The sequence below is a fragment of the Mustela lutreola genome, chromosome 9, assembly GCF_030435805.1.
Source record: "Mustela lutreola isolate mMusLut2 chromosome 9, mMusLut2.pri, whole genome shotgun sequence".
NCBI classification, from domain to species: domain Eukaryota; kingdom Metazoa; phylum Chordata; class Mammalia; order Carnivora; family Mustelidae; genus Mustela; species Mustela lutreola.
Window position 1 is genome coordinate 4,881,991 of NC_081298.1, and position 71,232 is coordinate 4,953,222.

Genomic DNA, 71,232 nt, shown 5'->3' on the forward strand with positions numbered 1-71,232 from the left:
TTGCCCTCAACCCCCTGCCCACGTTCCAGAGTTTTCTGTCAACAGCCAGGTTTCAACATTTTTAGAATACTGAAAAGCTCTCAGTGTGTCAAGATGCTTCTGTGGGCCTTGAAAGGGTCATCACATAAGGAGGATCTGGGATGAGGCTTTGCCTCCTGAAAGGAGACTCAGTTTACCTCCTCCTGGGTCCCTCTCCCCATGGGCAAAGTTGCAAGAGGCCTTTTAGCAGAGCTGGTGGATTAGCTCGTGGGCACTTCTGGGGAATGAGCCCAGGGAAGTACGCACCCATGCCACCACTGCCTACCGTGGAAGTCTGAGTCAGGGGTCCTCGGCTCTCACTGCACACCAGGGTCACCTGGGGAGCTCTGAAAGCATGGATGCCTGGAACCCACCGGGCAAGGCAGACTTCCTGGGTAGGACAGTGATCCACGGAGCCCCGGGTCTTTGACACTCCCCAGGTGACTCCCGTGTGCAACCAGGACCGAAAAGCACGGGCTCCAGGGCTGCAGTGGGCAGGATGGTGAGAGAGAGAGTAGAGTGAGAGGCAGAACCTCACGCGAGGAGCCAGGGTTTCTGGGGAGGGGGTTGCTGGGCTCAAGTTACAGGATGGACTTGGATAAAGTCACCTGGATCGGCTCCAGTGTGGAGAGCACAGGAGCGCCGCCCGAGTTCCCAGAGCGTAAGCCCCAGTGTGAGCTGACACCTCAGTCCCACCGCCTCCTCCTACCGCGGACCCGTGCCCCGGGCACCGAGCCTGTGTGGTGACGCCGAGCGCACGGGGGTCCCATTCCGCCTCAGCTGGAGAAGCCCGGGCATGACCTTCTAGCTCTCCGCACCCCGTTCCATTCCTCTGACCTTGCTGAGAACGGCCGTCCTGCCAGGCACTGTGACAGATTCGGAGACACAGCCGGGAAAAAGAGGACCCAACCTGGAGTCGCCCTCCAGGAGCCTACAGTCGAGTCGGAGAAATGAACAACACGGGATCAAATAAAAAAAAGCAAGATCGCTTCCAGCCGTGGTGAGCGCCCCAAGGACAATCACAGCCATCCACCCGGATGACGGAGATTAGGATAAAGCCCAAGGCGGATGGGAAGGTTCGAATGAAATAACTCCTGGAAACGGGCGCGGCGTGGTAACGGGCCTCTAGCGGGTCCCCGGCTGAATTCCTCCCTGCTGTCCCCGTCACGCAGAGAGAACGCATGGCATCGGGAGGACTATTAAGGACAGACAAGGAATCTGGGGAAAAGCGATGGAGGGTAGAGTACGGGACCTTCTCCCGCCCCGTGGGAGGCGCCAGGATCCGTGCTGGGTCCCACGTAGTTAACATTTCCCTCAACCCCAGTCTCCTGTCCGCGCACAGCCCAGGAGGCCTGAAGGGTCCTCATTCGCCGGGTCACCCTGGGCGGGCTCTCTACTGCCATCCCGTCGGAGGGAAAATCGGGAAAATCTGCATTCAGCCGGCGACCGTCCGTGAGTTGAGAGGAGCCCCGGATTCCACCCCGAAGGGGGCCTCAGACTCGCCGTGTCCGTGGGCCGTGCTGGCCGGCCCACGCAGGGCTGTCCGCCCCCAGGAAATGGAGTCTGGAAAGGAGCCAGTTGAAGGTTTACCTACGCGGACGGATCCTGCGGGGTCCCCAGCGCTTGGACCGGTGCCTGGCCTCCCCCCTGCTCAGGTCACGTCTGTCGGGGGCAGGGGAGGGGCTGGGGCGTGTGCCCGGCCAGCTGCGCTCAGTGACGCGGCAGACGGCGGTCATGTCCACGCACTAGCTGGAGGCCCGTCCCCCTGGGAGTGTGCGGGGGCAAGATGAAGGGCAGGAGCCCCGATGTTTTAGAGGAAAGAACCCCTTTCAGGATAAGTTGAAATAAAAAGTGAGCTCATTTTGTAAGCAGTGTGGAAAGGGGAAACTGGCGGGGGAGGGTCTAGCTCGGGCCAGGAGGGGAGCTGCTTCCATGTCCCAGTGGGAAGGCGGGGCCGCAGCGGGGGAGAGGGTGCCCCAACATAGCACAGCGGAGGGGGGGCAGCCCTGCTTTTCTCCCCACGGGCCCTGGCACCGGAGAGTGGCTGGGTCACAGGCCCCCCAGGACTGTTCCTGCTGCTCTCGCCTCCACGGAATGAAGGAAGGAACCAGGGACCGCGCCCACGGCCCGGGGAAGGCTCCCTGTTCACACACGCGGCTGGGGTCCAGCTGTGCCCTGGCTCTGGGGGGCAAGCCTGGGCCCGTCCTCCCTGGGCCTCCCGTTCCTCCTGTGCTGAAGCTGACAGACCTCTCTTGGTTGCCCTTTCCTCGGTCACCGAGCAGCCCCACGCCACATCAGCCTAGGTCATGGGTTGGAGACCGGAGGGGCTTGCCGAATCAGGTCACCAAAACTCAAGACCCCAACTAAGTAGATCCTGCTTTTTCAGGCTCTTTATGTCAGAGCCGTGACCGTCGGAAGCCGAGGGTGCAGGGGACCTGCCCGGGACAGGAAGTGGGTCTGGACTAGGCTCCAGGGCTGTTTGGATCCTGAATCCAACTCCTTCTAGGTACAGCATGTTTGCTTGGCAGCCCAGAGAGAGACATAAAGTTCTCAAGGTTAAGCAATTCATCATCCAATGAAATAATGCGCCTCTCAGGAAGGCATTTCTAACCTCCATCCTGCGAGCCTGGGGCCACATGTTCCCGTCGCTTACACATCGGTGTCCCCGGCCCATCGCCGAGGATCTGCATGGACCTGTTGGGCACATTCCTCTGGGCATGGGGCCTCCAAGCAGAAGGGCGGGGCTGCCCTGATCCCCATCTCACAGATAAGGAAGCTGAGCCTCAGAGAGGCTGTCCTGTGACCAAGGTCACACTCCCGAGAGAGGGGGGCCGCCAGGATTTGAAACCAGATGCGTGGGAACCCAGCTTCCCACTCTGTCCTTTCTGCATCTAAGTGTCCAATGCTGGTACAGTCGGGCCCTTTCCTCCAGTTCTTACCTGGGTCTCCTCCATTTGCATAAATGTGTAAGGACCAGAAACCCCTGACCGAGTGCCGGACGCTAACCCAGGCCACCTGGCCCCGGCCATGGAGCCCTTTACGCACGACAGACCCCCTTTCTCCCACTCAGTCATTCCCAAGACACATAGCCTAAATGGAGTGAGAATTTGGAAATCAATACCTCTGTGAGTATTTAGAAGTTTTAGCAGAACTTTGTTTTTTTTTTAAAGATTTTATTTATTTATTTGTCAGAGAGAGCGAGCGAGCGAGCAGGGGTGCAGCAGGCAGAGGAGAAGCAGGCTTCCCACAGAGCAAGGAGCCTGATGCAGGACGCGATCCCAGGACCCTGGGATCATGATCTGAGCCGAAGGCAGAGGCTTAACAACTGAGCCTCCCAGGCGCCCCTTAGCAGAACTTTAAATAGAAGCCCCGGAAAGAACGCAGGCATTTTCTGCCCCAGAGCGCTGGTTCCACGGCTGGTGACAGAGCCAGGGAGAAAGTTCGCTCAGGAACACAAGAGTTAAGGGGAAATACGTGGTGACTTATCATCGCCCCCGCCCTCCTCCATCCTTGGGCCGATGCGTGATTTATCTGCGCACAGATATCAACGGGGTATCTCCGATGGGACCAGATGATCGCATTCTTTGGGTGTAATGCTTTCCTTATGTGGTTTAAATCCTCCCCGGTCACCAGCCACTCCTCGGGGGCCCATGGTTCGCGAGCCCGGGGTCAGCAGATGTGAGGTCGGCCTGGAGACTCGGCATCGTCTTGAGCTTTCAGGAACTTCCTGTCAGAAGAAAACCCAGCAAGACAGGGAAAACTGCCAGGACAATTAGGAAGAGTTGCCTGGAGGAGGCTTCTCAGATCTCTTTGAGAGGATGGGCTGCTCTTCCTTCCAAGGTTACCTGTCCAGGTAACGGCTGAATCGCCTCGCTACTCCGAGGGCCTCGTGAAAAGGCTCTCGCGTGGGGAGCTGGGGCTGCCAACTCTTTGAAGAAGAGAGACGGCCAAGTTCAAACCTTTGCCCTTGTAGGGCAAGATGCTCAGAGCCTGGTGGCGTAAGGTTTAAGAGCAGACTGTTTCCCGAAAAAAATGAGGCTGCTTTCTCAGCCTGGGGCTAAAGGTAACTTTTCCCCCCTCTCTTGGATTTCTAGGCAGTGAAATAAAATCGGGCCTTTGTTTATAAAGCCTCATTCCTCTAAGGGCTCTGTTTGCCTTGGAAAGAGTCGAGGAAGAAAGCTGTGGGGGGAAGTAACCTGGCTTGCAGGTAGTGGGAGTGAGGCACAGAGAGCAAGTGACTCACCCTGGGTCACAAAGCCAAGCAGTCTCCAGGAGACAGGAGTCCAGTCTGTGCTTCTGGAACATTCTGGAACATTCATCTTCCCCCTAGAGTGGGCTTTCCCAACCACACCCTTGACATTGGGGTCGGCTATTCTTTGTGGCAGGGCCTGCACTGTGTGTTCTGGGAGCCTTAGCTGCATCCCCTGTCCGGGCGGCTTGACTGTAACCCCAGCCCCACACCAACCTCCCCAGAAAGGCTCGGGCCCCACTATGCCTGCTGAGAACCACTCGCCTGGAGAGGAGGGTGACTCTCTCCGTGTTTGAAGAGCACAGGGCCTAGACCTTCGTTCTAATGATTTTCTATTTCTTTTATTTAGTCATTAAACACACACTGCCTGGGGGCCGTGTCACAGAGGAGGGCGGGGTTGTCCCTGTGGGAAGTGCATGCAGAGTGTGGGGACACTGAGGGTAGGCGGCTCTGACACTGCCTCTGTAGGAGGCAGACTCTGGGCCTGCAGCTGTCTGTCCCCTCTCGGGCACATTCTCCTAGAATTGGAACAACCCTCACCTCTTCCCGCAGCCGCCGACTTTCTCACCAGCCCTCTGGCCGCGGCCTCCCCTTGGGCACCCTTTTCTGGAGCAGAACCGCACCATCCTGTCCTCACTGAGAGGAGGAGAACTTTTCACCGGACCAGGCTCCCTGCTAAGCTCCCTCTGCACCACCCACCGACACAAGCCCCACAGCCCTACAGGGAGGTGGGGGGGGGGGGGGAGGCTCGCGTTTCCACTTCCCAGAGGAGACTCCACACTCCCCCACCCACCCTGGACACCATGCCTGCTCTCCGTGCCCTCCCCACACTCGCCGGCCCTCTCTGTTCTGCTCTGCCCCACCCAGGAAGGGCTTCCCACGGCATGTGGTGACCTTTGTGCGGCCCCCAGCAGCAGCCTCGCCTGGGCTGGAGGAGGGATGAGGGCCCGTCCTTCACCATCCGGGCCGTCTCCTCTAGGGGCCCTTGCTCTGCACCATGCCCCGGGGGCCCCAGTGGAGGGGAGCCTGGTGCCCATAGCAGTGCCCTCTATCCACTGTCTGCCCGCCTCTGCTCAGGCCCCCACTCCCCCCGACGCTTCCCGGGAGGGACTCTCAGGGAAACTGCCTCCAGGACTGCCTGGGTAGTGCTTGGCCTCTGGGGGAGCCCAGACAAAGAGCCAAGTGCACCTGTCGTCCCCACCTGCCTATGGAGTCCTCACACATCCTGCCTACGCTGCCTTCCTCTGACCACTTCTGTCACCCTGTGGGCTGCTTGTCCTGTGTTCAACCCTCATCTGTCACACGTCACCCTCCCGATCTCCTCCAGCTGCTCTGGGCGTCCCGAAGCACGGGGACCCTCAGGGTCTTTACACGTGCTGCCCCGTGGCCTAGAATCCCTTCCCCGCTGTGAGCCCTTGGCAGCCCCTCCACCTCTCCACCTCTGACCTCCCTGTCCCACGCAGCCTCCCGGGACCGGCAGCCACGCTCTGTGCCATCAGCCTGTTTTGCAGCGTCTGCACTCAGCTCCCCAAGATGACTTTCTCCGTGCGCGTGTGCACCTGTCAGCTACTCCTCCCACTTCCTCGGTGCCAAAGGTGAGCTCCCCGAGGGCAGGAACCTCACCCACCTTAGTCACTGCCTCATCGCCTGGAGGCCGGGGCCTGGGAAGGGTGGGGTTCGAGGGATGCTTATGGGAAGATGGACCGCGCGGATCCTGGATGGGTGGTGGGGGGAGGGGCTTGAAAGGGGGCGCTGTGAGTTTCTCCGCATTCCCAGGACCCCAGCCAGCAGGCATCAAGTGTCTTCAGGAGCCTGTCCTGGGCTGGGCACTGGGCACCTGGTCCTTGTGCCAGCTGGAAGCGGATAGCTGTGAACCAGGAGACACCAGCAGAGACTCAGCATGGCTCCCTCTGTGTCCCCTCATCGGGCAGGAGGCCCCCCCGGGTTTGAGCAGGACACCAGCACTTGGCCGTGTTCCAGGAGAGGAGAGGAAGAGAAAGCCCGCCCCACTGGACAGCTGAGGATTTAGGGAAATGCATTTAGAATCGCCATCCTAGCAGCTGCCAACCGATGACTTTTCCATGCAGCCTGGACGGCTTTAATAAAAAATGAGAACTTCTCCATCTGCTCTTTAAAGATAAGCCCCCAGTTCCCCAAATCAGTGAGCGACAGAGGCCCAGGGGCCTCGGGGAGGTGGTGGCAGAGCCGATTAGCCAGGATCCGGATCGGGCGGCTCTGGAGGCTGCCGGGGCCTCCCAACCGTGGGACGGGAAGCGGAGGCCAAAGTGTGGGACTTGGGTAATTAAGATGTCATTTAGTCCTGTGATCGCCCCCTCAGGCCCCCAGAGCCACGCGCCAGCCCCTCTCCTTTGCAGCCATCAGATGGGAAATGGCCTGGTCACCACGGGACCGAGAGTGGCCTCAGGGCCCCCCCAGGAAGCAGCTTGGTGGACCCCAGGCTGGAGCAGGTCCCAAAGACGAGCCACCAGGAAAGGGGGCCATGTGCACCCCTAAAGACACAGCTGGTGGAAAGCCCCCAAACACCGTGTATCACGGCAACTCTCCTCCGGTTATTCGAGAAGGAACCGGTGGATTTCAGTGCTGCGGGGCCTGAAGCTTACTTGGTCGGAGGCCTTCGCTGAGAAAATGAAGATAAAAGTGTGAACCCAGAATTGTTAAAGCCCTTCCCAGGACCTTGGAAGTGAGAGGCCCTGAAGGTCAAGCTGCACGGAGCTTCCCAGGCTGGGAGCGTGCGCACGTGTGCATGTGTATGCATGTGTGTGTATGTGCACGGGCAGCGTTCAGCGTTGTCTCCCCACCCAAGCCTTCTTTGGCTTGGGGTTGCAGACACAGTATGTAAGAGGTGGGATGTGTTGCTGGGAGCTGATTCTCGCCTCCTGACCCGGCTCGGGCTCCAGCCCCCCCCCCCCCGGGGAGGACTCCCCCTTGCCAACCACGTCCCAGAATTTGGTAATGCAGAATCAGAAGGGCAGTCACCAGAAATCGGACAGGGAAGGCAGAAAAGGAAGGGGAGGACCTGCCCGGAGAAGCCAGGTTTGTCTATATGAAAAGAATAGGAGTTTGGTAGATGGGAGAGAGCCTGTCACTCAACAGGCAGCGCGTCTGGAAAAGCCTAGAGCTTCTGGACCGCCAGCTCTCTGGAGTGGATGTGGTCTGCATCGTCGTGTCGTTCCAGAGCGGATGGGGCCTGTGGCGTCGTGTCGTTGGTCACCAAGGGGATCCTGTGCTGTTCTTTGAGAGACACGGTAGCTCCCGGACTGCTTTCTGTTGACCTGTGGTGGGAGACACCAAATCTGACTCATGGATCAGCGGGAAGCATGGGGAGTGGGTTTTAACAGGGGTGCACTCCACCCCAGGAGGAATTCTCCAAGCCAGCTGTGTGCACACACGTGTGTGAGTAAGAAAGACCAGGTACCAGACCTTAGGGCTTGACCTTGGCCACAAAGCGTCACCAATCTACTTTCCCCTTTATGGTCTTGAGAAATCCCTCAAAACTGGAGATTATTTTGTGTTCTTCCAGAGCCGTGCTAGAACGATGTCTGACGTGCCCGAACAAAACTGATCTGATTCTCAGATATAACGTTGCACGACATACCATTGACTGTTGCTTCGAGCCCAGGTTCAAAAAAGAGACTTGTGAACTTGGAGAAAATTAGTAAGTTGACAGTGATTGCCCAGAAGCCTTGCAAATGATTAATGATCAATAGAAAAGATAACATCCAGTTTACCCTTTTTCCCCCATAGGTCACAAGACATGAACCAGTTTTGTATCTTTTTTATGGTTTGCTTTTACCACTTTTGAGCCAACTTTGTCATCCTGCTACTTCCCTCATTCATGAAAAAATTACTGTGATGTATTCTAACTGTGTGCTTCTCTGAGAGTTATGTTTTTGACTTTTTGAATATTTTACTTTGACATTAGTGTCCTTTCTGTAGTCTCTTTGGCAGTAAACTGATTTTATACCCCCTAAGTTATTCAAAAGCCTGACTTGGGGCGCCTGGGTGGCTCAGCAGGTTAAAGCCTCTGCCTTCGGCCGAGGTCATGATCCCAGGCTCTTGGGATTGAGCCCCACATCAGGCTCTCTGCTCAGTGCAGAGCCTGCTTCTCTTTCTCTCTCTCTCTGCCCGCCTCTCTGCCTACTTGTGTTCTCTGTCAAATAAATAAATAAAATCTTTAAAAAAAAAAAAAAAAAGCCTGACTTATGGCATAGGCACATCCTCATGTAAACTTCTCTCAGGTCTATCTTCTTTTCAATTCCCCATTTTTTTTTTTTTAAAGAATCCAGGTTGTGCTTTCAAAAGTGATCCATATAACCTCTCGCTCTATGAGAGTCAGTATTGGTTAGTTAAAGCACGCAGCTGAATAATCAAAAGGTACTTGCCCTTTCAAAGGACATTTAAGGGATCCAGATGGGAACTCACAAAACACTGCTGAGAAATGCCCTCTGCCTTCTCTGGAACTCTGTCATGCCCAGCACTGCTTCTGAGCCCCTCATTCTCACTGTTTCAGCTTTCACACACTGCTCTCAGACATGCTCCTCAATGACTTGTGCTAGCAATGCATTTGACTGCAAGCAACAGACAACTATAAGAATATTTACTGTTCACTTAAACAGGTGTATACAATTGTAGGGCATGTTTAGACACTCAACAATAGCCATCAAGGATCCAGGCTTTGCCCCCTCATATACCCAGTGAAACTTTGCCCTCCGACTTATTGCCTCATTGTCACAAAGTGGCTGCCACAACTCCAAACACCATGCCCTCACATGCAGCATTCCCAGCGGGAAGAAGAGGGCAGAGACCAAAGACCTTCTCCCCAAAAGATCTGGTCTTTTTATTCAGGGAGAAAATTGTTCCCAGATGCAACCCCGTAGAATTTTTCCTTTCTCCTCATTATCTAAAATGGCCACTCCTTATATAAGGGAAGCTAGAAAGGCAAGCATTTGACTAAGTAGAAAAGAATCACCATGGCCAGGTGAGGCCAAACACGACACACTCTGTGGGACAAGTAGGGATCTGCTCCCAGCCTTAGGCCGAGCACTCACATACTGATCTATTTCTAGTGAACACATGCCGTTGGTACCGTTGGTTTCTGATTTATGCAGGAGGGATAAGGTCAGAGAAGTTAAGTGGCTCATAAGGAAGTGGCTGAGCTGAGATTTGGCTCAGGTCACTATGACTTCAAAACCTGTTTCTTTTTTTAAACCCTTAATACCCTGCTTTTTGTCCTAGCAAGGGGAGGGCAGGGAGAGCGATGGATAGCTGGGCGGTGGGCTGCGATGCCAAAACCCTCAGGAACCTCGCCCAGGCATCTAGGGCCCACCCCTCACAAGGCTGGGGTCCCCAGCTCCACTGTCATGCCTTCCTGCTTTCCCGATAGGCTCTCTTTCTCTCATGCCCTCTCCTTTTGGAAGGGCGTGGACTCTGTCGCATCACCGTCTAATTCAGAGGACTCCATAGCCTCCCTTGGCATCAGAGGTGGGACGGACTCTCCGAGACGCTCTTGTCCTCAGAGCCAGCAAGGATGGACTGTGTGTGACTGTCAACATCAGGAGGGGAAGAGAAATGTCAGAATCAGTCTGGGCCCCACCGGGGCTGAGTTCTGATGGCCTTGATGGGGCTGTATTTTGGGAAGTTTGGTCACTATCAGGGCAGGGAAAATGCAGTGGGGACATGGCTAACTCTGGTGGCACATCCTTCTGCTCTAACAGCCTAGAAAGAAAACCTGGGTGACCACGAAAAGCGCCAGGTTTGGAGATCCAGGCTCGAGGTCTTGTGCCCCTCCTCACCAATCAGGTGACCTTGGACAAATCATTTCCCATCATGAGCCTGTTTCTCCACCTGTAAAACAGAGGGCAACCGTGGTGCCCCTTCACAGGGAAACCCCAAATTTGAAAGAACAGATGTTCAGAAAGCCTTCTGCAGGGCAGGGTGTGCCATTCAGAAACTCACCACCGTTCCTACCACAGCTAAACGCTTCCTACAGCTGGTCGTAGGTTAGACAAACCATACGATCAATCACCCAAAGCTTTTCCCACCCTGCCCCTCCTTTCTCTCCTTTCTGTGTCCTGAATCTGCTCTTTAGGCCACTCCTGTGGGCTCTCCTGTCTCTCCTGGGAGGATGTGTTGGGCATGGCAAGCAGAAAAACCCAGACTCTAGAATCCTCCAGAATCTTCCAGAATCCCAGTCCCCCAGCTCATTCGTGCTCAGACCTTGGGCAAAGTGCTTTATTTCTCTACACTTCCGTGTTCTTTTCTTCTGTGGGAGAGGTGATGCGGAGAATGAAGTGTGATCCAAACTAAGAACCCGCCGCCCCACCCCCACCAAGGTCCTGGCCCCTCCCTGGATCTCCATGAAGGTCAGTGCTCTCCCCTCTCGGGACGGGACTCCTCCCCCGGTCACACCATGGGTGAGATTGGGTCCCACAGTCTCTAGAAGACACGACTGAGCAGTAGACTGGGAGAGGACAGTGGGGTGGTTAGTTTTTGAGAAATGGGGGGGAGGGACTCTGCACCTGGGAGGGGGGGCGGGAAGGCCGGGCGCCTAGGGAGTTGCTTCCCAAAGTTGCTGACTCACCAGGAAGCTTTCCCCAAGGTTCCCCACGTTCTGCAGGCCTCGCAGGGGGGAGCGAGACTGGGGGAGGACCGGCAGGAGAGCGGGGGCTTGTCTTCTGCACCCCACCCGCCGGAGGGGCATGTCCCGGAGTCTGCTGAGCCGGCAGATTGGTTTGCATGGGAATGAAAAAGTCCATGTTGACCCGTCTAGGTTTTCTTCACTTGTGCCACTCAGGGTTCTGTGAAAACCCTTGAATTAAACGTGCCGTGTTTCATGCTCGAGAGGAGGCAGGGAGGGAGTGAGGGTGGATGTCCTCTGGGTCATCTGCCCTGCAGTCACCACCGGAACCCCCCGCGTCCGCCAGCCTGGGGACCCTCGCCTCGTCCCCCGAGCCTGCCTGGCACGGATCTTCACCCTCCAGCCCAGCCCCCCTGCTCCCTCCCGGGAAGCTGGGCACGGTGATCGCTCATTGAATGATTTGATGGTGTTTCGTACAGGACATTTTTAACGCAGGTGTTCACATGTTGGGGAGAAATTCTCCAAAGGAGGAATCCTCTCTGTTCGAACTGCCCCGTCCCCAGGGTCCCAGGGATCCGACAAGCATCCAGAGCGGTGCTGTCCCACGGGGTAACCAAATCCACATCCTGTTTTGATCGTAATGGAAATGAAATGAGATTTTTAAAATTCTCTTCCCAGTCGCATTCGCCAGATGTGGCAAGTGGGTTCCAGACTGCGCCATAAGGACGCGAAGGCAGTTCCGTGATCATGGGAAGTTTGATGGGACAGCACCGCACTTGAGGAAAGCCCTGGGTTGTGGTTGTTTTTTGAATTCTCCATTTTATTAGTGCTTTTTTAGTAGCAACAGTAGCAGCTCTTTGTCCTAAAGCACTTAGAAAATACAGAACCCCACGAAAGAGCAAAGAGGGACAGAGATGCACTGAGTCCCTGAGAGCCCAGAGCAGGGACCCAGCGTTGTCACCACTGGACACTCTGTTGCTCAGCCACTGAATGTCCCCAAGGAGGGGCAAGGACGTGAGGAAGGAACGAAGAGGACCCGTGAAACCTCCCGCAGCATTTGAGGGATTTTGTTCAGGGCAGCCAATGGGCAGGGCAGCCTGGGAACGTAGCTCCCAGAGGTGGGGGTGGGTGGACGTGGGGGCGGTCACTGGTGGCCCGTGGACTGAAGTGGGGTCCCCCAAAGTCATATGTCAAAGCCCTAACCCCAATGGGACCGTCTTTGGAGGTAACGAAGGTTAAATGAGATGGTCAGAATGGGGTCCTAATTCAGTAGGACCAGTGGCCTTGATAAGAGGAGGGGGGGCGAGGTCTGTCTGCTCCCGCTTCTGGGACTATCTACCAGCCAGGACGAGCTGCCACCAGACCCCAGCGTGTGGGCACCCAGATGGATCTCTGACCCTTCCAGAAGGTTCCAGCTCCTTGATTTCTGGTCAGCAGGACCCACGTCAGGCTTCTGACCTCCAGAACCCTCAGAAGATAAAAGTGTGGCGGTTTCCAGCTGTGAGGCCTGTGGCCATTCGTCACCGCAGCTGTAAGAGACGACTTGGCCGGGAAGCCTGACTTCACCGAGTGCGGCTCCTCCGGCGAGGCCGTCCGTTTCCGTGTTTGGAGCGTGTTTGCTCATCAAATAGACGGCTCACCCTTTGGTCCTCCCAGCAGACCCGGTGGTGGGGACGGCGAAGTGGCTGGTGGCAGATTTGAAAGCCGTGCAGTTCTGGCTCTCCCCCACCTGCTCGCTGTGTGACCTAGAAAAAAACCACTTGCCGTCTCTGAGGCCTCGCCCTTCCTGCCCCGCACGCAGCCTCGAGGTTAGGGCTTCTGTCCTCGGCGGGCGTTCCTTGACCCTCTGCCAGGGACCGAGGAGACTGTGACATTCCAGGAACCAAGCTCCTGACCTTTGTGGAGACTATGCTCTGGTGGGTTCGGCGGGGACGGGGTGGGTAGAATGTCATTCAGGCACCGGACCAGGCCCGTGGCAGGCATTCAAGCGACTTCCTCACTGAAGGGATCAGAGTGGTTTCAGTGTCTGACCGAAGCTGACGTGAGCAGATGCAGGTGGGAACTGGCGTCTGAGTTTCGTGCCCCGGGTACAGCGGGCGCGGGGGGGTCGGGGGGTGTCCTGCAGGAAGGGCTCCACTGTCTGACGCAATCCAGCTTCTAGTGTTTCTTTTTATGGTGCAAAGAATCACCAAAGTGTGTTCGATTCGGGCAGCCCTGCTTCGGGCTGTGTGGCCGTCAAGACCTTGGAGGCACAGCCCCGTGGGCCTTGTTCCCTGACTCAGCCTGAGGTTCCCAGGAAATGGCCTTCCGAGGTCTCTCTCCCTCCCCACAGCGAGGTTGCCAGACCTCGGCACTTTTGGGAAATCACTGGAATGACTCCCAGAACAAGATCAAGGCCTGCCTCTTCTGGGTCCCCCACAGCCCTGGCTCCCATCAGCAGAGGCACAAAGCCGAAAGTCTGGGGTCAGTCTCAGCGCCAGGGGATTTGTGGGGGGACAGGGTCATTCGCTGGGGGCCAAAGGCCAAACAAATCCTCACGTATGTTTGCTTTGGCCAACTTGGTTTTTGAAACCAGAAAAAAATTGACGCTGATCCCCAGTTTCTAGCATCCTTGGAAACCGGAATGGAGGTGGAGTGGGACCTTGCCCCCTGGTTCTGGCCCCCGGGACCCCGCAGCCACCAGGTCCCCTGGGCTTCTTCTCTCCTTTATGTTACCTCGTTGGCAGTTGAATTTCTGGCTGTTTCCAAACGCAGCCGTTCTCAGTGACAGCGGATTGGCTGCCGGCGGTCTTGGGCGATGTCTGCTGACCTTCTCAGTCTTCACAGATGGGAGCCTGGGGCTGCCACAGCATCTAGGGGGTGGAGGTCTGGGGTAGCATCGCAGCAGGGAGTGAGCCCGCCCCATGCAAACTCTGCTGGAAGGAGACAGCTCTGACTTTGCAGAGCCTGAGGCAAGGCTTAGGTCCCGACAATTTTGTAACCGTGATCCCACCAGCAGAGGGGAGTGAATGGGGACACTGAGGCAGACGGAAAGAGAGGAAAGAAAGCCATGGGTAGTCCCCCAGCTGGGTCTGCTGAGGGCATCCTGGGGCCCTCCGGCACATGTGGGCGCACTCAGAGCCCACTGTGTAGGAACGAAGTGGGCGGCACTGACCACCAGCTCCTCTCCGCTGGGTGAGGGTGATCTCCCTGGACCCTGGCGTCAGGGCTGCATCTGCTCACCTTGAATTGGGAGCCTGGCTGTGGGCGGCCTTGATAGCGGAGCTCTGCCTCCAATCACAAAGCCCCCGCTGGTCCATGGCGCTCCAGCCCGGGGCCTCAGACCCCAGTCCGGGAGAGCTGCGGGGAGAAGTCACACCCGAGCTTAGAATCTGCTGTCCATGAACTCAGCCTCTACCCTGTGTCTGCCTGACCACACCCTAACTCAGAAACTTCTAACCAGGTTTCTTGAATCTTCCAACCAAGAAAATGTGATGCAAAAGAGAAAGCATCGCAGTCTGGCCTCCAGGACTGAGGGACCCTGGAGCTCATGGCCCTGGGAACTTGCTGAATTTCTTTAACTACGAAGCTCAGTCTGGGCTGACCTTGAGTTCGAGCAGGTGAAGAGCCCGCAGCTTCAGAAACGGACCCATTATGGGCAAACAAAGGAAACTGTGCTCAGATGGCCCTGGTCAAGCTCACAACTTTCTGTTCAGAAATTCCAGAGGTTCTCACAGTCTGCCTGTGCTCCCCTCTCAGGAGGAATAGGATGGAGCCGCACTTCCTGGGTCGGGGGACCCTGGTCCCCAGGAATGCTGGTGGCGTGCCATCTTGCTGGTGGACCAGGAAGCCAGTTCCCCACACCCCCTTGGGTCAGGGCCTCCAGCATCCTCGAGCCCGCAGGGAGGTAGGAGGATGCGGCCTCTCGGGCTGCGAAGGCTGACTGTTTTTCCTCTTGGAAATACCATCAAAGCCGGGCCCCACCGCCCCCTCCTTCCGCCGCCCCCAAGGTTATTCATGAAAGAATTAAAAATGAGCCCAATGCAAAAGCAATCTGAGTAATAAATGTGTTGAGACAACTAGACAGCCTGTTGGAAAGAAGATAGAATTAATCCATTCTTCATCCCGAACAGAAGAGTAACCCTGTGTGGATCAGAGACCACACGGGAAACAGTGACTCCGTCCAAGCATTTGAAGGGGTTCCCTCTAACGTGGGTGATTTCTTTAAGCTGGGTGAAGGGGGAGACATTCTGATAAAAAATCAGGACTGATAGTTTGATACAAATTTAATGACATTTTTATTAATTTAATAAAAAATTCTCACATGGCAGAAAGCACTAGATGCGAATTTAAAGGACAAAGGGTAGAACTGTGAGAAATTCTCTGCAATACATATCAGAGACAAAGCATTAACACTGTTTAAAATGCAAAGAACAGGGGTGCCCGGCTGGCTCAGTCGGTTGGGCGTCAGCCTTCGGCTCAGGTCATGATCCCAGGGTCCTGGGCTCGAGGCCTGTGTCGGGCTCCCTGCTCAGCGGAGAGCCTGCTTCTCCATCTCCCTCTGCCTGCCGCTCCCCCTGCTTGTGCTCTCTCTTTCTGTCAAATAAATACATAAAATCTTTAAAACATAAATAAATAAAAAAATACATAAAACATTAAAAAAAAAAAAAGGCAAGAAAAACAGACCAAAAATACTAAAGGAAAATGACCAAAAGACCTAAACACATGATTCACAAAAAGAGATATAAAATGGCCCTTTTGTATATGAAACAGGCCAAGTAAGGAAACAGCAGTGTCAGCCCCACGGAGACGGAGGCACCATTTCTCACCCCGGGAGTGGCCAAGGTCCGGCGCTCGGCCGCACCTCCATTGCCGTCCGCAGCCTGGGACAGGCTCGCTGGCCCCGCAGGTGGCAGTGCAGAGAGGATCAGTGCTTACGGAGGAACACGAGGGGAAATCACACAAGATTGAAAACACGCACCTGCCTCCAAACCAGCCACCTGGCTTCCGAGAGTTTATGCTGAAGAGCCGCCTCCCGTCGTCCGCGACCCACACGAGGGCGTTCACACTCGGTTGCCTGCCATCGCGGGATATCCCGAGCCCCAGGGCACCCACATGCGGGAGCGGAGCCAAAGGAACCAAGGCCCCTTCACCCCGGGGCGCAGGACGCAGCTGTGGAGAAGGGCGGGCGGGACTTCGGGGTGATTTGCGGGAGGCGTTTCCCTCTCTAAGCCTCAGAGGGCCGGGGAGGGCAGGCACTGCGCATCCTGCCTCCTGTGGAAGGAAGGTGAACTAAGAAAACAGGCAGAGGACAGGTAACCAGAACACGACGCACTTGATGGCGGGAGCCTGGAGTGGGGGAGGGGGACCCAGGATGCACGGTCTTCGCTGGGTGTGCCTCTCAGTCCAGTTGTGACTTTTGAGAATGCGGTGATGTCCAAAACCTAAAACCATGTCCCCAAACACAAAATAAACCCGTTAAGAATGGGGGAGGGGGGGGATGGAAGAGCGAAAAGGAACGAACAGGTGAGCTCGAGCGCGTTGCAAACGAGCACCCTAGCCACCCCGAAGGAGGAAAGGAGAAAGGACAAGGAAGCAAGAGCTCATCCTACGGACCCGCACCCGCCGTCCCGGGCGGCACCGGGCCCCAGGGCGCGAGGCTGAATCATACGCACGCAGCTCCCGGGCGGGTGTAGCACCCGTGTTCAACTTCTTGACATAGTCCCCCCGCGCTGGGACTGGACGGGACAGTACTCCTTGTCTTGGGGAACGCACACCCCAGGCTGGCTCAGAAACATGCACTCACGTGATTGTGGGGCGGGATTCGGGGGAGAGACCGAGAGTAACGAGAAAGCGCGGGGATCAAATGCTCACGTCGGTCAGTCCGAGTAAATGGTAAATGGACGCCCTTGGTATGATTTTGATTTATTTCCAACTTTGTTGTGAACTTTGAAGTTATTTCCAAATAGAGTTCTTTAACCAGGAGCCCTGTGTCTGTTCCAAACAATATTGCCCTTGAGATGCCCTGAGTTTTACCGGCGTTCCACCCCTGGGGCCCGGCCTGTGGACCCCGACTCTCCCTCAGTGGAGAAAGATGCCCCCGGGGCCCCTTGTTGGCCCATGTCAGGGCTGAGGAACACGGAAGGGTCCTCCAAAATCGGAGGGAAGCAGGGGTTCCAGAACCCCGTGAGCCCCTGGGGACGGATCTGTCACCGGCACCTGAGCTGTGCTCAGCACTTTCTCTTCTCTGGTCCCTGGACCTGAAGGACAAGCCAAATGGGGACCACTCGCGGGCCATCCACATCCCTGTTCCCAAAGCTGACCTTTCTCCCTGACTTCTCTTTCTGGAATCCGGTCGTACCCCAGCCCCCAAACACCCTGCAACAGCCGACCACACACAGGCCTTCTGCTGGCCCCCCCTTCTCTCAGTGTGGTCCTGGGGCTGGTAGCATCACTGCCCCGCTTCACTGCTTGGACGTGCAGAATCCTGGTCCCGGGTCTGTCCCACACCTGCTGAACCCAAGTCTGCATTTTAACAAAACCTCCTGGGGGTTGTGTGGGTACAGGCACACCTGAGAAACCCTGTCTTAACCCAATTAACTTAAAAAAAAAATCACATCCAGAAAATGAGGGCTAGGGTAGCAGTTCCTTTAAGCGTGTAAATCCCAGGGGCTGTAATTTCCCGGGGCTGTAGGCTCTGTGGCCAGGCGGAGGACCAGGGCCCTGGGTCTCCCTGGCAGGTGGCCGGGCTGGAGGCCCCAGCACCCACCATCTCACACCTGTAGGACAGTATGGATTGCTGTGGGACATCTGGAAGGACCCCCCACCCCAGTGCCTGTGTGACCTGGAGTCGGGGAGGATTTACCCCACTCAGGCTGGAAAGAAATCCTGCTCTCCCTAACTGAAGCCAAGGACATGAAGATCCTAGTTTACCACCAACAAAACAACCATCTGGAATTCACTAAAAGCATCTGGAACCAAAGGGGGCCTCAGGTGATTTGAGTTGTTAGTCTCAGTTCAATGTCCTTTGTGACCAAGAGAGATTTGTGTGGTATAGATGGGAGCTGGGTCTAGCCGGGCTGAGCAGCTAGCCCACAGCTCATCCCCGTTCTGCTGCTTGCTAATCATACCACCGTGGGCAAGTTACGTGAGTGACCGGGGCCTCAGTTTCCCCTTTGTACAACAGGGATGATCATGCCAGCTCCCCCATTTGTGGGGACTGAGGAAGTCAGAATGTGCAGAGCACTTAGCCCAGAACAGTGCCCAGTGCTTGCTGCTGGGTGGATGGTTCTGTGCCCCGCTGTGGGGGCACCGGGGAGGGGGGCGGCACTGTGCTGGTGTTGGCGCAGCAGGCCAAGGTCTCCATCAGGCCTCCTGATGACCTTCAGCTGTGCTGCCCACTCGTAAAGCAGGAGTCACGGTGGCGGTGCCGGTATGTCCCCTGGGATTCTCGCCCCATGCCCAGCACTCTCTCTGTTCCCACTTTGTAGCTGAGAAAACACCTGAACAAAGGAGCTTAGAGATCTCCAGAGATCAGACACTCCCCAGCCCCCACTCCCGCCCGATTGTCAGGAAGCAGGTGACTTCCACTGGGTTTGGGGAGATGAAGGTTGAGAGGAGCATCAGGGAAGGCTCGAGAAAGCCCAGGGAGCTGCCTGGTCTGCAGATCCGTCTCACAGAAGCCCTCAGTGAGCACAAGCATGGGCTCCAGATGCCTTTTCCAATGAAGTTCTTAAAAGTGGGAGGATGTGGGGCACCTGGGTGGCTCAGTGGGTTAGAGCCTCTGCCTCTGGCTTAGGTCGTGATCCTGGGACCAAGCCCCACATCGGGCTCTCTGCTCCGAGGGGAGCCTGCTTTCTCCTCTCTCTTTGCCTGCCTCTCTGCCAACTTGTGAACTCTGTCTGTCAAATAAATAAATAAAATATTTTTTAAAAATTTAAAAAGAAGTGGGGGGATGCCAGGGAGCTCCACCTTCAGGAAGAAAGATGGCTCAGGTGACCTTTCAAAGGGGGCGTCCAGAGCCACGCACTGCACAGGGCAGAGGAACCCCAGGACCGCAGTCCCTTCCCCAAGGCACTGATTTTGTGACCGCCATTCTGTTTCCTGGTGAAAATGAGAGTCAGACCCTTGACATGGAAGCTACCCCTGGGCCTGTCTCTGAGGTCAGCTGGAAGGACAGGGCATAGGGTTGTCCCCAAGGACCAAGGAGGATTGAAGACACAGGGTTACTAGAATCCTCTCCATGTCTCCAATCCCCAGGAAAATCTTCTGAGAATGTGTGCATCTTGTGGGAAGGCAGCTCTCAGTGGAAGCCCAAGAAATCCTGAAGCTCTTGTAGGACCCAGCACCACAGAGTAGAGGCCACTGAGGCTGGGAGGGCCCATAACCCAAGCTCATTATGGGGACAAACCAGAGGTGACCGCGACGAGTTGCCAGCCCTCCCCACATTTGCAGACGCCGAGCAGAGAGTTTTGGACTCCTACTGAGTGAGCGAGGGGGCTTGGGGGCAATCTTTTTTGAGGGTGTGAGGGAATGGCTGGTGATATTTGGACTCTAGTTCTACACCCACCCAGAAGCTGACAGCAATGTCTGTAGACAAAGCAAATGAGTAGACAAATGGCCTGGGGCAGGTGTCGGGGGGGGGGGGGGACTTCTCTTGCGGGGTGGGGGGGTTTGTTTCCTGCTCACTAAGAATAAAGGGAAAGAAACAATGCAAGACGCTGAGACCCCATTCATGCCTCCTCCAAAGGCAGGTTTAACGCTCCTAGACAGTTTGGTTAGCTTCAGGTAAAACTGAACGTTTTTGGAGACAAAAGGATACCCCCCAAAATCGGCAGCAGGATCTGATGGGCCGAGCAAGCGTTGGGGAGGTGCTTGCCAAAGGTCTACGTCAAACTTATTTGCTTGACCTTGGGGACAAGCCTCTTAATGAAGTAGCTTTCCTGGGTCCCCAGAGCAAGACAGTCACCTTGCACTCTCCCAGACCAAGGAGGCGACCTGGAGGTGAGTGGGGACCTGGGGACCTGCGGCCGCCTTTCCACCAGATTCCATTTTCTGACCATGCTCAGCGTGGCCTTGGAAAAAAATAAAAGGAAAGGAAACGGGAACGAAGGACATGGAATGAATTACCCACAGCATAGCAGACACTTCAGATGAAGCCCACGACCTCGCAGAGTCTTGCATGAAATCTTACAAGTAATATAAACACAACGGCAGCCCAGCTCACCCCCAGAAATATTCGATAATAAAACACAGCTGGCGGCGCTGGCCTTTCCCAAGCGAAGTTTGTCATTCTCACCGCTAGAAATGCTGACCGAGACAAAACCTGTAAAATGAAAGCCAGTTTTCTCCCCCTCGCCCCCAAAGAGGGAGATTTTTTCTGAACTGCACAGTAAATATTCATAGAAAATTGGAATGATCCATAAAAATAATCGAGAACAGAACCTCTTCTTGAAGCCCCCGTGTTGACCAAGTATTCGTGAGAGACCTTGGTTCAGCCTGGCTAGGATCATCGCTTTGATCTCAAGTCTGTGTCTTGACTATTAAGATAATGCTCCCTCCAGTCCCCCTCCGTGGCTCGCCCGAGGGTAATGAAGCCAGAGCCTTCCTAGCTGACCTGGCAACGGTGGTTGGCCGGTCGTCCCGGGATTTTATAAGAGTAACATCTTGCGACTGTTAATGTGCAGAGAAAGAAGCAGATGTGGAAGATGAGAAACACCTGGAAGCAAGGCTCTATCTTCTTGCCTCAAAGCTGCCCACTCCCCAGGGTCCCAAAATGGCAGCAGGAATTTTGGCAACAAAATGAAGTTGGGGGAGAGGGCTGCAGGGAGGGAAGGAAGTGGAAAGGACCCCCAGGGCCACAGCATTCTGTGTTCTCAGGGGTTTTTTCTCATGGGGGAGACACATACAATTCAAGGACACACAGTCAGCGCAAGGCGTGGGCCGTTGCGGGAGGCAGAGCAGTGGGAACAGCAGCGGTGAGCGAGGCAGACAGGGAGCAGGGAAGAGAGTAAATGAAGCAAGGCGGGGCTTTCCGGGGAGCAGGGAAAACTGAGAGTTTTGAGCCCAGAAGACAGATTTTATTCAAATCTCTGCCCCTGAGATCCCAAAAGTAAATTTAAAGAAATTGCCTTCATTTAAGAAAAAAAAAAAAAAAAAGCACATGAAGCAAAGGAATTCAGAGAAGCACAGGGCAGGGAAGTCAGAAACATTGACTGAGAGCATGGAAAGGAGGAGTCTCAGAGGAGGTGACATTCAGGCTGGGTTCTTGAGGGATGTGTAGGAGTTTTTCATGGAGACTGACCTCCAGGCACAGAGCCTCAAAGGCAAGGGAGAGCCCAGCCAGTGGCCTGAGAGCATCAAGGACATTCAAATGTAAGGTGTCACACCTCCCTGACTTCTTTGAGTCTTGTCTTCCTGACACAGCATCCCTGACACAGGGAACCCTGCTCTAAGCCCCTCATGGTATCTTCTTCCTCCTCTCTCTTGTGCTCATCCTATTCCCCCATCTCAGTGGCTGGCCTGGAAGGGGGTTTTGATGAGGGAGCAGATACGGGGCCCTGGGAGTGAGCACAGGAAGGAAATCATCTTTCTGCTACTTGCTGGTGTCCTAGTCCCATCCTGTGCCCTTTATCCAAGGCTGTTTTGGGGTTAGCCACCTGTCCTTGCTGGCCAGAGGAATCCAAGGGTTAACAGCCATGGAAGACCAGAGAGGCGGCCTCAGACGGTTGATGGGGACTCGTGGAAGGTACCAGAGTGGATTGCAGATGTTCTGCCCTCAGGATGCTGCAGCTACATCTGCCTCCCAGGGCTTGTGGTCCACCAGGGCCAGAAGATCCTTCTTAGAGAAGGAGTCACCGTGACATTCTCCAAGAAAAGAATTCAATAGATCAGTGTCCTGACCATCTTCCCACTTAGCTACGCCACGAAAATGCCCTCTCCTTCCCTGAGAAAGGAACATTTCCACCCAGACAGTAACTGGGGCGATGGCAGACCACCACCTTTTGTAGAAAACAGTCTTGTGTCAAACTGCGATAAACTGGAAGCTTGTAGCTCAATAACTACCTGCAATTCACAAGGAAACAAGCGTTCTGTGTTTGCAATTTATAAACTCCCCTTGCTAAAATGATGCTCAGAGCTTCCCGCAGGGCTGGAGGTGTTCTAGATCTTGATCAGGTCGTGGCCATGCAGGTGAACACGTTTGTCGAAAGTTGGGGAACTACAGAGTTAAAACGGGCCCATTAAGTTTCATGTAAATTCACCTGGACTAGGACAAGAGTGTCGGAGGAGAAGTGATGTTCAGTACCGCGCCCTCTTGGTCAAATACAGCATTTGTATTTGCGGTGTCACCGCATTCGCTTGGAGCACCTGTAGCCTTTGGTGACTTTGGTGCCTCTTCCTGCCTGTGGTTTGCTGGCCATGGACTGATTCAATTATGCCAGGTGCTCAGAGAAAAGGGAAACAGAGGTGGCCCTGCCTTTGGATGCTGTCACAGGCATGAAACAGAATGACAGGACTGTGAAGGGGGACACATTGTGACTTCAAAACAGTAATTTTACTTGCAGCAAGGAGGGACTGTGATCACTTTTTTTTTTTTTTTTTTTTAAATTCCATAGTTATTCCTGCTTCGCTTTCACTCAGGGGCGAGCGATGCGATAATCCTGGGAAGTGTTCAGACAGCAATCGCCCTGTGCTGCCGGCTCGGTCACAACACACACAGTGAGGCCGTCATCGAGGGCACAGGGTCTCCTCTGCGGCAGACGGGCGGGCAGTGGCTGAGCAGCGCCCTGTGGGGACACGCCGCCCGCATCTCAGCGCGGCCGCCCCCTGCCTGACTTCTCTACCTCTCCCCTGTCTGTAGCATCTCCTTTGTGAGAAAAGCCCCATGGCCGAAGAGCTCTCGGGGTAGGAGATATGACCACTTTTTCCTTTGGTTGGTGTCGCGAGCACCAGCAAGACCCACGAGAGGACAAGCGCCCAGCTCTGGCACTGCAGATCCTGTTCTGCCCTCCAAGGGCACCCAGAGTGGTTACCTTCCGGCCACATTTCGAAAGGGTTAATCAAGCCTGACAGGCCTCCCTCCCCGCCTCCCTGCCCCCGCTCCGTTTCTGCATAGGCTCGGGGAGGGCGGGAGGGGGTCCACGGATGAGACTGTTTCAGTTCAATCAATAAAATATCGTTTAAGGAAATGGAGTTAAGTGCGTTATCTTTCCTTTACATGGTTAGGGCTCACCCAGAGCCTGCCAGAGACACAGGTTCCCGAAGGTGACAGGTGTCTGTCATCAAGCTGCTGCCTTGGAGAATAAATTCATTTCCCTGAAACACAGAGTCCCAGGCAGGGGGTGGGGGTGGGACAGCTTTCCAAGTGCATTTTTGAAGAAGGGACTCCCGAGTCCAGGATGAAAGCTCCTCTTTCCCTCGCACATCTGGAGCTGGTGGGCCACCAACGCCGTCTCTGCCTCACGGTCCTTCCTGAGTCACCTGCAGCAGCCACCAGGGTCCACGTAGACCTATCCCATTTGGGACACCCCCCCACCGCCATGCCTTGAGACATATGTGGAGTTGTGACATAGGAAGTCCCACGACCTCTGACTCGGTTTGCATTCTCAGGCAATTATTGTGTACCTGCTGTGTGCCAAGCAATCAAAGTGCCCCACTCACCCTGTGCCCGGCTCACTTGGTCTTTACAACCCCCCAAGGAGCTGTGCCTATGATTCTCGCGTGACAGAAGAGGAAACTGAGGCACAGGACTTAAGTCACCTGAAGTCACGACGGCCATCAGTGGAGGAGGCAAGGTTCTGACTCCAGCCCTCTGTCCTCAGCATGGAGACCTGTGGGTCCTGGGTGCCACCGACAGGGACCAGAGGCTGAGCCCAGATCTCAGGAAGGCCTGGATTCCAGCAGAGAAAGGCCTGTCCGCACGTCAGCCTCCGAAGCCTGGCGGCAGGTGCCCTATCTCCAGCCGGGGCCTGGACTGGAGAAGATGGCCCACGGTGGACGCGCCCCTCGAGGCCCGGGGCTGCCACGCCGAGGAAGGCCCGCCTCGAGGCCCAGCCCTCGCGCAGGGAGTCTGTTCTTCCATAAAAGGAAGCTGGATCTGCAGAAGGAGCCACATTTGGCTGGGGAAGTTCATCCAATCAAAAGTTGTGCCCGAGTTGTTATAATTCAAACTCAGATGTCGATTTCAACCCCTATCTCACGACTATTTTGAGCCCAGGAAAGCCCACAAGCGTGTCTATTCTGAGACAGCGACACAAAAAGATCCAGTTAGAAAAATGTTCAGAGAAACTTGGGAATTATAATTACTCCTACACCCGAGAGCATTCAACTGCTCTCATTTTATAAAGTGGCTTTGCAGAAACTGCATCTCAATGTTCTGCCCCAAAGGCAGTTGGGAACTGGGGGGAGGGGAGATGAGAGTTGTAATTGACAGAAGGCTTCCCCCACCCAGAGGCTGAGAGTGCAGACGGCCCGGGCACCCGGAGGCGAGCAGGTGTCCTGGGAAGATGCGCAGGGAGGACCGTGCAGCTCCGAAGAGAGGAGCCCATGGCCGCAGAGGACGAGGAGGGGACTAGGGCAGGGCCTGTGGCTCAGTGGGAGGAAATAGCTGCCTTGTTTATAAAGGATGACGTTGGCCTCCATGGAGTGGCTGTTTGATGCCATGGTCGGGACTGTACCGAGCTGTGGACGTGTCTGAAGTCACGGCATTATCGGAACAGCCCCTCCTCACATGTTCTATTAGCATCTCCCTTCCGCAGCTGACGACGTGAAGGCAGAGGGTGTAAGACGTCCCCCAAGTCCCCCAGCTGAGCGCCGCGGCCAGGATTCGAACACAGGGCCTGGCTTCTGTCTTCCATTGCCTGTAATTCTCAGACTGACTGTAGCAGGTGGAATGACGCGCCCCCCCGTCCCCGACGGCATGTCCTTGTCTTAGCCCCGGGAATCGTCCATGCGGTCCTCTACGGAAAAGAGACATGTGTGAGGACGTCAGTCAGTTTAGGCTCTTGAGATGAGATCATCCTGGATTACAATCTGAGTGAGTCCGAAATCCAACAAGTGTCCTTATAAGGGACACAGGGAAGGGGAGAGACACAGGGAAAGAGAGAATCCATAGAAAGTTGTGGGGAGACTGGAGTGAGCAGCCCCTCCAGGGGTCTGGGGAGCCAGGGGCCACCAGCAGCTGCAAGATGCCAGGTGCCTTCTCCCCTACAGCCTGGGAAGGAGGGGTGTGGTCCTGCTTTACCCGGGGCCTTCTGGCCTTCAGAGCTGTAAACAAATACATTTCTGCGGTTTAGCCCCCCCCCCCCCCAGTTTGGGGTCACTTGTTAGGATAGTCCAAGGAAATGAATCCGTGAGCCCAACAAGGTCACTACCCCCCTAAAGATGAGGGCACTGAGGCTGAGCCTGGGACGTGTCTCTGGGAAGACAGCGTCTCCAGGTGCCTCTCAGGGTCAGGGAGCGCATCGGTCCGGGCTCCGGAGGGCCGACCCCCATGGAGCCAGGGTGAGACAGTAGATTCTGGGCCACCATTTGCTTGGTGCTTGGATCTGCTGGGAACCGAGGCAGCCCCTGCATCTTGAAGACACTGTCTTCGGAAGTTCTTGCTGGTGATGGACTCAGGCGGCCTTCCAAGGCTTCTGGTTATTCCGTTGGTGTTACTCTGAGCACATCGGCGTGCAGGGGCTCGAGCAGGGTCTGGCAGTTGGCCGCCTCACAAAATCTGAGCCCTAAGGGCCTCCCACCCTCGGAGAGCTGCGGCCAGCCGCCGAGTCCCCCCAGTGTGATCTGACTCCAGGTGCGGCCGCCAGAGAGGGCCAGCTCAAGACCCGACGGGACAGGACGTTTCTCCCCGTCTCTCCGCTCACCTGGCCTGGCACAGGGTTGACCTTAAAAAGTTGGAGGTAACGGAACCTGAGGCCCTGCCCCCAGGCCGGCCAGCCCTCTCAACCCCTCCTGTGCCTCGTGTCCGCTCATCCCTCCATCTCTCACAGCGCCGTCACTTTATTCCCACTTTACAGGAGAGGAGGGCAAGTCGGACTCCCCCACGGAATACCTTTAACCTTGCTCCGGTGACAAGGTCGGTGAATGTCAGAGCCAAGATCTCCACCCAACTCCGTAAGCATGGCTGACTGAGCTCCGGGCCTCTCTTCCCTAGGCTGTCCCCCGATGGCTTCAGCACTTGGCAGTGGAGTCGTACTGGAGCCCTGGGGTCCCTAGAACGTCCCCAGACCAGCCCCAGGAGCACCCCCGACAAAGCCCCGACCAGGACAGGCAGGGTGCGGTCAGCGGGCTGGCCCTCTCTGAGTTGGGTTTCCTCGTCTGACTCCAACTGAGTCGACTGGAGAGGACAGGAATCCATGAACTGAGTGAAAAACAGGTTAGGACTCTTTCTGAGAAACTGAAGAAAGTTCCTTTGGCCCCTCTGGGACTGCCCAGCCCCATCCCTCTGACTGGGCTGGAGCTGGGCCGGGGTGCGTTGTGGGGACAGACAGTCTCAGAAGTGACAGCCCCGGGAGCCCGGCCAGGTCCCCCCGCCCCCTTTCCGGGCACCGCAGACAACAAAGCAGGACAAAGACGGCTGATCTGTGCCAGGAGCCACGTTTCCCACTCTGTGCCAAAGTGGCACCCAGGCTGTACGGGAGCAGAGGAAAAAGCAGAGGCGGTACTCGGAGTAGATCCCCGAGCCCAGCCCTGCACGTGGGTCACAGCTGCCGCTGCCCCAGACCTAAGTGGGAGAAAGGAACCGAATAGTTGTCGCCTTGACCTTCCAGGGCTTCCTGGGGGGGCCAATGTGACTCCAGTGCCCATGAGGGCAACCACCCTTCAGGGTTGCACTCCCAACCTTGGTTCTGGAAGTTTCTTCCCTCCTTGGGAAGGGTGGGCTTAGGAGTCAGACAGATCTAGGTGAGCAGCTCTGGTCGACTTGCTGTGGACAAGTGGCTTCAGCTCCGAGGGCCTCTGGTTTCTCATCTCTGAAATGGGAACAACACTGTGGAGTGGAAACTTTCCACGGGGAGTGTTCAGTTCTGTGCGTGATACGCAGAGGGCACACCGCCAATGCTAGCTAGCTACGGTCCCGGGAGGATGAGGTGGCTGGCCCCCACGGGGCCAGCAGGAGAGAGAGGAGGCACGTCTCACTTGCCACCGAAGGCCACCGTCTCGATTCCCTCTCTCACGCTGCTCAAAGACCGTGCCAGTTGCTGTGGTTGGAGCTCCGTCTTAACACATGCATTTCACTCCTGTGATCTCATGGGGTCACCTAACGACCCTGCTCTTACCCCCATCTGTAGAAAATGGAGTCAAGGCCCTATGGCCAACTATCCTGGTCTGCTTGGGACCCAAATGTCTTCCAGGTTATGGGACTTCCAGGGCTACAACTGAAAACTGGGACATGTGGGTCACCCTAGACCAGAGGCACGTACCCAGTAATAGGATCAGCCCTCAGCAGCATCAGCACGCAGCCAGAACGGGGCAGGCCATGTGTCCACGGGGCCCATTCTTGGGTGGAACTTCTTCTGGCCACCTTCCTGCAAACCCCTTAAGAAGTTACAGCCAGGTCTGTCCAAGGAGGCATCCTCAGAACAAATTCATCATGTTTCCCAGCAGCCCCACGGAGAAGACATTCCACAGTCCCATGTCACAGCATGTGTAAACTGAGGCCTGCAGGAGTCAGACAGGTTCCCTGGAGGCCTGAAACCACACCGATCTGTACCCGCACGCCCCTGGGGGTCTGGAACAGACTTGGGAAATATTCAGAAGTATTTGTGGGAAAGAGGAGCACGGTCTCGGGTTTCATTTGGGGTGTAAACACAGCAGGAACCTACACAGTCATTTTGTAAAATTCCTAAACCCAACCCAACCCAAAACAAACAGTGAAGGAGGCGCCAGTCTGCACCCGGGAACCCGTCTCATGACTATCTGCGCTCACCTGAAGCTCTGGCGGAAGCCCACGGGGCGGGGCGGGGGGCGGGGACGGGGGTACTCTGGGTGGTGGGCAGTGGGGGGGATGGGGACCCTGCAGAAACATGGGAAGAAGCTGCTTCTCAGCAGAGCGGCGCCCTGCAGGGCTCCCAGACTCTGAGTCAAGGCCTTGACCTTGAGAATGAAAACGGCCTGTGTCTTGCCATGAGGGTTTTGGAGGGTGACACAGCCAGCTTCTCTGCAGGGGGTAGACCCCCACCCCTCGGGGCCACGGCCCATGGTCCCCAGACACTGCACCTCATTTGGGCGGTACCCTGGAGCAAGGATATTAAGCAAAAGTATGGATTTGTTCGGAGCAGGTGCTGCAGACATCCGTAAGCTGGCTTTGTCTGGGGCGGCAGGATCCAGGGTCTGTCTGCGTCCTGGGAGGGGCCGTGGGGGGCCCCCGAGATGTGTGATGACTGGGCCCTGGAGGAGGAAGCGCCGGCTCCTTCATGGGTTTGGGGACCCTGGGAAGGGCAGGCCCTAAGGTCCCAGATCACTAGGATAATAAATTGGGAAGAAGAGTGATCATCAGCCCTGTTCCTGTTGACGGAGAACACAGGACACATCAGCACTGCCCAGGGGCTTCAAACATACCGCCATTCATTCCCCACCACGGCCGCTGGGGAAGGGCCGTTCTGGCCAGTGACCCCTTTGGAAGCGGCTGGAGCCCCAGACTGAGGCCTCCATTCCTACTCCTTGCTCTGCTACACAGAAGTTGGGGTTGTGTCTCGAGTTGGGGCGGCCCCAGGCTGGCAGGGAGAACGGGGCGATGGGTGCTCCCACGGTTCCAACTCTGACGCTGACTGCCCGGGGGGCCTCAGAGGCCCCTCACTGCCCTGAGCCTTGTTTGCTCGTCTGGGCCTCCAGCCCCCAAGTACAGGCGGCTTTGTTGGTGTGGTTGGTGTGGATTTGCTTCAGCCTCAGACTCTCAAGGAGCCCAGGGCTAAATAAAGTGCCCCCAATGGGAGCCCCAAGACTGGTATAACCCTGCGGCCGCCCACTCTAGGGATCTCTGTGGATTGTCCCAAGATGCTGGCCGGACTGGGCAGTCACAAGTCCCGGATACCCTGGGGTGGGGTCTCCCGAGCAGGTTTCCTCCAGGCCCCAGCCTCCAGGCACTACCCCCCAACCAGCTCCTGTCTCAGGGCTCCTGTGCACTTCCATCCGAAGGGATGGCTGCGCTGAGGGGAGTGTGTGGGCTCAGTGGGCAGGCCGAGTCCTGCTCCGGACCCACCGAGGCATGACCTGGCATTCCGGGAGCTCTGCATGCCCACACCCACCCCTGTCTGTGAGGCAGCCACTTCTGGGCCAGCTCAGGGGGGCGCAGAGGAGTCGGGGTTCGGGGTCAGCAGAGCCCGCAGCATGCACAAGCCACCACACAGATGTCACCCAGCACCGATGTCAAGGGGCTGGTGGCAGCCAAGGTGAGGGGAGGCGCGGCCCCCAGCAGCCAAGCGAGGGCCCACGTGCAAGCAGCTTGGCTAGCCGGTGTCCCCAGGGGCAGGAATGCAGTGTGGGGTACATATGGCCCTTCGTTTCACTACAGACTGGGGCACATTGGAGGAGGAGGCGAACCACAACAGACTGTGGACTCCGAGAAACAGAGAATTTTAGAGGGGAGGGGCGAGGGGGATGGCTGAGCCCGGCGGTGGGTATTACGGAGGGCACGGGTTGCATGGAGCACGGGGTGTTATACACCAACAACGCATCGTGGAGCACTGCATCAAACACTAATGATACACTGTACGGTGACTACATAACACAATAAAAAATGATATAAGTTAAATTTTTAAAAAGGAGTGCAGGGTGGGGAGCGAGGTAGGAACAGGGTGGGGGACAGACGCTCAGGGGGTCTGGCCGTGTTGGCACTCTTGGGGCCCCCTCAGAGCCGCCCAGCAGGGGAGGCACTCACCCATCTGCCCCTGCACCCCAGGGGTCAGAGGGCACCATAGGCATTACTGCATCCACGGCCAGTCGGTACCCATGTGTGTGCCCAGGGGGCAGGAAGAGGGTGGGGGGAGGGCAAGGAGCTGTCAGGTGGACAGCCAGGCCCGAACAGGTATGCAGGAGGAGGTGGGCTGCTTGAAGGCTGCCATCAAGGACAGCAGGAGCCGTGCCCCGCGCGAGGGAGGATGGCCTAGAAAGGGCAAGCCAGAGGGAGGGCTGAGATGTCTCAGGGACACCCCCCACCCCACCACCGCTGCGTTTCCTGGTTCTGAAGATGGACTGAGTGCCCTGTGCTCCGAACCTTCCGCAGACAGGTCTGGCTCACCTACACCATTTATGAGGTCGGGTGCAACATGCAAATACGGGGCCCCCGATTCAGAGATTAAGAGCTTCAGGATGGCAATAACAGAGCACTGAACTGGGCAGGAGCCTTTGGAAACCCCAGGCCCTGCGCAGGTGGTCGCCCTGGGAAGCCAGCCCGGGGCGGACGCTGCCCAGGCTTAGTCAGGGAGATTGTGCAAGTGTCCGCTGGGGGTAAACAGCCGGGTTGGGCTGTGGATTCAGTTCTGTCCCACCCCAAAGCCTGTGCTCCAAATCCAGATTGGGTTCCAGGTCCACAGAAGATACAAAGGATCTACTCGTGTACTGGACCCCGGCTGAGGGGCACAATCCCAGAGGACACGCCGGGTCTGACACACATCAACTTGTGTGTGTGTGTGTGTGTGTGTGTGTGTGCGTGTGCACGCCCTGTGCAGCTCAACATCCTCTCCCACTGTTGCTAGTAAGAGCATCCCACTCCCCTACAGGGACCCCTCCTCCCTCTTTTCCTCCCTCCCCAACCACCAGGAGTTTGGGTGGGGCCGATCCCACTCCTAATGACTCCCAGCTCCCTGACTATGGTGACTGGTTCAATGATGGACACGTGATGCCAGCCAATGAGAGGCAGCCATAGGCCTCGTGCTGAGAATTTGGGAAGGGGATGTGTTTTCTCTCTGGGGATGCTAAGCTTCGGGAATGTAGGCTGGAGACTCCTGGAGGTCATGGCATGAGAAGCCCCTTCTTGGCACCGGAACTTCCATGAACAAAAGCATAGTCAAAGGATGGAGAGAGAGAGATTGCTTGTGTCATTGGATCTAGCCATGCCTGAAGCTACCAGATCTATGAACTTTTCTTCTTGAGTCAGTTTGAGTTGAACCTAGGTCAGTGACCCCGAAGAGTAATAGGAATGGGGCTCCGGGCAGCTTGAGAGTGGGGAACTGAGGAGCTTCCCACTGCTCTGAGCCCTGAAATCTTCCTGGGACATCCACAGGTTTCCTGATGGCTAGAACATTTGAATCTACCAGCCAGTGGGTGTTCGTGACCCATTAGCACCCCCAGATCGAGGCATGTGGTTTCTGTAGAGTGGAGGTGGCCTTCTTTGCTGACTCCTTACAGGAGCTGCTCTCGGGGCCATCATAGGTTGAATGAAAAAAGCTAACGGTCAGGATTAAACCGATGCCAACCATTCACTGTTCCAATCCCAGAGAGGCAGGAACCCCTGGGATCTTTTGGGCAGGAGGGATGTGATGGAGGAGGGGACCCTTGGAGCCCAGGAGGAAGAGCCTCTGGGGCAGAGGGCTGGTCACCCCCAGGGCTTTGACAGGTCTCCGTGGCAATTTTAGGCATGAGCCCATCCTGGGAGTCCCAAGGAGGTGCGCCAGTCATGGCAGACAGAGAGGGTCCGTGACGGGGAGAACCGGGGATGTCTCAGAAGGCAGTGGAACTAGCAGCGCGCCCTCAAGGTGAGCAGTGGGGGCTGAGGAGTTGGGAGTGATGAGTGTGGAGCGAGACGAGGAGAAAGGGGAAGGGGGCGGGGGGACAGAGGCGGTGAGCGAGGAGGCAGGGCAGGAAGCCCACATCGGCTCGTGTTCAACCCGAGAGAGGAAAATTCCACTTTCTTCCCCTGAAACCTCCTCCCTCACCAGGCAGACTTCTTTAGCTAAGAAGATAGGTTTTGTTTGATATATTTTTTCTTTCATCAGTGAACTGTCAAAATTACAGATGCTTGGCATAAAGGAGAAGCCAGTTTCCTCTATCCCTTTTGGATTTTTTGGATAAAATTTCCTGGCTCTGTCTCTCTGTCACATCATTAAGGAGAAGTTTATTTTCTTTGGGGCAAAAGTGTCGACTCTGATTAGCTTTCAACAAGACAGCCTCGTCAGTGAGTCGCCATGATGCAGAATTAGGAAATGTCTCTCAGGGGATCTGCAAGCCAGTAATCGCTTTTTCTCTCTCCTAAAGGAAACGCGGTTTGGGTTTTGGTGGGTATGGAAGTGATTTCGTTTTCATAGAGACAGTGTAAAATTCATGCACGAATCAGAAGGCATCAAGGACAATGGCCTCATAAATTCCGTACTGAACTCGAAGCACCCACTGAAAGCTGCCTATCTCGGGCACATGGAGGGCTCAGCTCAGCCCTTCCATGTGGCACCTTATCCCGTCCTCACCGCAGCTCTGGGAGTCCCTCAGGGCCATCTGCCCATTTCACAGAGGAGCAGCCTGCAGATCGGCAGCATAAGTCACTGGCCTGGCACCGCCTGACTGGGAGAAACTCATTTCACCATGTCCTCATGTGGTGGAAGGGGCCTCTTTTTTTTTTTTTTTTTTAATTTAATTTATTTATTTGAGAGAGAGAGTGAGAGAGCATGAGAGGGGAATTCAGAGGGAAAAGCAGACTCCCCATGGAGCTGGGAGCCTGATGTAGGACTCAATCCCAGACTCTGGGATCATGACATGAGCTGAAGGCAGTCACTTAACCAACTGAGCCACCGAGGCGCCCCAGGGGCCCTCTTTTATAAGAACACTACTCCCATCCACAAAGGCTCTACCCTCATGACCTGAACACGTCCCAAAGGCCCACCTCCAAATACTATCACACTGGGGGTTAGGATTTCAGTATAGGAATGTGGGATTGGGGGAGACACAGACACGCCCTCCATAGCCACCAAGCTTCATCTAAGTGTTCTTGCCCATGTTGAGTCACTTCGTCCCCACGATGACCCTATCAGGAAGCTCAGCCTTATTTCCACTTTACAAGTGAGGGACCTGAGTCACAGAGACGTTATTTCCTCAACCATCATTGCATGGCCAGTGGGTAGCCGAAAGGGATGAGCTGAGTAAAGTCTGGATTCAGAGCTTGTGCTGGGACCAGGGTGACCAAGCAAGGCACTCGGGCTGCAGAATTTAGAAAGATGTCCTTCTTGGGACTGTACAGGTACAGAGTCAATGCCTGAGAGTCAGGCATCCCCAGATTTTGTGCCCTGGGTACCTCACTTTCTGCACCCTTGTGGGGACCCTGTTCACGACTCTGTGAACACTGCCCCCTGGGAAGAGATCGTCCCAGTCTTGGCACGGTCACGGCACAGCACTTGAAACCCGAGCCCGGGGAGCTGCTGGCTGGGTCCTGAGGCTGACCGGGGGTCACATGCCTCCACATGCAAGAAGGCCACCGGGGTAATCGAGGCAATTATATACAGACCTGATGCAAGAAATAATTTGTTCCTTTGATCTGAATTTTTCAAGAGGCTTTAAGTAACTGGCAATAAAATACATTACAACTTGATTTGAAAATGTGTTCAGGGACTTCCAGTTTCCGTTCCAACATGTAGAGCTTAGAAGTCGTTCTCATCCTCGCAACAAGAAAAAAGCTAAACACACCAAAAATCGACCTCTCTTCTTTGATTCTTCAGAGAGTCGAGGTCACAGGGCACATGGCTGCCCCAGAAACCCGAGAGACAGACGGGCAGACACAGAGCCCTGGCTCATAGGGACTGGGAGCTGCTGGGGCCAGTGGCAGGGAAGAACACTTACAGCAAATGACCAGTTGCTGGAGGCTGAGGGTACTGGCTTGACATGACAGACTCACCCGAGGCCCCACACTCTTGTGAGTTTTCCTTCTAGGAGCCCCACCTGTGCTTCCAGCAGGAAGGCAGGAAAAGGAGCCATTTTGAAATATGCCTCAAATGTTCTGTTCTCCTTAGCAAAGGTCTGCTCTGAAGGGAAAATACCAGAACCTCTCCTGACCCAGCTGGGACCTCCCCCCACCCCCCTTCCCAAACACACACTCCTCCGGCCTTCTATCTCATTTAGGGAGGAAAGCAAAAATCAAGGAAATATTTTGAAGGTCACAGTCCAGGGGCTCTGACCCACTAAAAAGATTTAATTATAAGATTGCAGAACACTGCCTTTCCCCATCGCCTTGCTGTCCGACACATCCACAGGACTCCAATACAATATGGGTTATAACTGAGAGCTGTAAGACACTGACTCAATTTAAGAAGGAATTTCTGGAGAAGCCTAAAGGGAACAAAGCAAGGACACAAGAGGAAGTTGAAGATTCTGATACCTAAGGCTACAGTAAACATGAAATATAGCCCAATTCTGAACCAGATAGACATCAACCCTCACACTAAAGTCTATTTACCTCCGTTCCCATCACTCCATACAACATGTCCATCTTTCAGCAAAAAGTTACAAGGCATACTAAAAGGCAAGAAGAAACACAGCCTGAGAAGACAAAGCAGGCAACAGAAATTCCAATACAGCAAAGATTTCAGAATTATCAGACCAGGAATTAAAAATAATTATGACTAATATACTAAAGTTTCTAGTGGGGAAAAATACAGAACAGATGTAAGCAAAGAGATGGCAACTCTAAGAACGGACCCAAAGGAAATGCTGGAAATCAGAAACACTGTAACAGAATGCGAGACTCTTTCTCATGGGCTCATCAATAGACTGGGCAAGGCTGAGGAAAGAATCAGTGAGCTTCAAGATGTCAGCAAGTACTTCTTAAACTGAAAATCAAAGAGGAAAAAAGAATGAAAAGAAAAAACAGAGGAGGAAATAAAATATCCAGGAACTGCGGGAGAATTACAAAAGATGAAACATACATAAAAGGGAACAGCAGAAAAAGAAAAAGGAAAGGGATGGAAGAAATATGTGCTAATAATGCAGTTGAGATTTTCCAGAATTAATGACACAGACCAAAAGGCTCACAGAACATGGGGCAGGATCGAGGTCAAAAGTCCTACATCTGGGCGCCTGGGTGGCTCAGAGGGTTAAGCCTCTGCCTTCGGCTCAGGTCATGATCTCAGGGTCCTGGGATCGAGTCCCGCATCGGGCTCTCTGCTCAGCGGGGAGCCTGCTTCCTCCTCTCTCTCTCTCTGCCTGCCTCTCTGCCTACTTGTGATCTCTGACTGTCAAATAAATAAATAAAATCTTAAAAAAAAAAAAAAAAAGTCCTACATCTGACCACACCATACTCAAACATTAGAAAACCAAAGACAAGTAGAATATCTTAAAAGAAGCCAGAATAGGAAGATATCATCTTACCTACAGAGTAATAAGGATAAAAATAACATCAGATTTCTTCAGAACCTATTCAAGCAAGAAGAGATTTCGGTGAAATATTTAAAGTGTTGAGAGGGGGGAAAAAAAAACCAACCTAGAATTCTGTATCCAGTGAGATTATCCTTCAGATTTGAAGGATGGTTGAGGACTTTCTCAAACCAATGTCTGTCACCAGTAGACTTGCCTTCCAAGGAATATTTTAACAAGTTCTTCGGAGAGAAGGAAAATTCAGGTGTACAGGAGGAAAGAAAGAGGGAATACATTCAGTTAAAATAAAATCTTTTGCTTTTCTTATCCATAATCTAATAGACAACTGTTTGTTTAAAATAGTAATAGCAGGGCTCCGGGGTGACTTAGTTGGTTAAGTGTCTGACTGCTGGTTTCCACTAGGGTCGTGATCTCAGGGCCATGGAATCGAGCCCGACATCTGGTAACACACTCAGCGGGGAGCTGCTTGAGATTCTCTCCCTCTGCCCCTCCCCTCCCATGCATGTGCTAGATCCTTCTTTCCCTCCTGCTCCCTCTAAAATAAACAAATAAATCTTAAACAAAATAAAATAGTAATAGCAAAAATGCGTTGGGTTATTATAGCTTACAGATCAGTAAAATGAAAGACAGCAATGTTGAGGGGGGACAGAAGAAGAAATAGTTCGAGAATATGCTATTAGAAGGTACTTTCACTGTCCATGAAGTGCTACAGTTCTGGTTGGTAGTAGACTTAGATTAGTCATAAATGCATACGGCCAACCCTAAGGCAGCCACTAAAGGAAAATTTAGAATCAGCCTAATCGATACATCGAGAGAGGAGAAAAAATGAAACCATAAAGAGAATGCTCAATTAAAACCAGACACGGTGGAAAAAGAGAAGACAAAAAAACGATAAGCCCAAGGAACTGAAACGGTGCCGTACAGTAGATGGCAATCAAACTGCGTCAATAATCACTTTACATATGAGCGGTCTAAACAGGCCGGTGAAAAGACAGAGACCGGCCGAGTAGAAAACAAGACCCAACCCTGTGTGGTCTGCAAGAGAGCCGGTTCAAAGATAGACCGTACAGATCAAAAATACAGGCGTGGAGAAGGACGAAGCAGGCAGAGAGCGGAGGGAGGGAGATGGAGGGGGAGAGAGAGAGAGAGAGAGAGAGAGGGAAGGTGGAGGGAGAAAAAAGGGAGCCGAAAAGGGGAGGGGAGGAGTGGGGGGGGGGGGTTGGGGGGGAGGAGAAGGGGGAGGGGAGAGGGGAGGGAGGAAGAAATGAAGAGGTGTAAAAGGACAGAGTCCAACCCAGAAGCAAATGTGTCTCCAGAAAGAGAAGAGAATTTCTCTCAGTGGCTTTATTGTAGAGAAAACTTAATGAAAACCGTGCATTCAATAAAACAAAAACTCAAAGACAGCGTGATAAAAACAAGAAACCCTATCCAGGATATAAGCTGACCTGAGGAAAAGGATTAAAAACAAAAATAACATCATTACGGAACAAAGAAATAACAGCGTCAGTGACCGAGAGCCCAGCAGGTACAGTGGGGGCCCCATCACTAACCGGGAGAAAAACCTGGAGATGAAGGAAATAAACACGGACGAAGCAGGGCCATCGGCCTCGGTGGGATGGTCTAAGGCTTTGGGGTGTCCCTGAATCACAAGGCCCCGAAACCACAACGTATTCAAAGATGTGAAACAGAAGAATTTCCCTGTAATGAAGAAATACCTCTAAAACTTTTCATTGAAAAAAAAAAAAAATACACGGTGTTCTAAGAAAATGTCATTTAAAGGACTCCACGCCAAGACATAGTCCAAGTCAAACACTGAATTTTAAGGTGGAGAAAAACTTCTTTGAACGTGGAAGCCGGAAAACAAGTCACGGAAAAGCAGAGCAGTATAAAGCTGGCCTCGGACTTTCCAGGGCAACACACAGTGCTGGGAAACAAAACAACGTCCACAAAATCCCTGGTGGTGTTGTGTGTGTGTGGGGGGTGTACAGGTAGGACGTGACCGGGAAGCATTAGGTAGGGGAGAGGGGAGAGTCATCGTTTAAATCAACACGGCAGGTGGGCGCTCCACACGTAAGAAACCTCAGGGAACACACGTCTGTGAAAAGGCTCTCTGAGGAGTTAAGTTACATCTGCCTTTTGAACCTGGAGTCTGCGACATCCTAATTCATTCATTCGTCCAAGCCTTGATGTCAGACTTCCAACTGGCCCAGCGCGGGTCCCGTGCCCATCCCCGATCCCAGCCCCATGGCTGTTGGAGATTCTGGGGGCAACTCTGAACCGTGGCTGCAGAGGGACCTGCGCTCTGCCAGCAGCAGCAGGGACCCACATGAGCCCCGGCCCTGGGTCCCCAGGCTGACCCTGCCTCACTTCACGGGCTTCCCAGCCAAATGGGGCCCGGGTGAGAACCAGAGCTGGTTCCTGCCCCACTGGCCCCACCCGCCTCCCTGCCCTCCTTTTGCTGTTTTTGGGCCAACAGAGGAGGGAGCCACCAGCTCTTGGCGCAGCGCGATGTCCCCTGTGGCTGGTGGGGTGTGAAGGTGACTCGTCATGAGGATGAGGCTCGCACAGGGAGGACAGGACTTTCTCACCCCTGGTGTCTGCAGACAGTGGCTGGTTGTGAATGCCTCTGGGTGCCCAGCCCAGAAAGAAGAAGGAAAAAGAGGAAAAGCAAGTGCAGGTGAGAGAGACGCAGATTCCGCCCCCTGAGAGCGGTGGGCCAGGGCGCAGGATGCGTGGAGGGGGCCTCCCCACTGGGGTGGGAATCGGAGGCCCTCCCGGCACCCCGCTCCTGCTCTGCCCCCAGGCGCCCCTCCCCGCTCTCTTCCCATCTTCTCCAGACCCCCGTGCTCTCTCCAGCTCACAGCCTTTAGCAACCTGTGCCGCCTCCTGGAGCACTACCCCCCACCCCATCCTTCCTCTGACCAAATCCTGTTCATCTTTTGGGTGTCAGGATCCATGCTCCTTTTTCCTGTCTGTACCCCACAGACGTTCTGCGCTGTTCACACCCACTCAGACACACGCACCTGCCTCTTTACCTTCCCGTCTCTGCGAGCTGGCTCTCAGACCTAGTGCACCTTCCCACATTCTCCCAGTGCTCCTTCCTTCCTCCCTTCTTGGACGGCACCCCGCTGTGCCACCCTGCATTTCTGCTTCCCCACGTGGATGAAACCCCACACACGGGGCCACAGACTCCTGTAACTAAAGATGCTGGTTACTCCTGTAACCAGCAGCTGCTGAGGTGCTGGGTGAGACCGCTTGGAAGCGGAAGTGGGAGCCAAGTCTTGTCCTTTCTCCTGTGGACTCTTGTGGTTCTCCTTTAGAGACTTCCAGTGACATCTGTGTGCTGTGTGAACACACCTGCGGGGCCACCCATTGTGTCTCTCCTCAGCACGTCGGAGTGTGACCACCGGAGCCCCGTGTCTCTGTCACCACCTCACCCCACTTGTCCTTCACTTCCCTGCCCCAGGCTTATATCTCCCCAGTAATCCTTATCCTCTTAACCCTTGCCTCAGGCTCTGCCTTCCAAAGGATCCTTGCTCCTTGAGGATAGGAACACGTCTTACTCATTTTTTAAATCTCTAGTACCTGGAAATGAGTATTTGGGGAATGACGCATGAGTTGATTAATCAACTAATTCTCTCTATACTTACCTTACAGATGGGGAAAAAAAAAAAAAAAAAAGACACAGAGGAGGTAAACTGAGGATCTTCTCCCAGGACCCTTTGTCTAGAAATTGATGTTGTGGTTGCATTGAAGACCTCATTCCCATAGAAATACGAGGATGGCTGAGAAACTCTTCCCACTTCTACAAAGATGAACCAGTTTGATATAAATTCAGAGAGCTAGAGACACGAGTTTTCCTCCCTAGGTCTGGCAGCTTTCCCAACCATCAAGGAGTGAACTGACCTTGACCTTGGACTTGTGCAGATTAGATCCAGGCAAGCATCTTTAGTTACTTTTTTGCAGGTCCATAAACTGTAACACAGGGAGGTATCCAGTGAGCCTGGAGGCTACCTCGACCCCGGATGTCAGCCCCCCGGGCTGTCTTTGAACCATGTGTCCCAAGAAAATGAGCCAAGAACGTGTCTGCTTTCACACCTTGTGCTAGCGTGTAAGAAATTTCTCCAGATAACTGCCAGCAAAGACACAGCCCTGGACCAGAGGTAGCCAGGACACAATTAAAATTTGGCACCTTTGCGATGGAACAGCCCTCTGCACCGAACCACCACGGATGCAAATCCAGTCATTCCAATAAAACGCGGACGGATGACTCGGGGTCCTTTCACGGTAGTAACGGTGTGTTATGGGACGCGGCTTTTGTAAGCTTCGCCACTCTGTGCCGCAAGTCTTCCATTTGCTTGGCTGTTCCCCTGTAGCACAACCTCATTTAGCATGATGAGGTCCCAGCTTGCACGAAGCCAGAGCCCCCACGTACACAGAACCCCGAATCTAATTAGAAGCCACTGCAGGTGTCACCGGAGCAGACATGACACCACTCCATGAGGCGTGATTGTCTGCTGCATTTTATACTTCAATTTTCTTGGTGATGAGAGGCGGGGACGCATACATGGGGGGAAAAATTGGGTTTTTCAGCTGCAGTTTGACGACTTTAACAAATAGCTTTGCGCCTTAATAGAATATCTTTCTGGTAGACGTTCCACCAAGGACGTGATTATAGAATGCTTTTTCGGGCTGGAGAAGGGAAGTGGCCCTCTGCAGCTTTCTCGCCTTCGTTCAAAGAGACTTTATAACATCCAGTCTGTTGAAACAAGGCAGCCACAACATTTGTACCAGGGTTTGTAAATCAGACTGACATTCGCCCCTACCTACCGTGGGCTCCTGCTCAAAAGCTTCCTTTCTCTGTTCCTGAAATCCCGATGAAGATGGGCAAAAGGAGGGGGCCCCAGGGAGGCCCCGACACTGAGAATCTCCCATCCTGGTTGGTGGGGTGGACCCCGAGAGCCTACCCGAGAAAACCAAACAGACCCGACACCTGCCTCCAGGAAAATTCATACCAGATCATGGATTTAATTGGCTTTGGGGACTGGAAGCGGGAAAAGTTGAAGTGATGGCTTTGGAAAGAAAACCTGGGGAGTGCAGAGGGATGAGTCAAAGCTTTTCTTCCTGAAGCTGAATGAAAGGCACTTTATGTTCTCATCTCGCTGGGGCACTGCCCGCTAGAGCCCTCCATCCCTTCCTGCCGGGGCGTGGGATGCCCCCGGTCCTGAGGCTGCTGGCCCCTGCTCATAGGAAGAGGCATGTGGGTGGCCATCCAGAGGAGAGCCAGCTTTGGGCTGTTCCCTGGACAAGTGGCAGTTTTGAGGTGAGACTTGGCCAGAACAGGAGCTTGGGGGCCTGCCGAGTGGGAATAGCTGGTCGGCCAGAAACTGGGGCAGCCACTGGAGAGGGGACCCCTCGCCCCGGTCCCCCAGAAGCTGTGCTTGTTCACCGAGCCTCACAATGGCCAACAGGGCCAAGCTGCACAGTCTTATGCCCCTGCCTGTCCCCAGAACCATAGAGCCCAGACCACTGCAGGTCACCAGGGACTGGGGGCTCTGGAGGCATTCCGGGGCAGGGCCCCACCCTGGGCACTCCTGTCCCCGCCGTGACATCGGTGAGACACACAGGTGGCTCCTCGGGGGATGGAAGGGACCAGCGTGGCTAACTGTGGAGGGGCTGGTGGACTGATGCCATGTGGCTGCGTTCACTTAGCGTTTCAGCGGTTTGTGACCGTTTGTTACTTGTCCGTGATGAGGGAAGAGCAGAAATCGGGAGAGCTTAAGAAGCCGTGTAGTGATCTGACACGGCCGTGACTTCCGAGAGGCCACCAGGGCTTTGGCTGGTGCAGGCGACGTCGGCCTGCACGGTCCCATGTGCCTTGAGCTGCAGAGCCAAACACAGTGGGGACAGCCTTGGGACTCTGACAGATGGGAAACACAACGTCCAACCCCAACCCCAACATGGTTTGGGGCATCGTCGCTGACAGAGCCCCCAGGGTGCCTACCCCAGGTCCCCAGTGAAGGTGGCCAGCGGTGGTGGAGGACACGTGGCTCCGGGGAGGGGGTCAGGCTGGTAGTGCCCAGTGCCACGTTGGGCTTTACATGTACACAGCTCCTTAATTTGGAGCCACGGGCTGGGGTGAGGAGTGGGGCAAGACGGTGCTCCTTGGAATCTTCCAGAGGCAACAGGCCTGGTGGTTCTGTGCATCGGCCCTGGAGCCGGGGATTTGGGTTCGAAGCCTGCCTCTGGCACTTCTTAGCTCTGGAGAAGTTACTTGGGTTCTTTGTGTCTTAGTTTCCCGCTCGGTAAAATGGGTCTTCTTAGGGCAGAGCCGGCAGCCAGCAGCCAGCTTGGAGCCGGCTGTCGTTTCATCCTTCCCCGAGGAAGGGAGTCTTCTCTCTCCACTCAGGTCTCCCCACAAAGGCCACCTCCTCCAGGTGGTTTTCCCTGATCCCGTTTCCTCCACCTGTCAACCCCTCCCCTCTCACCGTCTGTCTCTCCCGGGGGATACAGCCTTGTTTCTGTGTACGGTTGGTGGTTGTGCCCGTTCAGAATGAGCTCGGGGAGATCAGGCTTCCTCGGGCTGCGGGGCCTTCATCCTGGCCACTGAGGAGAGACTGGCACAAAGCAAGTATCGGGAAATATTTCCCCAATGAATGAACGGATCCTTCCCTGGCCCCCTGGCCTCCCGCGGGGATACATCTCTACATACCTGGGCCAAGCCCAGAGCAGCAGCCAGAGATCCTGGCTGCCAGGGCCTCCAAGGGAACTTGGGTGGGTCACCCCACACTCCCTGGCCGGTGCAACAGGGAGCCGCATGGGCGGATCAGAGCTCACAGGCCTCCAAGGGACCATTCCCCTCAAACCAGTTATCGGTCGATTTGCACGTGTGTCCCCTCTCGGTTCCTCCCTGCTGAGGGCTGCTTCTGAGACTCTCTGAAAAGCCCTGCACCCCCAAGAGACCCTTTCCAGACCCCCAACCCTGAGCAGGAGAGGATGCTTCCCACCCTGGGCAAGGCCAGGTCAGCAGAAGCCGTTCCCTGTGGCTTTGTTCCCTGCGGCTTTGCGTCGGGCTTATCAAAGTCATTGCCGGCTGGAGACTGCAGGGCTCATGCCACCGAGACTTTCCAGAATGTTGGCTAGAAGTAGGAAGAGGGGAACGATGTTGTCTTTCGGAGGAAAGCGAAGAGGTCAGGCAAGCAATCTCCCCTGACTTCATGTTTTCACAAAAGAAGGAGCCTTCTTCAGCCCAGGAGCTGCGCCACGCACCAGTGGGGTCTGGAATGGCTTCTTTGGCCCTATTCCGCCTCCCCAAGTCTCCGGCCCTTCATACAGCAACGGTGCCTGGCTTACTTGTCCTTGCAAGGTTGGCACGAAATGCTGTCTGTGTCATGTGATGGTCATGCCAGAAAGCTAAGCTCTCTTATCCCACCCCCCTGGGCTGACAGCTCTTGTATATTTGTGTCACAGAATACACTGCTGGTGGGTTACATGCTCTATTTTATAAGGTTTATCTCTTTGACCTCATTTCCTACTGTTCCCTCCTTCTTCATGACCTCACAGATTTTCCAGTAAGATACACTCATTTCCACCTCAGGACCTTTGCACCTGCCATTCTTTCTGGAGAATGCCTGGAACTCCTCATCACTTTTCTTCAGATGGTCTCACGGCCACCCCCTGATCATGGCTCAGGTTTTCCTCAAAGCCACCTCCTTAGAGAGGCCTCCCCTGACCTCTCCCGACGCTGGCCCGACTTCCTGTTCCGTTTTTGCCTCTTCCTCATGGGAAATCATCCAAAGCCTCCATCTGCTTCTCCTGTTGTGCTGTGAGCCCCACGAGGGCAGGGTCCTGACAAGTCTCCCCATCCTGGTTCAGTGCCTGGCACACCATAGGTGCTATATTGTGCTGGAATACATAAATGCTCACTTTCTTAGTAAGTCTTGAAAAAGCAGTCTGCGCTCTGGGAAGGGGAGAATACATCTCAAATGGAATATTTTTCTAAAGCTTCAAGCAAAACATCAGGCTGAGCAACTCCACAGCCCACCCCAGGAGCTGCTGCAGTTTTTGGCGGGCCATGGGGGCAGGTGGGGTGCCCATGTGGAGGGGATGCTGCGATCTATGTGCTGGATAACATTCCTTCCAGAGGGCAAGTCATCCGGGGCCACGGAGGGTTTCCATTCCCCTGGGTAGAGGCAGGTTTCACAAAGGATGCATGGTAGCCCATGGCTAAGGTCATCTACCTGCTGTCCTGACTCTAGTGGCCATGGTATCAGTGTGGCCCCTGGGGGAGAGGGAAAACCAGGGGTCGGGAAGCATGAAAGCTGATCCCTCCTGGCTGCTCATTTGCTGTGTGCCTTTGAGCAATGACCATTCTGGGCTCTGTCACACTGATAAAAGAGACAAAGTAAGATTCATGCCACCTCCAACCCTGCTTATGACTCTCCCTAGCTGTGCTGTCCTCGGGTAGACCCTCCACAGCTCTTGGCGTGTTCCCTGGTACCTACAATGGGATAATAACCGTACTCATGTCATAGGGCTGTTGCTGAACTATCTGCAATTTCCTGGCACTTAGTAAGGGCTCAAATAGCCAGTCTGTGATCTGCGATGGGAGGTCCGCTCCAACCAGCTTGCACTAAGAGGAGGCTGGTCCCCTGCAGTGCATGGGGAATGAGGAAGGAAGTGCAAAAAGATTTTTATTAATGGGGACAAGGCTGGAGCAAAGGATGTGTTTCCTGTGGGGCTGGTAGGCGGGAGCTGATGCCAGCATCTGACTTGTCTGTGTTCTGAAAGCACCAACTTGGGGTCTGGACCCTTGGCTCCAAGGTACACATTACGGCCCTCTGTCTACTCCAAGTGGGGCAAGTCACCAACAGAGAAAGCAGAGTGGCTGGGAGACCCACCTTTGGCACATTGCTCTCCTCACAGAGCTCTGAGGGGTCAGAGAATCTGGGCACCAGGAAGAAAGCCCTACTCTGGGAAATATTTACTGCACAACCACACCTTACCAAATGGGCAGGCCTTGGAAGGGCTTCCAAGCCAGTCTTGGCCTGGAGAGTAGCTCAGCCAGAACGCCAGCTTCTGAAGCCTGGACCGCAAGCAAACGGGAGCCAGATTGAGAGTGTGGCAAAACCAAGGCCAGACATGCTTGAGCCTTTCCCGAGTCCTGTCAGCAGGAAAAAAGTATCCAGAATCATGGACTCAAACCCTCTCTTGTGGAGCTGTAGAGGACAGAGGAGAGCGATTGCGATGAGGAGAGAAATGTCTCAGCTGTCTCTTAGCAGCCTGTGACCTTAAGCAAGTCACTTCCCCTCCCTGTGCCTCAGGGCAAAAAAGTGTAGCGCAAGGGACTGAGGGGCTTCTCAAGTTTGTGCCATTGTAGGATTCAATGATCCTAAGCCACATGGCACCTGACCTTTTGTTCTCTCTGAAAACCTGAAAGGGGGAGTCTGCACAAGGGAAACCAAGACCAAGTTTCAATCCCTCAGATTTTCAAAAGCCGTGTCCCAATCCTGACTGCCAGGACTCTGTCAGTTTTAAGTGACAAAAAGCCCACTTCAAGCCAGCTTGGGCAGAAAGGCACATTTATGGGTTCCTGAAATGTAAAGATAAGTGGACTTCAGGCATGGTGGTATCCAGGAGCTCAAATGACATCATCATCTTGTTTTTCTCTCACCCCAGACGTTTACCACCACCACCACCACCCCTGTTGGCTAATCAACTCCCAGCACTTCCGGCTAACACCCGTTGTATGTCCACAGCAATCCTGATGAAAACAGAGTTTTCCTTTCCTGTTTGTTCCAACAAAGCTTCTAGGATTGCTTTGGATTCAGCTTGTTCACATGTGTATCCCCAAGCCAATCACTGATGTCTGGGTTTAAATCCAGGCCCACCATTTACTGTGCATCAGTTTCTTATGCTCCTGTAACAAAGTAACACTTAGTGGCTGGAAACAATACAGATTTAGTATTTTAGAACTCTGAAGGTCAGAAGCCCCAGGCGGGTGTCCATGGGCAAATCCAAGTGTTGGCAGGTTCTGTTCCTTCTGGAAACTCTAGGGGACTTTCTCTAGGGGAGAACCCATTTCTCCCCCTTTTTTAGAGAACACCCCTGTCCACATTCTTTGTGTGGTAGCCCTTCTTCCTCCTTCAAAACCAGAAATGACCAGCTGAGTCTTCCTCGAGCACCCAGGGATCTGCTGCCTCTCTCTTTCACTCGTGAATAGGCTGGGATTGCCTGGGAACACCTGCCAACTCAGGAGCATTCCCCCCCTCAAGGACGGCTGATTAGCAACCTTATCTCCGTTTGCTAGGTCACATACCACATTCACAGGTCCTGGGGAAGTCACTGGGGGGCCTTTGTCCCTCCCCCTGGCCCCCCACTGGCCTTGGCAGTCTTCATTCTCAGAGTCTGTAAAATAGGACCCCTTCCTCGGCCCTTCCCAGGATGCAAGGAGCTCACAGAGGCCTCAGCTTGGAGGACTTAAGGGGACGGTGCAGGCACCAGACTCAGAAGGTGTCTGTGGACTTTCTCGCAAGCGCTCTGGAGAAGCTGCGCAGGCGCGTTGGAAAAAAGGTAGCATGTGTCTTGGGCAGTAAATGATGCCACATAAAACAGCAAGTCAACCCCGGATCTTGGGCACATGATGTCACATTCCTGGTGCCACTTCTGCAATGGCCTGGACAGGGTGGACAGGGTGTTTCCACCAGACATCAACCCCCCCACCCCCACCGTGGCAGCACAGAAGGAAGCAAGAAGACCGTGCTGCCCAGGCTGGGGGCTGTGGGGGGGGTGAGGGGCCAGCAGTCCTGCAGCAAGGCTCCCGGGGGCTGTTGTTCCCTCCCCCCTAGGCCCACCCCTCCCCTCGCCAGTCCCTGACTCCCTCAGACTAGGAAATGGAGCAACCAGTAAGTGGGGCACACAAATGCACCCAGCGCCCATGGCTGCACAAGCAGGATTCTGCTGTCCTAGGACCTTGGTGAGGGTCCTCCGGGGCTGGCCTCCAGGGTCTGGTTGGCCGGCTTCACGATGCCACCCCAGGTCAGGCAGTGCCCACCCCGGGACACAGTTGGTGCTAAGGAAACATTTGGTGAGCAGGGAAAGCCTGGCGGATGGGCAGGAACGCCAGCCCCAACCTGTCCCTCCTCCTGCCCCGCCCAGTGCTCCCGAGAGCTAACTACGGGGTTAATGATCCCTCTTGCCCGTTCAGCGGCATTCCGACAGCAGTGTGAGCCTCAAGGAGGAAACCCTCGTCCCGATCAACCTTGTGTTTATTGATTTGTAAGCAGCTCAATCGTCTGGGAAAAGACAGCGTGCCAGCCAACATCTCTGGGGTCCAAGGCCTCCTGCCGGCGACCAGGACCTCTGTGATGTCTGTTCGCCGATGCGAGGTAAATGACACCCCTAATCTGCTGCGGGGGGGCTGCGTGGGGACGGCTCTGTACTGGCTGGAGCGCGAGCGTTGGAAAGAAGTCTGCGTCTGAACATTTCCCCGTGTCTAGACAAGAAACACTGCCTGCCTAAAATATTAAAATTTCATACTCTGCTCCCAGGAGAGAACCTTTGGTTGTAAACATACAGGGCCAATTTGAGTTTTCTTTCTTTTTTTTTTTTTAGGGTTCTTTTTTACGGCCAATTACGTTGATTGTAGAGCTGGAGAATTGTTGGCAATTTCAGGACCCTGAAGGCAAATCCTGCCTGCTCCACACGGTCCTGGCTGCTAAGAGTCTGGGTACAAGGCCTGCATTTGTCTCCTGGCAGCTGCTTGGGCCCTGCAGCCCCTGAGCCTCCATTTCCTCATCTGAGAAATGGGTGTGATAATTCTGACCTCACCAGTTTATTAAAAGGTTGATAGAGCCACAAACGAGATAGCCACTCCACTGGGCTGAATCGGGTCTGCCCACATGCCCATCCCTGGAACCTCAGAGTGCGGGTCTGTTCGGAACCAGAACCTTCTAGATGTGTCCGTGAAGATAAGGGCACGGGGAGTGGGGCTGGCCCCCATTCAACACAGCCCGGCTTTGGAAGAAGAGGTGAGAGAAACAGAGGCACAGAGGCAGCGTGATCCACCAGCACCGCTGCCTTAACAGAAGACCGCAGGCGGGGTCGCTGGACCCAGAGACATTTCTTTCTCAGGGTTCTGCGCGGGTTCTGGTGAGTCATCTTCCTAGCTTGCAGACAGCTGCCTTCTCTCTGTGGCCTCCCGAGGCAGAGAGAGAGCGCGCGCGAGCAGGCAAGCCCTCTGGTGCCCCTTGTGATAAGGGTCCTAATACCATCTGGGGCTTCACCCTGAGCCTCCCATCCAAACCCCACCACCTGCCGAAGGCTCCGCCCCCCAAGCCCTACCACCTGGGGGCTTAGGGCTTCAACAGGGGAATTCCTATGAGGCAGAGGCAAGGTCCCCAGAGGGAAGAAGCTTTCTGATGACCCAGGCCTGGAGCGATGTGTCTACAAGACAAGAAACGACGAGGAACGCTGGGAGCAGCAGAAGCCAGGCGAGAGGCACCTTCAGTTTGGGACTTGAAGCTTCCGAAGTGTGAGAAGACCCTCCGTGGGGGGTTGTTCCGCCCCTCGGTGGCTGTTAGTTACAGCGGCCATAGGACGCGAATACAACAGAGTGAGAATAAGAATGACATGTGGAAACTCGGCAGAGGCAAGCGCCAGTCCTCACGGCAGCGCTTGGAGATACGGAGATGACCATTAGCTTGTGCTGCAGATGGGAAACTGGGCCTCCAGGACCCCAGCGACCTGCCCAGTCTCCTCCCCCCGCAGTCCCTGCACCCTTCCTGCCTGGCCTCAGCCACCATCCAGGAGAAGGCTGGGCAGGCACTGGAAGATTCTCCCCACCCTGCCACAAACGGGGTGCTGTGTCGGTGTCCCCCAGGTCAGGGCTCATCTTGTTCCTGGAATGTGACCCTGTCCATCAGGGACACACGATGTCCAGCAAGAACCTAACCCCCAAGTCCAAGGGCCCCTGCCCACCTGGTCAGCATCAATGAACAGAGCACCTGCTGTGTTCCAGGTGCCGTTCTAGGCCCTGCAAGCCAGGCATGAACAGGACAGACCAGGGCCTACTCTCTTGGAACTCAGCGCTGTGATGGGTGCACTGGACCTGGGGGCCAAGGAGAGGTTTCTAGAGACAGTGAGCTAGAAACCGGGGCCAGCAGGACGGGAGAAGATGGCCAGCTGAGGTGGGGCTGGGAGCCCCAGGACAGGGGAGCACCCTACATCAGGAGTGTGGGGCCCGGAGGAGGAGCTGTGTGGGTCCTCGGTGGCCACTGCCCAGAGTGCAGAGGGACTGAGAGGTAGGACAGGAGAGCAGAGGGATGGACAGGGCCCAGCAGCAAGGCTGAGGCAGCAGGACTCTGTCCCAAGGGCCACAGTGAGCCGTAAGGGCAGGTGGAAAGCTCATCCCCCAGGCACGTGTCCTTCCTGCCAGGCTCTGTCTTTCTCTGTAGACAGGGCTGGATGAGAGGGGCTCCCGGCGGTCCCCTCCATGGCTGGGGCTATTCTCAGAGGCTCCCTGAAGGGAGCTGCCTGGAGCTTGTACCAGCCGCGGCTCCTAGGAGCCACAGTGAGGGGTAGAGGGACACCAGAGAGGAGAGGAGACAGCTGGTGGAGGCCCGAGCAAGCCTCCCCGCAAGGCACAGGGAGGCCCGGCCCCTCACCCACCTGCAGGGAGCCGCCTCTTGCGGGGGTTACTCAGCTGGGCCCACAGGTGCCCCCAGGGCCATGCACACTGGGGAGAGAGTGGCTGTTCACCCAAAGGCGGGTCTGAGCAGGACGTCCTGGCACCCCCACCAGCAGGAGGTCCCGGGAGGGGCGCTGGGGACATGGCGGCCAAAGGTCCCTGAGCAGCAGGTGGGACTTCACTGCCCGTCCAGGGTCACATGCTGCCATCCCCAACCTTTGTCTCCCATCTGGAGCTTTTGTCATGGTCCTCTGAGCTATTTATTTACTTGGTGTATTTATTTAATGCTCCCCATTTTTTTTTACCTAAAGTGTACCCCATTAAAGGAAACTTTGGTTTTTCCTAGTCCACGTTAAAACAAATGCTACTAATTAAAGTGGAAAGGGTTGGACTGTTCATCCCCAGAAAGCTCCAGTCGCCCCACTCAGGGAACCCACAGACACAGAGAATCACTGCGCCATCAGCCCTCACCGGGAAGCTCCGCTCCGTCCCAGCGGCCCCGGCCTCGAAGGTTATCCCGTTCCGAACTCGTCATCCCCTGTGTCCTCACAGGCTCCCAGCAGGAGTGCTGGTGTAGACGCTGAGTGACCGCCCCTCTGTGACAGGTACAGTGACTGAGCTTCCGGAAGGTTTAAGAATCCAGCGCAGAAGACGGGTTTTAATGGAATGCATACCCAGCTGTCACTGGATCTTCCGGATTAGATTCACAGCAGAGGAAAAGGGCCCACAAGGGTTGAGTAAGCTGCCCCAGATCCCACAGTGCAGGTTCAGTCCCACCGCTGCCAGGCGCCAGGACAGGTTTGCGATCCGCTAGAACCCACTCCCTCGAGCCCAGGGTAGCTTGTGCAGGACGGAGCGCCAACTGTGTGCACATGCTGTGCTTCATGCCCTCCTCTGGTCTCGCACAGTCTTCCCCACAGCCCTTTGGGCATCTTTGTCCCCTCCGTTATGGGTCAAATTGTGTCCTCCCGAAAGTCCTAACCCCAAATCCTCCCATTCCTCAGAGTCTGACCTTGCTTGGAAATGAAGTCGTTCGTCGCAGACGGAATTAGCTAAGGTAAAGTGAGGTCACGCCGGCCCGGGATGGGTCCCTAATCGAATAGGATTGATGTCCTTATAAGAAGATGGCCTTGTGAAGACGCAGACGAGGAGGGTGGCACGTGACAGTGACAGAGGTGGGGGGGACATGGCCACATGCCAAGGAAGGCACAGGTTGCTGGCAGACCACCCAGAGCTAGGAAGAGGCAGGGAAGGAGCCCCTTGGCTCTGGCGGGAGCATGGCCCTGCGACGCCCTGATTTTGGCCTCCAGAAGCGTGAGAGAACAAATTTCTGTTGTTTTCAGCGACCAGATTTGTGTTACTTTAAGACATCAGCCCCAGGAAGTGAGGACGCCAACTCAGAGAAGACAGCCCCAAATCCCCGTATGAGGAGTCGGTGGCACCAGGTCACACTCTGGGACAGTCAGAACCCACTTTCCGACTCGGGCTGACTCCCATCCCTGCCGCCTGCCACGACTGGCCGAATTGCTGGAACCACTAAATCCAGCACCAGTTATGGTGGCTCCCAGGACATCGGCTTTATTGTTAAAGCCCGCTGGCCTTGAGTTTGCATGGCAGCCAACCCCAGCCACCAGGCTTGCCCGGCGAGTCCCAGCCTTTGAATAAAGATCTGAGTCCCCAGAATCACGATCACTCCATCCCCAGCACCCACGGGCTTTCCCAGCAACAGAACATCTACCCCAAGAGCCTCCTGGATTGGACCTTCCTTGTCTGGGCTCGACTGACATTGGAGATCTGTGCTTGGGAATGCATCCAGCCCCAATGGACCCCAGAGCCGTGCCAGAGCTCAGCTCTGCTACATCTGCAGGGATTTCTCTCCTCCAGGAATTTCCTCCCCTGCCCGTGGCCCCCGACATAGATAGCATCAGAAACACCCTGGTGAGCCTAAGAAAGCCTGGAGGTGGGGAGCAAGAGGAGACACGCTGTACTGGTTGGGACGCATTGCCCAGCCAGGAGGCAGCTGCTGGCCAGGAAAAGCACTCTCATTTCTGGAATTCCTGGGGAGTCGAATGGTGGAATAAAAATCAGGGTGTCCCAAAAGGCCCAGATGGAAGGCAGACCAGGAAGGACCCCCACCGTAAAACGGAACTGCCGGCAAATCACCCCAGTGACCATTCAACTGTGTTCTCCTGGGTCTTCTCCTTTTCCTGAGTCCAGGTCTTGGTTGGAACCCCAGAACAGACAAGTGAGGGGAGTCAGCCTCCGTGCAGGTAGAGAGGGAATCCATCCCCGCCCAGGGAAAGTCACACACATTCCGATACCTGAAAAACAAACTCGATCCCGGGGCTGTGTCAGGGAGCAGAGCCTCTCCTCACCACCCCACCCCACCCTCCGCAGCCCTGATGAATTTTCTGAAGCAGGGAACAGACCACAGGGTCGTATGTCCATGCCATGGCCCGCCAGCACCCCCGGGGCTTCCCTAGGTCCACCAGAATCAGATCAATGCTGGACATCCAGGTTTTCTTGCATTCTTCTATTTTACGCTTATAAATCCCTCACACGCTTGCCAGGACACATCAAATAAGGTAAATGTGCAGAAAATATCGGCTTGTCCCACCCCTCCTCCTGCCCCGCTACCAGGCACACATGGTCATCCACACCTCTTCCCTGCTCCCCCACAAGTGCCCCTGGTGGCCCCCCGCAATCGCACCATGCAAGACTGTTCTCCCTTCAAGACCTACAGCGGCGTCTCTCCGCATCTGTTCACACGGACTGAGCTGCGACTTCTCCTAGCAGCAGATATTCCTTCCATGCCCTGTGTATAAAGAGCATGAAGGTTGTTCCTGGTTTTGCTTTTTTTAAGCACAGATCCCCCTGCCATCAGCATCTGTGTACACAAGCGTGAAAGCCAAAATATCCAGCCACTGACATTGACTCGGGCACCACCCCGTGGGACGGAGGTGGCCTCCAGCCACCCCGAGAGACTGGGGCTGTGGGCAGCCCGAGGAGGGCTGAGCCAGAGAAAAGGACCTCGGATGGCCGCATTCCCCTGCTGTCATCGCCCTGAGATCCGTTCGTACAACGGGGATTGCTGGGTTAAGGGGTGTGCACTGTTCTTGTCATATAAATCGCCAGGCTATTTTTTCTGCCAAAGAGGATACAAAAATCTCACATTGACCTGTGTGCGGGAGGGCACAGGGCCGAGTGGGTCGAGGGACCGAGCAGAACACGTGCTGGAGATTGTGCCCACAGAGCCAGCAGCTCTTTCTTTGTGAGGATGGATGGTGTGTTAATTGCATAGGAGACGGCGAGGGCCGTGCGGTAAAGGGTCCCCTCCAGACACCCACGTGTGCCACCGGGCGGGGGGAGGGAGAGCAGGGCCAGCCCAGCAAGTGCCTGAGGACGATGCTGAGTTTGTCACAGTTAATTGCTGTTTCGAGTCTTTGGATCCTTTCAAATATGCTGCCACAAATTCCTCATCTGTGTGTATTTGAAAGGGTGCGGTGACCCCAAAGGAGTTGGGAACCGCTGTTCTAGGTCAGCCCTGTGGGATGGAAAAGAATGCAAGCCACAGTTTCAATTTTCCACGAATCCCGTTTTAAAAAAGAAAAATAAATCGTAAAAAGAAACAGGTTCTATGAGCCTTAACGATATATTGAATTTAACCCAAATATATCCAAAATATTAGCCTTTCAACATACAAGCAAATTACTGATGTTTTCACCTTTTTTTTTTTTTTTTGAAATATCAAGCCTTTGAAATCTCCTGTGTGTTCTTAAACTTGCTGTCAGGCTCCGTTTAGACCAGCACATTTCAAGTTGCCATATTGGGTAGTTCTAGAAGTTTCTGGGGTTACATTCAGCCATGTAGCGTGTGTTTACTGAGCAGTTGCCTTCTGTAGCTCCAGCTTCAGGTGTAAGAAGGGAAACACCTCTCCTGCCTCCCAGGGCTTGGCTGTGTGCTGAGGAGGGGGCGAAGTGACCTCCCACCCACTCAGTGCACTGCGAGGCTTCCATGGTAGGATGGGAGTTCCCCACCACCCGCAAAGAGATCCGTTGTCAATGAGGCTTTTCTTACGGGAAATGAAGATGAGCTTCTCTGTCGCTTTCAGCCACTGACCTTGGTTTTGCCTTTTGGAGGCGCAAGGCGTTAAGTCTGCTCCTTCTTGCTTATGGACGGCCACTCATTTGTGCATCATTCATTCCTTCCCTGGTATTTGTCGAGCACCTGCCGCGTGCCAGCTAGAGACACAGCTGTGCCCCTGAGTGCGGAGTAGAATGGGGCAAATAGGCAAACACTCAGGCGAGGAGAGCCCATGCGAGGCGGGGCTGTTGGAGCCCCGAGGAGAGGGGCTGAACTGCATCAGGCTCAGCGGGCTGGCCAGAGGGATCACTTGGGGTAAGGCTGGGGAGAGGACAGGTGATTGTCCAAAGGGTGTGGAGGAGGAGGAGTGGCTGGGGCAGAAGGAACTGTAAGCACGAGGGGCGACAGAGGACCCCTGGAGGACCTGGGTGTTCTTCCAGATGGCTGAGATGCAGGACAGTGCTGAAGACGGAGAGGCACGGGACGAGGGAGAAGGCATTGGGAGAGCACGTGCAGGCTGCATATGGTATACTAAGGAGTTAGGAATGTTCTAGATTTTATCCCAGAGGCATTGAGAAGTGCTTGAAGATAGCGTCCAAACCCTCCGACGGCCTGCCCCAGGCGCTCCTGCCCCACCTCCCGCTCTCTGCAACAGCACACTCACACCCTCGGACTTCCCGGTCTTTCCATTTGGGCCAGTATGCACCGGAGCCGGAACCCTGGTCCCAGGTTTCTCCGAGGGGTCCTGAACCTCCTGACTGGAAAGCAGAGCTAGAGGCAGAGCTCTGCGCCAACACCGCGCCAAGGACAAGTGCAGTCCTGGGAAAGCAAGCCTGAGGGGGACGCGGAGAGAGGTTATGGGGCACCCCAGGGCCCTCGGCGGGTCAAGGAGACACAGCTGGCCCCCAGTCCGGTGGGAAGTCCCCAGAGTGGCCCCAGAGATCAGTCTGACCCAGGGAGGAGGAAAGAGTGGCTCAGCCCCTGGCTCCTTTTCCTCTCCCGTCGGGTGTGGACGGCTCCCCCCCTACTTCCTGGTATTGCTCTGCCCCTTGGGGAGGCCTCTAGAGAAACCAGAGCGTCTCAGGGTCCTTCCTTGTAGACCTGGGCCCCAAGGCATGGCCCCAACGCTGAGGACCAGATGCCGGCCGTGCCAAGCCGCACTGGAGGTGGGGCCCGGGGTCATGCTGGGGAGCAGGGATGTGCCAGCAGAGCTGCCTGGTGCTTTACAGCCTCGGGAACAGGATACTGCTTTGCTGGGGAAAGCGGCCGAGGCCCAGGGAGCAAGTAAGGCCATACAGAGCCAGGGGTGACTGGGACTGGCCTAGGTGTACACCCCAGGTCCCAGCTGCATGGTGACCCACCCTACCACCTCCACGGCAGGCCACGGAATCAAGCTCCCCGTGCAGAGTGATGGTGAAAAATAAATGAGTATTTGTTTTATTCACAACAGTGCCCAGCCTGTAAGATGCGCCCCATAGGGGTTTGCGAACAACCAAATACACATAGGTATTTTACCTAGATTTCAGGTTTGTGTTCATTGGGTTTATCTGATTTTTCTTTGGCCAGAATTGCAGGGGTGACTGCTCTGGTTCCTCCCCCTAACCCTTGTGGGGGACAGGGAGGAGAGAGCACCCTGGCCAGCGTGGCCCCTGTTCTACCGAGCGCCAGCCCCACCTGCTCCCAGAGCCTTGGTGGCTTCTGCCCTCAGCGTCTGTGGCTGCCGCAGGGACCCCTCCCTGATTCCAGGATCAGAACCAGTGCAGAAAGCATCCTTTAAAAATAAAATAAGACAGGCGAGCTCATTTATGCTGAGGCGATGTATTTTCCCAAGCTGCCTGCGGGACAGAACAATAAAAAATTTATCTTTAATAGCATTTTGCTGAATTTCGCCACAGGAGAGCTCTTTGTCCCCACCGGAGTTTGGAAAGGTTCTTGTCTGCATTACATCCCCTTCCTCAGCCAGCCTCCTGCCCCCCCTCCTCCCCGTCGGAGACTCTGCAGCCAGCGCCTTCTCCTCTTCCTGCTTCCACCCCAGAGACACGTCTGGACGCTGGTCACTCCGCCCCACGGAGCTCCGGGAATGGGGAGAAAACCAGACAGCCCATAATCAGCTTCCCCTCCGCTTCTTCTCCTCCCACCCGGAGATGTGTGAGAAGACAGAAAAACAAGAGCAAAGAAAACCCAAGCTGCCAGTAAACGTAATATCATGACAACGAGTGTAAGAAGAGATGCTAAAAATTAGGGTTGGAGGGGGGCACAAGTAGTAGAACAAGGTTCCGAACAACATATAACAATACATAATATGGCAGGAAAACAGTTCCACACTCAAGGATCTACATATAGTTATGAATGCATATTACGTAAATGCATAAAGAAAGATCTAGAAGGATACCCTTTAAACTTCACACGATGGTGTCTCTAACACGGGGCATGAAATGGGACAAAGCCAACGGAGCCCCCCGGGGTGTGCGCCGCACACACTTCACTGCTCAGACAGGTACAAGAATTTGTTTTAATTGGGGAAAATAAAAGCGAACACCCCATCAGATTAAAATATCAATTTAAACCGTGTTATATTATTCATTGGTAGATATTTGGGAAATTGCCGCCCGTGCCACAGGTGGACGCAGGGAGGGGGGTAGTATGTGTTGATGTCACTTTTTTCTTTAAGACTTTATTCATTTGGGAGAGAGGAGAGCACCAGCAGGAGAGGCAGAGGAGAGAGACACAGACTCCCCACTGAGCAGGGAGCCCGACACGGGTCTCCATCCCAGGACACTGAGATCATGACCTGAGCCGAAGGCAGACGCTTAACCGTCTGAGCCACCCAAGCGCCCCCGATGCAGGCACTTTGGAGGACTGTCCTCCAGGACCTGGGGGACATTTCGAGCACGCCAGCCAGCACGCAACATGTCCGATTTTCTGAAGGCTGTGCCCTGAAGAGCACAGGTAAGAACCACCGCTGTGAGGCAGTTCATAATAGCAAAAGCTGACACCTTAAAGTCCCGCCATGGGGGGCCGGCAAAGTAAACGATGGGGTGTCCAAAGCAGGACACTCATTGTAGCCTTTAACAGCATGAAACAGAGTTGCACGTCCCAGCACAGAAGCCCACTGACAAGAGCATTTCAGAAAGATCGTTATAATACAACACATTCGGTCTTCTCTGTGGGCATAGAGTTATGTATGTAAAACAGAAAGATCCCTGGAAGGAAAAGCACCAATATGACCCCAGTGGGTGGTGGCTACCATGTTGTTCTCCAGGTATTTCTGATCCACTCCATTTCCTGATTACCTTGAAGTTGGGTGGGGTCATGTGGCCATTTCTGACCAATCAGTGTGAGCAGCAGTCTCCCGGAGCCACCTCCAGGCTGCATACAAAGGGATGCTGGGCTCTCAGAGCTCTTTGGCTCTGGCATGACTGCCAGCCACATTCAAAATGGTGTCTGCCGCCAACCTCATCCCGCTGAGCAGAGCCCCCTCCCAACCCAGATGCACATGCAACTTTCAGCTCTGCAGACCTGGGTTCTTTGTTGTTACCCTTGAATTGCAGAATAAGGCAGCCTCCCCAGCAGGTGCCAGGGTCACCCCCAGGAAAAAACTTGGAGATTGGACACCATAGGCAAAGGGCAGATGCCAGCCTTCATCCACCATTGGCTCCAGTTCTCTGCTTCCATCCACGGCAGCCTCCTTAAGGTTTCTAGTACGCACCACGTGACTGAGAACAAGATCTGATTCTCAGTGGCATCCCAGAGCCAAGCACTCAGGAGGGACTCAGTCTACATCAGTAGCATGAAATAAATGAAAAAACTTCCCAGAAGTTTTCTTCTTAGAAGACCACAAGGGTCCAAGGGACTTGATACATCCTTGTCAGATCTGGTCCCAGGTGAAGGCAGAAACTTCTCTCATGGTGACAGAGTGTTGGCTGCTTTCCCATAACCATGTTCCTGGACAGTCGATCCCCTGGCTAATGGACTTCATTTTCCAGCAGCACTTGCAGCTTGGGCACAATGAAATGAGCATGAATGTTGCATCTGGAGCTTTGGGTGGAGGGGTCCCTTGAGAGAGAGAGATGGACACCTAGGGGTGCCCCCTTCTGCCCGGCCCCCTGTCCTTAACTGGGTTCTCTCACAAGCAGACTCTAACTTAAAAGCTCAAATGCCAATGAATTTTTTCAAGGTCAAGGCAGTACAGTGTGGAGGTGAGCCAGGAAGGGAGGAAGCCCGCACAGAGCACGTAGATGAGTAGGTCACAGCTGCAGGCAGCTGGAGCTTAGTCCTGCTGTACCTCGCAGGGAAATGGTACAGAGCACGCCTCTCGGAGTTCTCCCATCCCAGAGGCGAGGAAGCTGGAGTATTTCTCCACTCTCACGTATTTGTGGACTCTCATTCATCATGGAGGCCTTCTCCTAACCCAGCTGCACTTCCAGCTCGCCTTCCATGAGAGCTTCTGGCAGAGTCATGGGGGCTGCAGGACGCCCTCAGCTGGAGCGGGAATAGTGAGATCCCACAGCAGCCATAACACACCCTGTCCCTTTCATCCTGCCTGGAACATGGAGGTGTTGTCCGGTGTTCCAGCAGCCATATTAGACCATAAGGCAAAAGGGATTGGAAGCTACACACTGACGATGGAGGAACAACAAAAACCCAGAAACCAGAAATAAATTTTGATCTTAAGCCTCTACTAAGCAGAAATTTGTTGCCAACAATCATCTGCTCCTAATTGGTAGATCATGCACTGGCTGTGTTCTCAAGCTTATTGGCAGCACTAATAATGCTGCTGCTGGTGGTAGCAATGATGAAGGTGGTGGTGGCAATGGTGATGGTGGTGGTGGCGGCGAAGGTGGTGGTGGCGGCGGCGATAGTGGTGGTGGTGATGGTGATGATGGTGGTGATGGCGATGATGGTGGTGGTGGTGGCCGTGGTGGTGGTGGCAGTGACGATGCTGGTACCCAAACTAATAGCTTACACGTCATTTCTTCGCACTTAAGCACTTTCTGTGCCATAACGTGCTTCATCTTTTAACAACACTGTGAGGCAGATACTATTACTGTTCCTGTCTCACGGATACAGAGACTGAAGCACAGAGAGGTTGAGCCCCTTGCCGCACTCACACAGCCCGCGGCGGAGCCCTCCGTCAGCCCATGCTGTCTGACTCTGGGGCCCCCAATCTCCCCACTGCAGTGTATCACCTTCTCCCTCAGCCTTCCCGACAGCTTTTAAAAGATTTTATTTATTCATTTGAGAGAGAGACAGTGAGAGAGGGAGCATGAGCGAGGAGAAGGTCAGAGGAAGAAGCAGACTCCCCATGGAGCTGGGAGCCCGATGCGGGACTTGATCCCGGGACTCCGGGATCATGATCTGAGCTGAAGGCAGTCGTCCAACCAACTGAGCCACCCAGGCGTCCCCCGACAGCTTTTAAAAAGCTGTTTCATTCCCCCACCTGCTCCCCACCCTATAACTTTCTAGAATGACAACTCTGATATTTCATTGTGTAAGTGAAACAAACCCACCAGGCTTATCAAAGGAAAGACGGCAATTTATCAACAAGCCTTTCTCAGGATGAAGGTGCTCTTCGCGATTCAACAAAGCTCTTCGCCGAAGATGGGCTGGAGGGTGGGGAGAAGATTCGGGCACCCTAATGAGAAGGTGTTGGTTCCAGAAAACCTTGACAGTGAGGGGCTCGTGGACCTTCCCAAGGGTCCCATCAAGAGCTGAGCGGGTCACTCTGGGTAAGACACAAACCTCACACTGCGGTGGTGACAGTCCCGTGAAGTGGGGCACGCAGTGTCCCAACCTTAGCAGGCGTTCCGTGAAAGGTGGCAGGGACACAGCGCCACATGGGAAGCTCATCATCTTTGGAGTCGGAGGGTCCAGGGTTCAAGTCCCTCCTTTACCCCATGCTCTGGAGAGAGCTGGTCAACCTTTCTGTACCCCCGACGGGGCATCCATGACAAGCCTGCTGGGGTGTAGGGAGAACCCTAGCTGTGAGATTGCCCTGTGGCTGCGTGACGCGTTATGAAATCAGAGCACAGAGGACTGGCACCAAAAGCTCGGGGCCTCCCATCAGGTACAGCCTGGGCGTGCATCCTACCTGCTCTGCCGCTCGCCAGCTATGCCAGCCGAGAGCGTGACTTCAGTTCTTGGTGTTCTCCTCTGTAAAAGGATAATAATGACAAAGCCAACCTTATCAGGGTTCTTGTCCCCTCTTTCAACATACGTTATGGGACCCCTACTATATGATGGGTCCTGTGGTATTTCTGAGGAAACAAGACACTGAGCTGTCCCGTCCTAGGCAGCATGGTCTGGGGAGGGGGCCACACGTTCTCCAGGTCACCAAATGTACAGTCATAAAAGTAGGACTGTGATAAAGGCCACCAAGTCAAGGAGCAGTGAATAGAAGTTTGACCTTGTCACTTGCAAAGGTCCTGAGGTTGAAATGATTTAACATCATAAACATGTGAACCTTTAAGGCTTGATGGTAGTAGGGATGCCTGGGTGGCTCAGTTGGTTAAGCGACTATCTTTGACTCAGGTCATGATGCTGGGGTCCCAGGACCGAGTCCCACATCAGGCTCCCTGCTCAGCGGGGACTCTGCTCCTCGCTACCCTCCCCACTCTCATTCTCTCTCTCTGACAAATAAATAAATAAAATCTTAAAGAAAAAAAAAAGACTCCACAATAGTACACGTTGAATGGGAGCGTCATTCCTATTCCCTTGGACCAATGCCGGGAAGCGTTTGCATCAGCTGAGAAACTTCTCTCGTGATTGGGCATGCGACAGTTCCGGTTTTGTCTCCCAGCGTGGGTTCCACCTACAAGGAGAAAGCAGCTGGTCACTCACTCCCCACGAGAGGTATTTCTTACTACGGACCAATGTGGTGGCATCAGGTCTGACAGTCGAGGCTGGTTAAGACGTGAGAGGAGCCACACTCAGAAAACTGGCTCCATCGGGTTTCTCTCTCGGCCCGGTTGTGTTGGCGCCCTGACACCCTGAACCCCGCGGGGCGCCTGTGCGGAGGGAGGGCACCCAGCCAGCCTTTGGCCAGGGGACCTCTTTGCGGAACCTCGCTACAGTGACGGTGAGGATTGGAAATCGGAGCTTGGGATGGTTCCTTCCCAACTTTTCCCAGATCCCAGAGAGTTCCTCAGCCTGACTTCAGGCTGACCCCATGCCTAGCAAGCCACTGTGTTCTCCAGACATCGGCTGAAGGGTTTGAAACATCCTGAGAGCGAATGTGAACTTGGCATTCGGTGTTTCCGCACGGAACGGGGGGCTGGCCGGCCCCAGCGGCAAACAGAGACTACATTTCCATGTTGCCCCCACGACCTCATTTCTAAATTCAAACAAGGTAATGTCTCCCGTAATGGGCTGTTGGGGCCTTCCTGCCCTGAGAATGCATATTTTATCGCCGTCTTGTTGGGTCAGGATTCTGAGGGGGCTCGTGAACGGCCTGACAAAGTATCAAGGCGTCCGCTCAAAATGTTGTCACCAGCTGTGAGCCCAGAGCCACGGGTCCAGGGGGATCGGGCCAGACGCCGGTCCATCTGCCTATAGCTCCGACCTCGGCCCGTCCTGGGGTCAGGCCGGTGCTTGCCCGGCCTGCCTCGGGCAAGAGGCTCAAAGCGGCTGGGCCAAGGCAGGCAGGGGGGAGGCCCCTCCCGCTGTAGGAACGGCCTCCCTTCCCTGCCGGAGGCCAAATATCCGAAGGCCTCTTGGGCCTTTTCACACTGAACTGCTGGGGTCATTGAGGTCAAAGGAGGGGAAGGCCGTGGCCAAGATCGCAAAGTCAGAGTGCGGCCCAGAAGAGAAGAGAAAACGCTCACCTTCTCTCCACCCCACAAGCCAGCCCAGGCCGGCCTCGGGCCTCCTTCCCGCGTCCACCCCTGCTCACCCTCCGGACCTGGCTGACTGACATGGTCCTTCCTCTTCAGAGGTTCTTCCAGACTATTCCAGCCGCTGTCAGGGCCCCTTGGTCCAGCCCCCACCACCACCCTGAGCTTCTGCCACATTCTGACCTGTGTGTCCGTCCTGCCTGGACACTTACGCATCTCCCCTTGGCACAAACCCCACAATGGCAAGGACCGCCCGGCATGTTCAAGGCACTGAAAAGAAGCCAGTGCGTCTGGCCATAGTGAGCAGGGGGCAGGGCAGAAGGAGGGGAGGCTGAGCAGGTGACCGGTCTCAGGGAGCCCGCCTGAGTGGGCCCCGAGCAAGGGGAACATTGTGGTGTTTGGAACGGAGGCGCGATATGCTCTGACCTATAATTTGGAGCACTTGGGGGCGTGAGGACAGAAGCCGGGAGACCGGGGAGGGGCGACTGCCATGATCCACGCAGAAGAGACCGGTGGCCTGGCCCATGGTGGTGGCAGTGGACGTGAGCAGGTCTGGTCTAATCTGCGTCGGTTTGCATCTCCTGAACGGTGGACAGGGTCCTCGTGGCTAAGCATGATGCCCATGTCATCCCCAGCCCCCATGGTCTGGCCCCCTCAGGTGGCCATGCCAGCAAGAGGATAGCTCCCTAAAGGGAGTGAGGCTGTCCCGCCGAAGTCCCGGACCCAGGAAAGAGCTCCAGGAAAGGAAGGCGGCCGGCATGCTTTTGTCCCAAGGAGAACATGGCGTGGCCGTGAATCTTCACGGGGCTGTCCCCAAAGTGCGAAACACCTCCCAGCCTCCATGCTGCCGCCTCCCTGGCAATTGCTCTGTTTACAGGATGTCTGGGGTGTCTAGACAGGCCGGGGGGGAGCCAGAGAGTGAAGTCCCAAGGCGGTTCTCAGACTGGGCACAGGGCTATTTCTGCAGAAAACAACTAAGCCAAAAGACAGAAATCTGCCTCTGCCTGGAGAGTTCATTAAATAGAAATATGCTTAATTCTTTCCTTTTTTATCAGTTGACAGCTTCCCAACAGATAAAGCTTATTTTATTTAAGCTTTCACACACCCGGCGAGATAAATATCCCTGAATTCCTGTCTTCACAGGAAAAAAAAAAAATTAAAAATGGATGAAGTCAGAATCTTGAGTAGGGTTCTCGAAACTCGAGCAAGGATGGACGCACACGACTGGGTGTGAATTAAATCAGCCCCACACTGTGGCGAATGTGGAGGGCTGGGGCTGGTCCCCACAAAGGGCATGAGGGAACCTGCTGATAAAGATTGTTCTAGAAAGGACACCCACCCAGCTGCTGTTCCAGAGGGACCCTCGAAGTCAGAGGAGGTAAAAAAGACACTCGGCTCTATACACTGGCCAGTCGGGGTTCAGTCCCGGCCTGGGCCCCTAGGAGCTGTGGAAGTGTGAGTGGGTCACTTTGCTTCCCCCCGCTTTGGTACCCTCAGCTGGGATTCAACAAGCTGTCAGGCAAAAGGTTGGGGCAAGCCCTGGTCACAGAGTGGGTGCACTTCCCGACACTCCAGGGGGAGCGATCTGGGGTGAGTTGTGCCCACCAGCCACACCTGGGCCCCAACCTCCCCTTCCAACCTGAGTCGTGGGAACCGGAAGTGGGGGTGAGAGCAGAGCAGGTGTTGTCAACCAGAGAGCCCCCCACTTAGAAGGACACCTCGGCTCCAGAGTGACCAGGACACACGGGTGATTTAACCATGGGGGTGCTGAGTGAGGCCCAAAGTGGCTGCCAGCATCTGGCAGGACCTCCCCGCCCATGCCAGACTGTCAGGGCAGGACCCAGGACCCCCCGGTTTACACCTGGGGTCAGCACTGGCTCTAGGACCTCCAACTCATACCTTGGGCTGTCCTTGAGAAGATGACAAATGACATCAAATCCAAATCACAGCAAAAAACCTAAGTGTAACCTAAGATATAGGGCCAGAAAGTTCCAGAAAGAGGGGGCTGTAGGGCACAGGGAGTGAGGTGGGGACCAGCCCAGCCTGGGGTGGTGCAGGAGGAACCTAGGACACTTGCACACGGGAAGAGAAGTGGGACAGATGGGGGGTTGGGCAGAACCGAGGGGCCCACCCAGCACAGGTTGATGGTGGGGGACAGGGGGCTTCATCCCTGGTGGGGCTGTGACGTGGTAAGTTGCTAAGTTTTCAAAAGATCATTCTGGCTCCACGTGCCTTCCAGCTCAGAGTGTTTGATGCTAACTGGCATTGAGAAAGCACCTACTGTGTGCCCGGCTGTGGCCGAGGCCCAGGGTTGAGACTGGACATCAGTAATGGTCAGTGCGCAGACAAGGGGAGAGGAGCACAGGGCCTGGGAGGCGGGCTGTCCTACTCCTGTAGGCAGCAGGAGCAAGGACAGCAGATGGACCGCGATGATAACTCAGGCGCTGTCCACCCCGGGCTCCGTAAACAATCCCACCTCCCCAGGGACAGGCCCCAGGGGAGGCAGTTGCCCCCACACCAAGAGGTAATCACAGGGTGAGGCAGAGGAACGTGGTCCCGGGCCCTCCCCCTCTATCTGAGTGAGGAGCAGGTCTGTGGTGCTCTCAGGGCTCTCGGGGGGGACCTGAGAGGCCCAGGGGCTCACTGCTCGGCAGAGAGCTCCCCAAATCATCAGTTGGCAGCCAGATCAAAAGCAGAACAGAACTCAGCTTCTTGTATCAGGTTTATTTCTAATTAATTCCTCGCTGGCACATGCGGGATCTGCACTTTCTCTCCCTCCTGGCTCTGCCAGCCCCATGCATATTGAAGAGCTTGACGGCGTTCCTCGTGCTAAATATAAATCACATTTGAAGCTGAGAGTTCACGGCGAGTCGGTGGTCTTCCCTCGGAGCATCACTGAGGGACTCCCCTCTTCTGCTTCTCGGTGGCCAGGCATGTGGGCACTCCCCCAACCCCGTCACCATCACCAAGGCCCACATATGGTTTGTCTGTCCAGCATCCATCCCTCCTTCTCTGGGAATAGCACCCCATGTTCCTTTGGGGAACAAAGCTGCCCCCAACGGAGTCTCAGGGTGGGGCCCATTGCTGAGCTGACGGATGAGAACGTGGAGCTCTTCCAGCCACCATGACTGGCTCGGCCATGTTCCCATCACCCAGAGCCGCCATGAGAGATTTCTCTGGGACTTCAGCCAGAGCCAGAGAGACAGGGGTGCCGTCTTTTAAGCCACTATGCGAGGGGGAGGGAATCCTGAAGCTTCTGGCCACCATCTCATCACCAGGAGGAGAAAGCTGGATTGTGGCTGAGGCCAACAGAGAGAAAAGCCGCGCCCAGGGGCGGGGTCAGTGACCGAGGCTGCTGGTAGCCTTATCACCTCGGGCGCTGGATCCAGCCACACCTGAAGTTTAATCCAGTTCCATGAGCCATTTTACAGGGGTGAATTCTCTTTCTTTTTTTTTTTTTTTAATATACATATTTTTTATTTATTTGATTGAGAGTGAGAGAGAGAACACAAGCAGGGAGAGTGGGAGAGGGAGAAGCGGGCTTCCGCAGGGCTCGACCCCAGGACCCTGGGACCATGACCTGAGCCAAAGTCAGGAGCTTAACGACTGAGCCACCCAGGTGCCCCATGAAATCTCTTTCTTGCTTAGAGCCAAAGCAAGAGCCCTGCTTGCCCACCTAGGAGTCCTGATACTATCAAAACCACCGAACCAACTGTACAGGGCTCACGTGAAGGAAAAAACAAACACGAAAACCAAGAAATAAACAGGAAAGTGCCTGGCACACAGGGGTGCTCAGTAAACGTTCTTTTCTTTCTTTCTCCACCTAATTCCTTAATTCATAGTGGGGCCCTCGGACACAGGATGGGAGGGAGAGCCCTCGGGGGTCACATGAGCACACCTGCCCACCGCACCCATCCCCCGCTTCAGGTCTGTGCCCTTCCTGGAGCAGACGGAGGATGGAGGGGCCACAGCCAGAGCTTCTCTGAGCCTGCCAGCTCCACCCCCTCCTCCTTCCCATGACTGGTATAAACAACATCAGGTACTTTAGTGACTCTATGTGACTATTCCTGCGTGAGGCACTACGACGTACCAGTAAATACTCAATTCTCACAAAATTCATGAAAATGCTGTCATTAACCCATTTCCTAAGGTTGATGTCTCCTTGTACTAATGCAGCCACAATTTGATGCAGACCTACTCCTTGCTGGGCCCTTTCTTATACACTATCTTGTGCGATCATCATCTCCAGCCTCTGAGACGAACATCACCTTCATGATCCCCAGGACAGGGGCAGGGACACTGACACTCAGAGAACCCCCGCAGCTGCAGCCAGACCGCCTGGAACCACGCTCGCTCAGACCCTGCTGCCCAGGCTCACGGCTGCTCCATGGAACCCCGACACTCAGTCACCCCCAGCAGACGCCCTTGGTTGGCCAGACCCATGCTGGGCCCTAGAGGAGCTAAGCCCTGCAGGGAATATCCCTAATAGTTTTCTCGCTGGGGAGGTGGAGAGGACTCCCAAACCTTTAAAGAGACTACCTGCTAACCCAGGAGAGAGAGAACGGGGTGATGTTGGAAGATTTTCTAGAATCGGGAACTTTGATAAGCTTTGATGACGTGGATGGAACTAGAGCGTATCATGCTGAGCGAAATAAGTCAAGGGGAGAAAGACAACTGTCATATGATCTCCCTGATAGGAGGAAGTGGAGATGCAACATGGGGGGTTAAGGGGGTAGGAGAAGAATAAATGAAACAGGATGGGATTGGGAAGGAGACAAACCATAGGGGACTCTTAATCTCACAAAACAAACTGAGGTTTGCTGGGGGAGGGGGGTTGGGAGAAGGAGGGTTGGGTTATGGACATTGGGGAGGGTGTGTGCTTTGGTGAGTGCTGTGAAGTGTGTAAACCTGGCGATTCACAGACCTGTACCTCTGGGGATAAAAATACATTATATGTTTATAAAAAATAAAAAATTTTTAAAAAAGAATATATTCGAATTTTGCATTTATAAATAAAAAGATTAAAGATTCATTAAAAGAGAAAAAAAAAACGTTGATATGCTTTACGGGGAAGGAGGAGAACAGTACCCACTCTGGACCTTGGGGCTGAGGGATCTTGGGTCCCACTGACCCAGCCCCTTCAGGAGGGCCTGTCCTGTCCCAGGGGTGGAAATAGCACTTCTCCCCATGGCAGAAAGCCCACTCAGCACAAGAGGAAAGAGAACTAGCAGATTCACCATTTGTATCTCCCAACGAAATAACTGATTCAAAAAAGTCTCATCAGTGGACGCTAGAACCACAAGGTGACAGATTGTTGGCAGAACAGATTCTTTGCAAGGGACCAAGATATCCCCCTACAGAATAATTTCAAAGTGAACATGGAACTTCTCACAGAGGGAAAGTGAGTGGACACCATCTTCTCCAAGTGCCACACCTTCAAGTAGTTCACAAACGCACGCACACTTGCACAGGGACACACCCATGCACATGACAGATACGCCCACACTCACACACAGACACTCACCCACACATGCTCACACACGGACACACACAGCCACATATATACACACTTACAGGGACCCAGCAAACTTGGCCAAAATTTAACCTTTGTTGAATCTGAGAAGTCAGTATTCTCCTTCCAACTCTTCCGTATATTTGACAATTTTTCATCATAAAATATGGAGTAAAAGCCCAGCCCCGTCACTTCCTGTGGAGAACCTTGAGAAAGCCCACTGAAGGCTGTGGCTCCCCACTTCCTCCTCCATCAAGCGCAGACACGGAAAACCACATCTCCAGAAAGCTCTTGGACGTATTCGATGACACAATCCACGTAGAAATCTTGGATTTAATGCATGGCCCCTAAAAGCACTCCATAAATGTTAAACATATTTAGAGCATCGCCAGAGGGCAGTGAGCTGAAACACCCCCGCTCTAATCAGAAGCAATCCAGGGGCGCCTGGGTGGGTGCAGTCGGTTAAGCATCTGACTTGATTTCTGCTCAGGTTGTGATCTCTGGGTCATGAGATCGAGCCCCACGGCGGACTCTGTGCTCAGCGGGGAGTCTGCTTGGGATTCTCTCTCTCTCCCTTTGCTACTCCCCTGCCCTCTCTCTCTCTCTCAAATAATAAGTAAATCTTTAAAAAGTACCCAATCCAGGTAAACTCAAAAAGCACAGAATAGTTCTCTAGGAACTGCCCTAGGGTCTCCCAACTAGCTCAGGGACCCAAAGTCAGGGCTCCCGAGAAACAGGCTGCATGGGGCCACCCTAAGGCCAGGTTCACCCTAGAGCCTATCCCATTAAAAAAAACTATTATTAAAGTACAGTAGACATAGCATATTGTATTAATTTCCAGTGCACAGCGTAGCGACTCCTCAGTTCTATACGTTACTCAGTGCTCACCACACTCGGTGGGGTCACCCTCTGTCCATCTACTGTTATTACAACATCATTAACCAAATTCCCTGTGCAGTACTTTCCTCTCTGTGACGTATGTGTTTTATAACTGGAACCTTCTACCACCCCTTTTAAAATCGGGTACTAGGATCTTGATTCCTGCTAGAGAAGACAAGCGTATGGTTACACTCCTTGTAGCAATCACACCGCCGTTCAAGTGTTGAGTGGGCAAAGGGAGAAAGGATTGATCGCAGGCAGGGCTGGTGACAAGCAGGAGACCGGCCCTCCCATCCACTCGTGGTGGACGGCACAGCCATCCAGGAGGGCACCTGGCTCAAAACCCCAGAAACACACGGCCCTTGCAGACAACACTATCTGTTTGCAAGAATTTTTACTTTAAGAAATAAAGTCCAAGAAATGGACTTAAATGTGTACAAGGACATTCATTCCTGGTTCTCTCTGTAAGAGCAAAAGGCAGAGACTACCTAACTGCCCACAAGTAGGGAAATACAGAACGAAGTAAGATTCATCCAGACCACGGGATGGTGTGACATCGTTAACAATAGCGATGTGGTCAAATTTTGGTAAGCGTGAAAACATGTTCACTGTAGATCGTTAATGCAAAAAAAAAAAAAAAGTTAACAATGTCATACGGTAAAATAAGCCTGTGGTTTAAAATGTGTATGAGGGCATATTTTTGCATGCAAAGGAAAGTATTAGGAAGATGTGTGCCGCCCCACGATGGAAGGTCATCTAGCTGTCATTAAAAATCAGGGAACTTGGGATGCTTGGGTGGCTCCGTGAGTTAAGCATCTGCCTTCAGCTCAGGTCATGATCTCGGGGTCCTGGGATTGAGCCCCACACCGGTTCCTTGCTCAGGGAGGAGTCTGCTTCTCCCTCTACCTCTGCCTCTCCCCCTGCTTGTGTGATCTCTTTCTCTCTCTCTCTCTTTCTCTCTGACAAATAAAATCTTAAAAAAAAAAAAAAAAAAAAAAAAAAACGAGGAAACGCTAACGTGCCCACATAGGAAAGTCTCTAGGACACATTGTTGGGGTAGCCCCGAGGTAGAGAACGCTATGCAAATATGACTCCTTTTGTGTAAAAAACAGGATTAAATATGCATTTGCATTTATCTATAACTACAGAGAGATCCTTGCCATAAAAACAAACCAAAAAAGCCATGCTCGGTTGGGTGTAAGGAACTGGGCAGGGGACCAGGGACGGGAACAAGACCACGCCGCTTGCGTCTCATTTGCTCTGGTTTTGAACCAGGTGACTACATCTTCTCTTCGAAACGTTTGCTTCTTGTTTACGATTTCACGAAATAATGCTGTAAAGACACACACTAAAATTATGCTCGTGGTCCTTTCCAATTAATAAGATTCCCAGTAATTTTCATTTTCTTCTTCATGGCTTTTTAAACATCAGATTTTTTTTTTTTACAATGAGCATGAATTATTTTTATATCTAAAAATTGTTCAGAAGTTTCCATTCTGAAATAAAATTACAAAAGCAGCCGTGCTTGCTTTTTTCCTTCTCCATTTCCCAGCCCGAGCACGCCCTCCCCCTTCCGCTCCACACGGCTCCCCCTTGGCTCTCCCTGCAAGCACACACTCGCACACTCACCTCCACACACTCATCCATGTATACATACATAGTCATGTCTACACACTCACACAGACACACACACCCCCACTCACATCTATACGTTCACTTACCTCCACACTCTCGCTCACACACTCACATCCACACACGCACACACTCACACGCACACGCACACGCGGTCCACTGCCAGCTCCCCATCTCAGGTCCCCTCGTTTCTTTGCAGGATTTCACCCGGACCTTCCTCCCTGAGCAAGCAGTGGGGGGCCCACCCGCGCAGGGACAAAGCAGAACCCCCTTCACAGAGCACGGGGCACAGGGACGCGGGCCAGACTAGACAGCCCCAAGCCTGCAAAGTAAATAGGAAGTGATCACTTCCAGACAGAAAGCAAAATTGAGTCCCAAACCACGCCGGCTGCATTCCAAAATCTAATCACGGTGACCAGGTACTTTCAAAATAGGAAAACACTTTTTCCAGGTCAAAGTAAAGTGCAGCTTCCCCTCAACCCTCAACCATGAGAGACAGAGGCAGAGAGACAGACAGACAGACGTGCAGCTACTTCTCTCATCCAATCAGCACCCGCAAGTACACGCTAGAATGTGATAACAGTAATGACAGCTAACTCGAATACGGGGCTTACTCTGCGCCGGGCTCCCGTCCGGTGCTTCTAGGTAGAATACGGCGCCATCCACCTGGGAAGGAAGGGCACGGTGGCCCGAGGTTGGACCACCCAGACCCTCCTGCAAAGGACTTTACCCGCCAGGCCTTAAAGGGCCCATGACTGGCCGTGCCATTCCCCGGATGACAGATAGAACTCAGCCCCAGGTCAGTCCCTGTCCGAGTCCAGCCTCAGCCTACGTGAGAATCCTGGTCACTTCCTTGGTGCCGTGGCCTCGGCAGGTGCAGGTGCACACAGATCGGGTGACCCTGTTCCCTCTTTGTGTCCCCGATGCGTGTGTCTTGCACACAGTGTCCGTGGGGCACAGCCCCGGGCCTGGCATGTAGAAGACACTGGATCAGGACGAGCGGGACTAGATGGACAGAATAAGGAGGATTTCGAGTCTCCGCTAAGCAGAGAGGGAGTGAAACAGTAAACAAATCGAGCCCCCGCCGTGGGGCTGATCGCCGTGGCCACTGGGGAGCACACCCAGCCCTGCTGCCGACCCCGATGGGCGCCAAGTCCTCCTGCTCCAGCCACTCGCAGGGAGTCAGCACGCAAGCGCCTGTGCACCAGCACTTTCCCAGAGGACAGGAGGTGTGCGACTGACTTTGAAATCACTTTGGCCTTTGAGGTTGATGCCCATAAACCGACCTGAATGTTAACGGCGTGGAAGTTTAATTTGTATTCAGAAGGGAAGCAAATCAGCCGCTCTGAGGAGATGATGCTGTTTAATTAGGTCTAGTAGTTAACTCTGAATAAAGGCGACGTGCTGCTGGGAACCGGGAAGGGAAGCGAAATCTCCCGGGACCACACAGACTTCACAGGAGCCTCGGAATAAGAAGCCAGTGGGTTAGAAGTGGTGAATTCCCCTCCTGAAAGAAGCAGACCCAAGCCTTCCAGTCAGGCACGGTGAGTGATCGCTCTCTGGGCCTCTGAGCAGTCAAGCTGAGGAGGAGGAAGAGTCGAGAATGGGCCAGTGAGAATACTGGCGCACGTGAGTGTACATGACGTGTGCATGCACAGGGGACAAGCCCGCTTTTAATACAAGCAACACAGACCTCCCGACTGGGTTGCTAGCGGCCAGAGATGCAGAAACAACTGGAATAGCCACCCGCAGCAGAATGTTGGGCCCGCTGTGGCCTAACCACACGATGGAATATTACACAGCAAGGAACAAGAGCGAACTCCCACAGTGCACCAGACCCGGAAGCAATGTGGAAAAATAATGATGAGTGGCTTAAAAAAGATGGCGAAGACCCCATGCCCTTGGTACAAAGTTCAAGAGCAAGAAAACCTCATTTGCAGGGGCAGAAGGCGGGAGAAATGCCCCATGTCTTAATCATAGTGAGGGTCACACAGGCACGCACAGATGCAAAATAAAAAATGCACACGAGCCAGGTGCAAAAATGCATCGAGAGGTATGCATTCTCCGTATTTAAATCTATGTTCATTTCCAGAAAACCCTATTCCAAGTGGCACGGCAGCGAGGCGTGCTTCTCTGCCGGGGGTCACACTCCCGACACGTGCAAGCTCGGCGCCCCGCCGCCTCCCCACGCAGCAGACAACCACCGCTCAGTAATGGGAGTGATCATCCTCACAATTATAGGTTAGAGTCTTTGTGGTTGTCTTTCCAGTTCAGCAAATAAATTATACATCTTCCCTGCACTCCTTTGCCCACATGGTTTAATAAAGTGGGGAGACTTGGCATTTCTTGCTTTTATTTAAGGGCTCAGAGGGGCGTGGAGTCCCGGAGACACTGCGGATGACTGATTTGCTCCTCGGGAAAAGACACGGCCAACGCGAAGCCATCCCATCTCCACACAAGCGCAAGACGGAG